We start from the raw sequence: 63542 nt of genomic DNA on the forward strand, positions 1-63542 counted from the left end.
AATTTGCATTAATTATATCTCAAACCCGTGAAAAATGCCCATTCTCTCCGTACCTAGTGCAGTAGAGCTGAAATTTCCTAAAGCGATTCCTGGCAGCCCCCTCAAGCCCACACACAATGGAACAGCGAACAGCGTGGCGTGGTTTGTGTTTTAGACTTTTTCTTTTGCGTACCCTCCTCCCTCTGGGTCTGACCAGGGCTACCAGTTGTGTCAGGGTCCCCAGACCAGCCCCGTGTTCAGGGATTTGCTAGAAGGTCCTAGAGGAGTCCGTATAGAGTTGATTGATTGATTTCTTTTGGCCTCGCCATGCGGTTTGCGGGATCTCAGTTCCCCGACAGGGATTGAACCCGGGCCACAGCAGAGAAAGCCGGGAATCCTAACTGCTAGGCCACCAGGGAACGCCCCAGAGTTGATTCATTATAGTGACATAGTAGGACACGCAGCGGATCATAATGGGAGAGTCTGGAGAAACCCGCGTGCAAGATTCCTTATGTTCACTCCCTCCCACGAGGGCTCACCCTGAGCACGTTTCCCCAGCAATGAAAATGCGGCAAAGTGTATGCAACGTTTCTGCACAGAGAAGCCCATTAGAGGGACCTCCCTGGTGGCACAGTGGATAGGACTCTGCGCTCCAAATGCAGGGGGCCCAGGTTCCATCCCTGTTTGGGGAACTAGATCCCACATGCATGCCGCAACTAAGAGTTTGCATGCCACAACTAAGGAGCCCATGTGCCACAACTAAGACTCTGTGCAACTAAATAAATATTAAAAAAAAAAAAGTTATTGGTTTAAAAAAAAAAAAGAAGAAGAAGTCCATTAGAGACTCAGGACCCAAGCGTTTTGCGGAGGCTATTCATGTAGGTACCCTCTAACCAGCATGTACCCAAATTCCAGACTTTCTTTAGGAAAGTTTCATATCAGTGGAGGAAAATGTTTATCAGCCAATTTCCCCAATGCTAGGCGAGGGCCGACCTTGCATGCAGACTTTTCTAAGGCTAGCAGACCCAAGACTGCTATAGTAACTGCTTCTGGCACTCCAGCTCCCTCACCCCCTTGATGCCTGCAGGTTGAATCTTTCTCTCTCCAAGAGGCCAAGTGGCAGTGATGGATTTGAACAAGATGAGAAGCCAGATAAGAAAAAAAAAAAAAAAGCATAAGCTCTAAAAGGAGAGCTAAAACCCTTCAACTTCTCTAAGAAAATAGAGGAAGAAATTTTAGTGACCTTAGGTTTGATGTAGATACCTTATATATGACACCCAAAATCATGAAGTATAATTAAAGGACAAAATACACTGGACTCATCAAAATGAAAGTCTTGCTCTTCAAAAGACATTGCTGCAGAAATGAAAAGGCAAGCCACAGACTGGGAAAATATTTGCAAAACAGATATCTGACAAAAGACATATCTAGAATATATAAAGAACTCTTACAATTTAAGAAGAAGAAGACAACTCAATAAAAAATGGGCAAAAGATTTGAGGACATAGACACTTCATCAGAGAAGACATAGGACTGGCAAATAAGGGCATGAAAAGACTTCATTAATATTTAGGGAAATGCAAACTTAAATCACAATGAGATACTTCCCTAGGCCCATTGGAATGTTGAAATTAAAAAGACTGATTCTCCCAAGTGCTGGTGAGGATGAGGATGAGGATGGAGCAACTGGAACTCTGGCATCCTGCTGGTGGGAATATGAAATGTTACAACCACTGTGGACAACAGTTTGGCAGTTTCTTACAAAGTTAACCATACACCCACCCTCTGATCCAGGGCTTCTACACCTAGGTATCTACAAGACAGAGGAAAGCAGGTGGCCGTGCAAAGACATACGTGCATGAAGGTACACAGCAGCTTTGTGAAAAGCGCCCCCCAGGCAGGACCAAGCCCTGAAGTTCATGGGGCTCCCGGGACAGGTCTACCAGCAGGCGCTGTTTCTAATTGCTAAAACCTCAGGCCTTGGGACGGGCTCGGGGCTCGGGGCAGCCAGCACCTCATGGGGCGGGCGAGGCTCAGCAAGGGGTGGACTCGCCAAGTCCACCCAGCCAGGTCTGGCTCTTGGGACCTGCAGGTCCCACGTCAGCAGCCCCAGAGAAGGCAGAGTGTGGGGAGGAGTGGGGGGGTAACTCCAGACGGCACCCTGAGGTCACTGTCCTGTCCCTCACGTCCCCGATGGAGGGCTTCCCCCCACCCCCACCTGGGCTCACGGTACCTCGGTTCCTGTCGCCGCCCCTGGCCTCCTGCTCCTGCGTGTGCAGCACCTCGGGGCTGTTGGTGAAGATGCAGGTGGGGTGCAGCACGGCACCCTGCTTGGTCTCGGTGTCGAAGATCTGGAGAAGCTGAAGGTGGGCGCCGGTGACAGAGGCCTCAGACCTGCTCTTCCCGCTGCCAGGTTCCCTCCTCCTTGTCAACTCAAAGTCCCCTCCTCCAGGAAGCCCTCCCTGACCTCCTTCCAGGCTGGTCAGATGCCCCCTTTGGATGCCTCCAAACTTAGCCCCGCCCACTCTGGGTCTTCTCCTTCTGGGGACAACATATATCAGGGTCTCGGTGAATGTTTGTTGAATGAATGAATGAAAGAGTGAATAGTACTAAACAGTTTGGACCTGTCTAGAGGGCACTGGGGGGCCCACAGAGAGGAGTGACAGGGTCAGGTCAGTGCTTCAGGACACGCTCCAGGCTCCCTCTCAGGCAGGAGCCTCTGCACGTGCTGGTCTCGGGGTCCTCCGCAGACAGGCCCGGCCTGCTGAGGGCTCAGTGGTCCTCCCTGGGGTGGGGGTGGGGCTCACAAGGAGGAGCCACAGCCTCAGGGAGGCCCTGGCCCCGTGCAGAACGACAGTCAGATGGGGTGCCCCGCCGCTAGCCTTACCTGCATCCAAGTGTTGAAGACATTGAAAGCGTGATGGGGTTCCGGGTCACTCTCCAGGGCCACCAGATTAGACACAGAGCCTCGGGCAGCGTCTTCCCTGGGCCAGGGATGAGGCAGAGGCTGGACCTCCTGGTTTCTCGGAAGTCCAGGCCTCCTTCACCCCTTGGAGCTTTCGGGGTCCCTGACAACTCCCCATCCCACCTGCCCCACCCCACCTGCCCCCCCTTTTCTCCGTCTTGATGACAGGAAGGTGGTTCAGAGCACAGGCTCCACAGCCAGACAGCGGGGTCATATCCATGCTCTGTGCCTGGTGTGACCTCATCCAAGTACCTCAGTTTGCCCATCTGTAAAACGGGATAACACATTTCCTGCCATTTAGGCCCGAAGGAGGCTTTTGTTTCATTGTGTATTTAATAACAGAGCTGCCTTCCCTGATCTATTTACAAAACTCCCCGGCCCAGCACTCCCTGCCATCCTTCCTGGCTTTATTTTTCTTCCCAGCACTCACTATGCTCTAAATAAATAGGAATCCTTATTTATTTATGTTTTCCCATGTCCGTCTCCCTGACCATAACATGAGCCCCAGGAGGCAGGGACCATGTCTGTTTACTGCGTGTGCCCGAGCCTGGGCGTGGGTCGCTGTGAGGCTGTGAGTGGGAGCCTCCATGTGTTGTGTGATTGGGCTGCAGTGTCTCTGCCTGGGTGTGTCCCTGGGGTGGTGTGTGGTTGTGCAATGGTGTTCATGCCCAGATGCATCCAAGTGAGAGTCTGTCTGGGAGTCTGGCTGGGTTACTGGTAGGTTAATGTTGTGTGCGTGTGTGTGTGTGTGTGTGTCCATGGGCATTATTGATCATGTCTCTGTGTGCAGCTGTGCGGTTGTGTATCAATGTCCGTGGCCAAATTCAGCAGCGTGTGCTCTGTATACAATTGTGTGTCCCAGTGAGCGGGATCTCTGGGTGAGCTGCTGTGTCTCTGTCCGGATACACGTGTGTTGTGTTATTGTGCGTCCAGGGTACAGTTGTGTGTTCTACCACGTGGCCGGGTAGAGGCGGCAGCCATCGTGCGTGAGTTGCGCATTTGGAGGGGTAGTTGTTGTGACCCTGGCTGGGTATGGGCTGGGCTCTTGTATAGGGAGAGCCTGGTGTGCTTTTGTGTCATTGTGTAGCAGAATAGAGGTTTGTGCTGTTGTGTTGTGTCTCTGGCTGGGCTGTGGTTTGTCTGGATGTGCAATTGTGTAGCCAGGTAAGGGGGAGAGCTGTGGTTACCATTTGTGTGTGTGTGTGAGAGAGAGAGAGAGAGATTGAGCAAGGGGTGGATTCCCAACCCCAGAAGCATGACTACTGCCTCCAGCCTCCTCCACTCCTGGGCAACAGAGACCTCTTTGTTCTCAGTGGCAGAAGGGGGTTGTCTCTCACTCTTCAGGCCCCTGGCAAGTTCTCAGCCCTAAGCCCAGTCAACAAAACAGCCTCTGAGCATCTGCCCTGTGCCCAGCCACTTGCTGGGTGTGCTGAGAAAACGTCAGACCTGGGACAACCAGAGTGGTTGGGGCAGTGTTGGGGGAGCCCCACGGGGACCCTGGCCAGCCTGCGGGGTTTGGGTGGCCTTCCTTGAGGACAGCATTGTTAGAAGATAATTTTGGGGGAAAAAGGGAAAATCATGACTCATACAGATCTAAAAGTGAACACATGTTAAAGATTTCACTTAACACTGTGAGGTGTTATAACTGGTTCAAAGGAAAATCAATGAACAGACGCATTTATAGATCAGGAATATTGAAACAAAAATGCAAATAGAGGCAAAACATTTGGGGGGTCTTATGGTCTGAATGTTTGCGTTCCCCCGAAGATGATGGTATTAGGAGGTGGGGCCTTTGGGAGGTGCTTAGGTCATGAGGGTGGAGCTCTCGTGAATGAGATTAGTACCCTTATAAAAGAGACCCCAGAGATATCCCCTGCCTCTTCCATCAGGTGAGGACACAGTGAGAAGGTGGCAGCTATGAACCAGGAAGAAGGCCCTCACTCAACCATGCTGGCACCTTGATCTTGGACTTTGAAGCTTCCAGAACTGGGAGCAATAAATTTCCATTGTTTATAAGCTATAAACTGTAGTATTTAGTTATAGCAGCCCAAACAGAATAAGGGAGAGAGGGTTGTCCGTCCACCAGACAGAATTCATTTGCATGCCTGTACAGAAGAATTATTTTGTACTGCCATCACTTATCTACAATTTATGGAGTTGTAACACAGAACCCCATAGAATCATATAACTCTGAATGGCTTGTTACAGGCTGAATTATGTCCCACCAGAATTCATATGTGAAGTCCTAACCCCCAGTACCTCATAATGTGACCTTATTTGGAAACAAGGTTGTTGCAGATGTAATTACTTAAGATGAGGTCATACTGGCATAGGGTGGGCCCTCATCTAAAATGACTGGGTCCTGGGAATTCCCTGGTGGTAAGACTCCGCACTTCCACTGCAGGGGGCATGGGTTCGATCCCTGGTCAGGGAACTAAGATCCCACATGCGACGTGGCATGGCCAATAAATAAAATAAAATAAAGTAAATAGGGAAATTTGGACACAGACATGCACACAGGGAGAGTGCCACGTGAAGTTGAATGCAGATATTGGGTGATGTACTTAGAAGCCAAGGAACACCAAAGATTGCCAGCAAAACACCAGAAGCTAGGAGACAAGCATGGAACAAATTCTTTCTCACAGACGTTAAAGGGAACTAACCCTGCTGACACCTTGATCTCTGCCTTCTGGCCTCTAGAACCGTGAAATAAATTTCTGGGGTTTAAGCCACTCAGTTTGTGGTACTTTGTGATGACAGCCCTAGCAAACTAATACAGATGTAATATGGAGAAGGTATAATTTATCACGACACAAAATTTTCCCTACAATACGTTGGAGCTGATTTCTGGAGGATAAGCAGGATCAGGCAGTAGGAGAGGGTAGAAACAGCAAGTGCAAAGTCCCAGAGGCAGGTGAGTGGGTGAGGTCCCTGAGTCCACGTGGCTAAGGCACTAAGAGAGGGGCAAGAAGGGAACAATGGGACCAGTCAGGGGCAGAGCATGCTAAGGCTTGGGGTTCTTTTGCTTGTTTTCTTGGCCAAGCCGGGCGGCTTGCGAGATCTAAGTTCCCCCACCAGGGACTGAACCCCGGCCACAGTAGTGAAAGCCCGGAATCCTAACCACTAGGCCACCAGGGAACTCCAAAGGCTTGGGTTTTTGTTCTGAGGACCCTGGAAGCCTGAAAAAGACCTCTATTTATGGGACACTGACTAGCCTAGCCACATGTTATCTGCTCTACATCACAGGCTCATTATATCATCCCAAGACCACTGAGATCAGAGGACACACAGCCAGCAAAAGAGGTGGGGTGGAACTTGAACCATGTCTGCCAAGTGCCCCGAGATGTCAGGGTCACAGCAGGTGAGGACCGGCGGATCAAAGACAGAAGCTGCGGTGGGAAGACCTCGGGCAGAGCTAAGGGCAGGGACTTTGCCTATTTTTTCACTGCTGTATCTTCGGAACCTATGACTGCAGGTAGGTACCCAGTACGTATTTGTTAGATGGGTAAATATTCTCTGAAGGCGATTGTGCCCATCTTCCGGAGGAGGAAACTGAGGCTCAGAGAAATGCATCGCGCCCCCCTAAGCCTTTAACTCAGCTGCCAGCTTCCAGCACTTTCCATGAACACCTTGCCACAGAGAGGGCTGGAAGGCGCAAAATGGGGGGGGGTGTGCCAAGCTGATCAGGCGGCGCCCGGGTGCGGATGCCAGGCTTTAATAAGGCAGCGGGGGCCCTGGAGCGCTCACTGGAAACCCCAGCTTCAGGTGCTGCCCTGAGTACCCCAAATCCTTTCGGACACGGCCCTCTCGGCCTCCCCCCCCGCCCCCGCCCCCGCCCCCCAGGTCCTCGCTGCAAAACAACCGCCTGCGCTTGCACTTCCGTTTCCTCCTAGTAGCAGTTGGCCCTGAATCCCCGCCCCACGAGGCCATACCATTCCAGCCCGGAGGGGGAGATCCCGGAGGGGGCGCGCAAAGGCTTCTCCCGGGACTCCCTCTGCCGGCATGCTCCCTGGCCTCACAGGGCGAGAGGAGGGAGATTTGCGTCGGGCCTTCAGGGTGGTGGTGGGCCGCAGGGCCCCCCTCGTCCCCGCTGTGGGGCCTTTCTCCCCTCATCCACCCCCCCCCGGCGTTGGTCCGCTCTGTGGAACGCCGATTACCAGGCCTCTCTGCGCATGCTCCGCCTCGGGGCGCCTACCCTGCATTTTCTCGCTGGGGTGCGGATCGGGTGATCGGACTGTAGCGGATGCTCCGGTCCGGAATCATGGGTGTTCCCGTCCGAGTCGTTTATTGGTGAGCACGAGGGCCGGAGGTCCCCTCTTCGAATCCCGCCCGGGCCCCGCCCTGTCCTGGCGGAGCCGGGCGCTGGGGACGTCGGGGGCAGGACCCATGGGGATCCTTCCACTGGGAAAAGGATTCCGTGGGGGAGGGAAACGTTGATTTCTCTGCCCTCCCCCCACCCCGTCCCCAGTTTGTAACATTCTAGACGTCTCAGGTCACAAAAGGTAGAACTGCGACACGTGTGTGTTGTTTTAACCCCCCCGATTCCGGGGCTCAGTGTGGGGAGCAGGTGGGGGTCAGTTTGTAATGGGAGAGGAGGTTCCGTCAGCGCTTAGGTTTCCCCTCCCCCAGTACCTGGAACAATCGTGGGGTGGGGCCGGCCAGAGTCGAGAAGGTTCGAGAAGGTTCCGGCGTGCGTTTGGCAAGGACTTGAATGCATACAGTGGATGCCTTTCGCTACTAACCCTAGTCTTTTTCTGGCCTCGCTTTTCCTGTCTGTAGAGGGAGTGATCTTAACGTTACCGCGGAGGGAATGCTGTGTGTTGGGTGTTAAACATTTGATCTGATTGGTCCGTTCAGAGTGAAAAAGTGCCAGGTCGGCAGGCAATGTTCTGTCCTGTAGACCGCTTGATCACCCTGGCACCTAGGACTGTGCTGGCATGCACAGGCATGCTGGCCTGTAGGCGCTGAATAAATACATGTTAAGTGAATTTCCTCTCTCGGAAACCCCTTGAGTGGGGGTGTGTGTCTAGCTCCATTTTACAGGTGAGGAAACTGAAGCTGGGAGTGGGGCAGTGGCAGGTCAGTAGCTCGAGGTTCAGGCTGCAGATCACAGATTACCCGAATCTGGGTCCACTGGCTGTCATGTCTGTGAGATGTCCAGAGGGGGTTATGAAAGGCTCAGATCTGTCACAGCATTAGCGGTGTCCCTGTCCGCTCGGTCACGCAGGGGGTGGAGTGAAATTTTGAGGCCCGGGGGGCCTGTGCACCAGACTCCAGTTCCAAAATAGCCTCCCGTGGGGGGTTGGGGAGGCGTTTAGATTTCATCCTCGGGCCTGGCAGGGCCTTGGGGATCCAGGAATAATGGTTTCCCTTGGACGGGCGGGGGTGGGGCTGTTACTTTAGCAGTTGTCCTAACCCAGTTCTCTCCATTGCCTCTGCCTCTGCTCTGCCTCATGCTATGGTCTCTCCTTGTCGCCCCTTGTTTCTGCACCCCTGCTCATCTCTTGTCTCCCTTGCTCTGTGTCGAATTTTCCTCGTGTGGGTGGCTCTCTCCTTCCTGTGTCCCTGCCTTCCCATCTGTGTGCTGCTTCCCAACACTCGGGCGTGTCTCTCCTCTCTCTTGAGGGTGTCTGTGCCTTGCTTGGTTTTGTCATCTGTGTCTCTCTTCATCTCTTCCTGCCCGCCCCCCCCCCCCCATTTCCCTCCATCTCTGCTCCTGCCTCTCCCTGGATCTCCACCGTCTCCTCTCTCCCGGGACCCACTCTCTTGGACACTGTCCCACCAGTGGCGCTTGAGGCTACAAGTCCAAGGTAAGCAGAATGGTCCCAAGAGGCACCCCTGGAAGATGGGGGAAGGGGGGCTAGCTGGCGTGGCTCCTGTGGACCCCTGTTGTGACCTCCCACCCCCTTTTGCAGTATCTTCAGCTTAAGAAGAAGTTAGAAGATGCGTTCCCTGGACACCTGGACATCGTGGGTCTTGGGGATGGGGAAGGAGTCACACATGGGTCACGTCCGTCCCTCAGCCCTGGGTGTCCGTCCTTCAGCCCTGGATGGCAGCGGGGGTGGTTTGGGTCAGCCCCACCCTTCACCCCCGCTCTCCATTCCTTGGGAAGCTGCGGGTGTCCCCAAGAGGGCAGCTCAGCCCTGCCAACACCTCTCTCCCTCTCCCCAGTGCGGCGAGGGGACGCCCCAGGTCACCGGTTTCTTTGAAGTGTTGGTAGCGGGGAAGTTGGTTCACTCCAAGAAGGTATGTCTGTCTGTCCATTCTGCCCCATTCTGGGCTAGTGGGGTGTTGGGACTGGGGTTGGCATCTTGGTCCCAGCTCATCCCTCCCCTCTTCCTCCCTTCTCCAGGGAGGCGATGGCTATGTGGACACAGAGAGCAAGTTTCTGAAGCTGGTGGCCGCCATCAAAGCCGCTTTGGCTCAGGCCTGATGGGCCCTGAAGGCAGAGGTGAGGGGGACCCAGCTCCTAGACAACAGAATTGACGACTCCTAGTTCCTAATGTACTCCAAACCCAAGTACTAGTGTCCAACCCAATACCAGAACAAGTAGCAATTTCCGTGTTGTTCTCTGGATCATAGAACTGCTTTTCAGCACTTTCTGAGCCTGCTTTTCAATTTTCAAGCCTGTACGTTCTAGATGAGCCCTGAACCCAACCTATCCTGGAACTGGGCCCTGGATACTAACCTAGTCCATAACCAAGCTCTGGCTCCTGGCTTTTGAGAGCCTAGAAGCACTTTCTGCCCCCCTCTAAGCTTGAGTGCCAGTTCCCACCCCATGGTGTGCTAGCACAGAGTATCCTGTGCCAGGATACTGTGGACCCAGGTACCTGCCCCCAGCGTGCTTTGCACCAGGAACCTGGTTCTCAAACGCTTTGAACTCAAGTTCCATTTCTTATCGTCCTCACTAGGGCAGAGTGAGGTTGCTTTCAGTGGGAATTTGGACCCGCAAATTTGAATTAAAGCAGTACAAAAATATGACTGTCTTGCCTCCTGTGCAGGTCTGAAAAGAAGTGAGTCTCCCCAAATTAAAAAAAGAAAATCAAGAATTTCATAATTCCAAAGCTGCATGAGCTGGCGATGTGTGGGCTCTTGCTGTAGGAGGGAGGGGGTGGAGGTGGGGTGCCACCTTTGTGGGGTTTGAACTCCTAAGGACAAACGGAGCGCATCGCTTGCATAAACACACCATTTGCCACCTCCAAACTGCCAGTAACTCAAAGGCATTTGCTTAAATCAGCACAAGGTTTGCTTGGATTCCAGAGGAGTCCACCAATGGATGATTTCATCTAAAATAAGCCAAAATGGGATTTATGTAAGAGAAAAGAGAGAGGGGAAGAATGATTCTTGTTCGCATGGCTTTTGAGTGCAGTTTCAGGAGTCTCGAGACCACCGTCAAGCTCAGCGATTCTCTTGAAGGACTCACAGAACTCAGCAGAGCTGTTTTACTCATGGTTACAGTTTATTACAGCGAAAGCTTAGAGATTAAAGTCAGTGAAGTGACTCCCTTTAATCTGGCCTCTCTCCCTGTAGTCTGAAGCCCCCTCCCCCCCTTCTCTCTGCGCAGTCCAGTGACCTTGGCCCAGCCCCTCTCGGCAGACGCTTCATGACAGGAAGGACTGAAATGTCTCGTGGACGCCTGGTCCTTCCCTGATGTTCTTGCGGCTGCCGGTTGGGGTAGAGATGGACGCCCCTGGTCTTTGCCTGTGTGTGTGGGAGTGTGCGTGTGTCCCCGGGAGTCTAACTTGGCACGCTGGTCCTGCTTCCTTCCTTTCCCCCCCGTCCCTCATCTCCCTGCACCCCCCCATGTCTTCCTTCTACCCTCTGGTGTTTGGGGGTGGTCCTGCTCCAGGCTTCCTTTTCAAGCGGAAGCCGAGAGCGGCATCAGGATGAGTGAGTCTCACATTTCAGCAGTGATTGCAACGGTTCACAACTCAATAAATGTTGACGAGGTTAACAAACTGTGCCTGTGTCCGCGTGGCTCCATTTTACCCCGGCACCTCCTCCCACTGCTCTCCAGTCCAGGAAACTAGTGATTTGATAGGTACAGAGCTATAACTAACTTCAGGGTTGAACTTTCAGTGGTTCCTAAAGCCAAGGTTAAGGTGGCCTCTGGATGCCACCTGGAGCTGCGTATAACCATCACTGGTGTAAGTCCTCCAGTGTGAAGTGGGCCCCTGGTTGCTGTGTTTAGGAGAAAGCTGGCAATGATTGGAAGAAAGGTGCTGGGTGGCGTCATAGATTGTGTTTTGGGGCCCTGTATTTCACCCCCTCCTCGCGTGTCTGCCTTACCCCCCCTTTACCGTCCTCACGCTAGAGGTGACCTGTACCCCCTACCTCCTAACTTTGGGTTTGATCACATGACTTGCTTTGGCCAATGGAATGAGGCAGAAGTAACGGGGGTCAGGTCTGAGCCTGGGTCTCAAGGTGCCTTGTTCTTGTGCTGGTGTTGAGGACGCTGGGAAGTGCCTGGAAGTCTCACGGGCCCACTTCCTAATATTTCATGTGACAAGACTGTAAGCGTTACGGGTGACTGGCCACTTGTTTACAAACCACAGTTAATTCATTTTTTAAGAACTCCGTCTTGACGTTATCCCAGCTGATTACAGTTGTGATGGGGCCTGAGGATGTGCGTGAGTCCCTGAGGTTTTAAAAACCACCTTTAGGATCCATGTTGTAAAGGGTTAGGTCCTGGTGGGTATTAATAAAGGTATTTTGAAATTTCAAAATTTAAAATAGGTTCTTTCAGAAGTCCTTTCACTGAGGGCCATTGTATCTTACATGCATCTGCGTATCCTGAAAAGTTGATTCAGATCATTAAGACATATGAACAAAATTTAGTCTGTATAAAATCCACTAGAGTATTTATAAAAGGCGCCCCAAACAGGAGGATGCTATTTTTGTTTTGACGGCTCTCACCTTCATTGTGGGCTGACAGATTGGGAGCTCTAACAGTCCTCCTACAAAAACTCTGGAAAATACTGTAGCGAATGAACCATGCCTGGTTATGCCTCAATTCACCCTCTCTGAGCCAGGCTGCTGGGTGGCCTGGGTGAGGTGAGGAAATCCACTAGACACTACAAAGAAGCACCTGGATGCAAAAGTACCATCTCGGAGGTTTCTAAGTTGGAGACATCTAAGAAACCACAGCTGGAAGAGACCAGTCATTGGGCAAAAGATAAGAGGATAAGTGTCTGAAAATTAGAAAAAATCACAGCCTCAGAAATACTTTTTTCTTTAAAAATAGCTTTACCGAGATGTTACATACCATGCAATTCACCCATTTAAAGTATACAATTCAATGTTTCTACTATATTCACAGATAATGCAACCATCACCACAGTCAACTTCAGAACATTTCATCACCTCAAAGAAACCCCCGCATGCTTTAGCACCCCTCCAATCCCCAGCCCCGAGCAACCACTAACCTTTCTGTTTCTATAGATTTCCCTGTTCTGGAGATTTCATAAAAATAGAATCATACAATACGTGGTCTTATGTGTCTGGCTTCTTTCACTCGGCATGATGTTTTCAAGGTTCATCCATGTCATGATGATGTAGCTGGCATCAGAACTTCATTCCTTTTTATGGCTGAATAATATTCCACTGAATGGATAGACCACATTCTGTTTATCATTTCGTCAGTGGATGGGCATTTAGGTTGTTTCTACTTTTTGGCTACTGTGAATAGTGCTTCTATGAACGTTCGTGTACAAGTTTTTGTTTGAACACAAAACAAAGGAGTGGAACATCTGGGTCAACAGTAATGATTTTTTTTATAACCTTCCTGGCAGAAGGTCATATGAAGACCGTTAGATTCCCTCAGAATTGAGGAACTCTTAATGCTTTTGATGGTCATGAAGTCCACACTTGTCTCAAATACAATACAATTCTAACCCGATGAACTCTCAAACCTTGAGCCACTCGTTCTGCGAGGACAGAAATTGTTTCTCCCCTAAGACAAATGCTGATGACCCATGAGACTGTGCCTGTACTCCATGGGTCCATACCCAGTGACATCTGGGAAAACTCCCATGACAACCATCAATGATAGCGACAAGAAACAAAGACCCCACACGTCTTCATTTCTAATGATTCTGACTGTTCTCTTAGTAAAACAATTCTTTGGAGGTTTAGATCTAAACCAGGTAGGTGGAGACAGACCACAGAGAGAGGCTAGTGAGCAACTAAGGCTCGATGGAGCTTGACCTTAACCCCACTGGAGTCTGCATGGTGTTACCTCCAGCTCTCCATTTGGTTTAGCCAAGTCACATTATGCCACCACTTGATAATTTAAATGACATAAGACTCCCAAGTCCTTTGTTTAAGCAAGAAATCTGGTGGGTCAGGCTAAGCTGGGTTATGCTTTGGTGGAAATACACAAAACCAAACCCAAATCTCAGTGGATTAATGCAACACATGCAAAGCCCTCTCCAGGGCAACTGTCCTCCCTGCACCCATTCAGAGACCTAGAGTAGCACTGTCCAATAGAATTTTCTGTGGGGATGGAATTTTTCTGTATCTGCTCTAACACCATGGCCACTGGGCACATGCCACATAGTGCTTTCGAGAGCTTGAAAGGTGGTGGATGTGACTGAGGAACTGAATTTTTATTTTACTTTATTTAAACTTACATTCAAATTCATGGCAACTGTGACTAGTGGCTATCTTACTGGATAGTGCAGATCTAGACAGTTGGAGACTGTTCTCTGGTTGCTGCACTTGGACCCACAGCATCCTTAGTCCCCGTGGCTGGAAAAGAGCACAAAGAAACACGTGCTAGCTCTTAAAGACATCAGCCAGGAAGTGACGCCCATTGCCTCTAGTTGCAGCCCATTGGCCAGAACGGTCACACAGCCCTGCCCACCTGTAGAGCCTGCCTGGGGACTGTAGTCAGGAAGAGGAAGACAGCTGGAAAAAATGGTGAGCACTAGAAGTATCTACCACAGTCCTTTTATTTTAAGTTTACCTTATGCATGGAGGAGAAAGAAAATGCTGTGATCCTATTTTGGCTTAACAATTTTGGCTAAGACAATTCACATCTTCAAGAAAACGAGGGGACTTCCCTAGTGGCACAGTGGTTAAGAATCCGCCTGCCAATGCAGGGGACACGGGTTCGAGCCCTGGTCTGGGAAGATCCCACACGCCGCGGAGCAACTAAGCCCGTGCACCGCAACTACTGAGCCTGTGCTCTAGAGCCCTCGAGCCACAACTACTGAGCCCGCGTGCCACAACTACTGAAGCCTGCGTGCCTAGAGCCCGTGATCCGCAACAAGAGAAGCCACCGCACTGAGAAGCCCTCGCACTGCAACGAAGAGTAGACCCCGCTCGCCGCAACTAGAGAAAGCCCGCGCGCAGCAACGAAGACCCAACGCAACCAAAATTAAATAAATACATAAATAAATAAATAAGAAAAGAGAATTCAGCAAGAGCATCACCGGAAGCCTGAACCGGGAGAAACAGTGTTTTCTTTTCCGACAGCGACACTTTGTGACCAATTGGGAGAACTGCATCTTCCTCGCACCACCTTGGATCACTAGGAATCAATATGGGACCATGGAATCATTTCCACTCATTGAGATTTAGTGTAAAGAAAATCACCATCTTGGGCTTGGTGACATGACACTTTTTTTTTTTTTTTTTTTTTTTTTTGCCGCACTGCAGGTCACGTGGGATCTTAGTTCCCCGACCAGGGATCAAAACCGTGTCCCCTGTAGTGGGAGTGCGGAATCCTAACCACTGGACTGCCAGGGAGTTCCCTGACATGACACTTTTCAAAGAAGTCAGGAAGCGGGAAAAATACATCTTCTGTCTTTTCAAATCCTTTCTCTCTCTGGACCCCTACCTGTCCCAGCTTCACCACTTGCTGGCTGTGGGACCTCAGACAAGTGACCTCACATCTCTGGGTGAAGATTTGGCGGAGGGAGGAAGCAAGGGAAAAGGGAGTGGGGGATCCAGGCAACCCCAGGCTGGGATTGGGCATGACTAGGACCATGTGCAAAGTGATAGATTTTGCCCTCAGTGCCTCTGTTGCCTCCTTCTTCCCTTCTTGACTCAGAACTGCTTCTTATGGCTCCCTGCCTTTCCTCACTTCTCTCCATCCAGGGAAAAGACTGAGTCCTCCTGTCTTCTTAGCTTAACCCTTCAGCAGACTCCACTTTGCAGCACCTCATGACAGGCAGCTCCATCCCCCTCCACCCTTTTTTTTAAACTTCAAGGATATTTATTGTTAAGAAGTCTTAAGGTTGGTAGTCAGCTCAACAATGTAATCAAGGTTTCCGAATTTTTCTATCTTTTCATGCTCTCCTTTCTTTAGCTTGTTGGGTTTTCATCCACTTGGTTTTTGCCTCATGGTGGCAAGATGACCATTGCAGCTCCAGGCATCGCATCTGTGTTCAAAGCAGGAAGAAGGAGGAAGGCACCCTGCCAGCACACTTTCCTTTTGTGCCTGTCCTCCTGCCATTTAAAAAAATTGAAGTGAAATACACATAACATAAAATTTACCATTCGAAAGAAGCCACACACAAAAGAACACATACTGTATGATTCCATTTATATGAAATATTCAGAGTAGGCAAATCTATAGAGACAGAGAGTGGATTCATGGTTACTAGGGGCTGGCTTCTTTCACTTGGCATAATGTTTTCAAGATTTGTCCATGTTGTAGCATGTGTCAGTGCTTCACTCCTTTTTATGGCGGAATAATATTCTGTGGTATGAATGTACCATATTTTGTTTATCCGTTCATCCTTTGATGGACACCTGGGATGATTCCGTCTTTTGGTTATGGTGACTAATACTGCTATGAACATTCATGTACAAGTTTTTGTTTGAACACCCATTTTCCATTCTTTTGGGTTAATTTTTGTTTTTACAGGATGACAAGGCCATCATTGCATCTAACAAAATTAGCAGTAATTCCTGAATATAATATAATCAATCCCTGGTCCATTTAAAAATTTCCCTGATTATGACAAAGATGCCTTTTTACAGTTGGTTTGTTTGAATATGATTCCCAAATAAGATAGACACATTGTGTTTGTCCCATACGTTCCTTGAATATCGTTTTACTCCAAACCTGTTCTCTGTTTCCCCCTTGTTTTTATTCTATTATTTAATTATGCCTGTCTTAGAAGGTTGTTACCCTCCCTTGGTTATGAAGCTCTCCATCAGCCCTTTACCTAAATGAGGTGGTGCCTAACCGTGGCTGCTCGCAGGAATCACCCGGGGAGAGATTTGAACACTCTCCATGCTCAGCCCGCACCCAGACTAATTCAGAGCCCCCAGGCGTGGGGTCAACGTCCCTATTTTTAGAATTTTTATTTTTTAATTGAAGTATAGTTGATTTACAATGATTCAGGTGTACAGCATAGTGATTCAGTATATATATATATTCTTTTTCAGATTCTTTTCCCTTATAGGTTATTACAAGACATTGAATATAGTTCCCTGTGCTAACAGTAGGTCCTTGGTCCTTGTTCTTTATTTTATATATAGTAGTGTGTATCTGTTAATCCCAAATTCCCAATTTATCCCTCCCCTGTTCCCCCCTTTGGTAACCATAAGTTTGATTTTTATGTCTGTGAGTCTATTTCTGTTTTGTAAATAAGTTCATTTGTATCATTTTTTTAGAGTCCACATATAAGTGATATCATATACTATTTGTCTTTCTCTGACTTACTTCACTTAGTATGATAATCTCTAGGTCCATCCATGTTGCTGCAAATGACATTATTTCATTCTTTTTTATGGCTGAGTGATATTCCATTGTATATATAAATATACATACCACATCTTCTTTATCCATTCATCTGTTGATGGACATTTAGTTTGTTTCCACGTCTTAGCTATTGTAAACAGTGCTGCTGTGGACACTGGGGTGCATGTATCTTTTCAAATTAGAGGTTTCATCTCCGGATATATGCCTAGGAATGGGATTGCTGGATCATATGGTAACTCTATTTTTAGTTTTTTTTCTTAATTTATTTTTTGGCTGTGTTGGGTCTTCGTTTCTGTGCGAGGGCTTTCTCTAGTTGCGGCAAGCGGGGGCCACTCTTCATCGCGGTGCGCGGGCCTCTCACTATCGCGGCCTCTCTTGTTGCGGAGCGCAGGCTCAGTAGTTGTGGCTCACGGGCCTAGTTGCTCTGCGACATGTGGGATCTTCCCAGACCAGGGCTCGAACCCGTGTCCCCTGCATTGGCAGGCAGATTCTCAACCACTGCGCCACCAGGGAAGCCCCCTATTTTTAGTTTTTTAAGGCAGCATCTGTATTTTAAATTTTAAACAGCCTTTATTTTTTTTAAGAGCAGTTTTAGGTTTGCAGCAAAATTGAGCTGAAAGTCCAGAGAGTTCCCTTACACCCCTCCCCCCCATGCATGCACAGGCTCCCCGCACTACCAACATCCCCATCAGAGTGGTGTGTTTGTTACAATGGATGGAGCTACACTGACACGTTATATCACCCAAAGTCCATAATTTACATTAGTGTCCACTCTTGGTGGTGTACATTCTGTGGGTTTTGACAGATATATAATGACGTGTTTTCATTATAGTATCAGACAGAATAGTTTCCCTGCCCTAAAAACCCTCTGTGCTCCTCCTATTCATCCCTCCCTCCCCTCTAACCCTTGGCATCCACTAATCTTTTTACTATCTCCATAGTTTTGCCATTTCCAGAATGTCATATAGTTAAATCACACAACATGTAGCCTTTTCAGATTGGCTTCTTTCACTTAGTAATATGCATTAAGTTTTCCTCCATATTTTTTCATGGCTTGGTAACTCATTTCTTTATAGTGCTGAATAAAAGTCCATTATCTGAATGTACCACAGTTTATGTATTCATTCATCTATTGAAGGATACATTGGTTGCTTCCAAGTTTTGGCCAGGATGAATAAAACTGATATAAACATCTGTGAGCATCTCTATTTTTAAAGCCCCCCCCCATTCCAGTGTGTATCCAGGGTTGAGAATCATAGGGCAGATGGTTTGGTGTCCACTGATGATGACCGTTTACTTTCACCATCCTATATGGTAGCCACCAGCTACCTGTGGCTATTTAAATTAATTAATATGACATAAAATAAAAAATTCAGTCCTTCAATCACAGTGGTCACATCTCAGGTGCCCATTAGTCACTTGTGGCCAGTGGCTACTGGATTGGACAGTGCAGATATAGAATATTTCCATCATTCCAGAAAGTCCTATTAGGCAACACTGGCCTAAACCCCTTATTTCACAGGAGATGCAAAAAGAGATTTCCTAATTCCATAATTTCTTCTTTATTTGTTGGCTGTAACTCTTCTACAAGGAAGAAACCTCTGTTTAGCTATTTCTTTACTCTGAATTACAATTTTCACAGGAAAGGCAGGAGACATACACGATTCTGCTTACTTTAGCAATGTTTAAATCAGAGCCTCAACAGATTTCTCTTTTTTTTTCTTTCTTTTTTGAGGACCATTATGAACCTGTGGGTTTTTACGTATTTGATGTCTTTCAATCTGCTACTGATGTTCTTCTTCTTCTTTATTTTTAAAAAAATATTTATTTATCTATTTTGAGCTGCGCTGGGTCTTTGTTGTGGCCTGCGGGATCTTCAGTTGCGGCATGCAGACTTCTTAGTTGTGGCATGCATGCGGAATCTAGTTCCCTGACGAGGGATCGAACCCAGGCCCCCTGCGTTGGGAGTGCAGAGTCTTACCCACTGGACCACCAGGGAAGTCCCTGACATTCTTCTTTTGAAGGTCAAATAATTCCACCTTTGGTTTCTTCAAGTTGGCCCCCAAGTCTTTGGACAGAACCCCAGTCATCCTGGAGAGCTTCATATTTTTGGTGTGACAAGATGTTCTAGGCTTGCCTTGAGTTTTCCTGCCTCTGATCTGGAGCCAGCCTTTACGCCAAAACTCGGGTTACTTCCCAGAGGGAAATAATATTTTAGAGACAATAATCTGTACTCTTAGCAATCTAGATGAGAGATAACAAAATCTCCAGGCTCTCAGGGGTCAAGACGCCCAACACTGCCCACCCGTCTATGAGTGGGAGAGACTCATTCTAATCGGTCAGTGCCTCCGCCTCTCGGTCTCCCTTCTCTGCTCCTGTTTCCTCAGTGTGCTTCTGTATTTATCCCTAACAGGGTCTGTTAGACAAGCAGGAGGAGCTTCTGTTATATCCTGGTAGCCGCCAGGGCTGTCCACCCCCTCTCCACAACCTCTGTAAATAACCTGTCACATGACTCCCTTCCCTCTCTCCAATCTGATCTAATTCTCTCCCTGCTCTCTTGAGCTCTCTTATGCTCTCTCTTATGCCGACCTGGCATAAGAGGATTGGAGAATTTGCTAAATGGGACCAGGACAGGGTCAGAGAACCGGCTGTGGCGAGACTCAGGGGCCAGGATGGCCACAGGAGGGCGGTAAAGGAATAGGGAGACGGAGAGACAGTGGGGCAGAGAAGAGTGAGAGATGCTCCCACCTGAGACGGTGGGGGGGGTGGGTGGGGGACAGAGGGAGGGGGAGAGGACATGCTCCCTGGCTGTGATGGTTAGCAGTATTTGCATGGTCACTGGATACATATTTATTCTATTTTATTTAATTAATTAATTTATTTATTTTTAAGATTTAATTTTATTTGTTTTTAGCTCCATTGGGTCTTCGTTGTTGCGCGCAGGCTTTCTCTAGTTGTGGCGAGCGGGGGCTTCGTTGCGGTGCCCGGGCTTCTCATTTCAGTGGCTTCTCTTGTGGAGCACGGTCTCTAGGCGCGCAGGCTCAGTAGTTGTGGCGCACGGGTTTAGTTGCTCCGAGTCATGTGGGGTCTTCCCGGACCAGGGCTTGAACACGTGTCCCCTGCATTGGCAGGCGGATTCTTAACCACTGCACCACCAGGGAAGTCCTGGATGCATATTTAAAAAATAAAATAAGATAAAATATAAATGAAGAGGGTGTGAGAAAGAGAGGGATGGAGGAACAGAGAGACAGAAGAAACATTGTCTGGTTCCTGAGAACATCTCCCCGGGACTTATGTTGGGAAGGGCATTCCAGAGACCCTGACAGCACCAACTGCTGAAATGTAAGTCTCATGGCCACCAAGGAAGCATGAGAAGATGTGAGCGGGGGTTTGAGAAAGGTTTGGGCATCATCTGCCAATATGTCCCACGTCCCCTTCAGCTCTCCTCTGACCACGCTGAGATTCTGCAGGTGCTGGCCTGGCCTGACCTAAGAGGTTGGGGCACGTGGTGAGTCAGACTAGGTCAAGGCCAAAGAAACCTGCTGGGGAGAAGCCCAGGGACTGAGGGGGAGGGAGAGGGACCAGAGAGGGAGAGGAAAGGGGAAGCATGGGTCTCTGCAGGGCAGAGAGGTAGAAGATGGGTGAGTCAGAGGAGGGAAGAGTTGGAGGTGGGGGTGGGTGGTTGTTGACATGGCAGAAGAGTAAGACTGCCCATTTCCTCAGCGCTTCCTGTATCTCAGGCTCCATGCCCAGTGTGTAAATGGCACACTCTGTGTAATTCACACCCACCCCCAGGTGGTTGCTACCCAAAGCGTCATGGATGTCCAGCTGTCCACATGGCTTTCTCTGAATGGTCCAAGAAGCAGATAGACTTGGTAAAACACGAGAGAGCAGAGGAGTTAAGGGCTGTGGTCTCCAGCTGGGCAGCCTAGTTCATGCTCAGCTCAGATGCCTGAGGTCTTCTCAGAAAGGCATTTGAGTGTTCTGATATTTGGTGTGACCTCCTGTAGGCAAGGGATTAGGCTGCTGGCCTTAAAGGACCTTTTGTAAGGGTATTAGAGCACAAAGGGCAGCAGCTGTCACATGGGGAGTGACACAGGCTGGGGGGACCTTGCCAGTTTGGGTTTTGAAAGCAAGACTCGGCTGCCTCAGTTTCCTCTCCTTTCTGCCCCGCCCCCATCTCCCCCTCTCTGCCCTGCTGTGTCTCCCCTCTCTGCCTCTGATCTGTCTCCTTCTCTGCCCCTCAGTCTCCTGGAGGGGTCTTTGTGTTTCTTCTGTCTCCATTCCTACCGGGGTCTCCCTGATAAGCACAAAGGGTCTCATTCTATCCTGGCGATTGTCTCTCCAACCCCCAAACCACAGCCTGTCATGTGGACCTCTAAATCCCTGTTAATTCTCACTATATTTTGCTGAGGCCGGCCTGGCCTAAGAGGATTGGAGCATTTGCTAAATGGGACCAGGACGGGGCCAGAAAACTGGCTGTGGGGAGACCCAAGGGTCAGGATAGCCACAGAGAGCAGCAGGGAAACTGGAGACAGAGAGAACATGAAATTGGTGCAAGGTTATAAAGACCATGGACCCCAAATAAAGACTTTGTAGATATCTATCCATCTATGATTGGACCCTTGATTTATGACAAATTACCCAGCCTCTCCATAAACTGACCATTGGAAATCCATGAGGAAAAACCAAAAAGAAATCCCTGTCTCACGCTATACATCCACAATCAATTCTAGATGTTTTAAGACCTAAATATGGGAGTTAAAACTGTAAAGATTTTAGAGAAGAAGACAATATCTTTATAACCATGTGATAATGAAATGTCTTAAACAAGAGAAAAGAAAAAGCATTAACGCTAGAAGGGAAAAGAGCAACTCCACCCCGCCCCCCCAAACCCCTGAGCTATATTGAAAACAGTAGGCTGGGGATCTCAGACTGATGTTATCTGTAAACCGTTTTCAGTTTGTGACAAGGCAAGTAGGCCTTGAACTTCAGCTTTTATAAACTTTTATGTCAACCTGAAAATGGGGGCATATCTTGTGAAAATCATTTTACATTTAAAAAAATAAATTTATTGGGCTTCCCTGGTGGCGCAGTGGTTGAGAATCTGCCTGCCAATGCAAGGAACACGGGTTCGAGCCCTGGTCTGGGAAGATCCCACATGCCGCGGAGCAACTGGGCCCGTGAGCCACAATTACTGACCCTGCGTGTCTGGAGCCTGTGCTCCGCAACGAGAGGCCGCGACAGTGAGAGGCCAGCGCACCGCGATGAAGAGTGGTCCCCGCTCGCGGCAACTAGAGAAAGCCCTCGCACAGAAACGAAGACCCAACACAGCCAAAAAATAAATAAATAAATAAAATTTTAAAAAATTTTAAAAATTTACAAAATTAAAAAATAAATAAATAAATTTATTGCTTTACAGCATATCGGCTTGCCACTGATGGAAAGGAAAGAAAAACATTGGTTCATCACAAAAGATAATGAGAGGCACTGAAATACACAACATTAAAATAAAGAAATTCTACTTATAGAAAAAATGCACATCGGAAAAATGTTTGCAACACTTTAACCACCAAAAGGGATAGACACATAAATTCAACCAAATTAAGAAAAATGGTGGGAAAAGGACAATTTACAAGTATTCCTAGTGTCCGATTAATACGGGAGACGAGCTTACTTAACTTCTCCATCATTGGAGACATCAATATTAAAACTACAAAGAAGCCACAAGACGGCAGATCAGCAAACATTAAAAAGTCTCAAATCCTAAACGTCCGATAGGCTGGGCTGGGCCGCTGAGCTAATGATATTGGTCCAGGTCGCATAGGAAGTTCTCCGGCAGCGCCCGCGAAACCGAACACACACCGCGAGCAGCAATTCCACGGCTCACTTAGGCATTGACAGAAACGCCCACGGGCGCCCCGAATAACGGGGCGGGGGCGGGGACATTCAGAGCTGCGCGACCGGTGACACAAAAATGTCCCCTCCCCAGGCTGGATCGACGGAGGTGCAGTCACGCTGCGGAGAGTAACCAGCCGTGAACCCCAGGCAGCCGCATCTTCCCCCACCGCGTGGGCGCCAAGCGCAGGCCCCCAACGCCCTAGTCCCCTCTGGCCCCGCGGGGTCTGCAGGGCTTTGCGGGGACAGATGACCCTATAAGCTCAGTAACCGCTTGGGGTCTAAGTCGTTCTCATCCACACACTCATCTCTCTTTCGGGACCCAGACATCAAGGGAGAGGGGGATCCGGGAGAGGGGTCTTGGGGTGAGAATACCACTGTAAAATCTGGAATTGGAAAAGGATCTGGGGCAAAGTTGGGGGCGTAGGGGTCCAGAGGCCAGACTAGGGGCGGGGCCGGGGCTGAAGCAGCCTGGACGGGCGCCTGGGCGCCTTGTGCCAGGGCCCACATGGCCTGGCCTTGGCTGGAGATGCTGGGCTCTGGCGCAGGGAGCATCCCCGCGAGGCTGCGCGGAGGCGGGCTGCGGAATCCCGGGCCGTCCGGGAATGCGGGGCCGGCAGCTGCGGCGGCGACAGCAGCAAGGACAGGGGCAGGCGCGGGGCCGGGGGCGCCGGGGGCTCCGGGGTCCGTGGGAGCATCGCGGGCCCTGTGGCTTCGGCCCTTGGCCAGTCGTTCCAGCCGGGAGCGTTGGGCCCGGCGGTTCTTGAACCACATCTGGGGAGACGGGACCGGGAGGAGGTGTAAGAGGCGAGGGGCTGCGTGCACTCGCCTCTGCCCCGGGTATGAGGCTGCCCCGCCCGGGTGAGAAGCCGGCCTCCCCTCTCCCTCGGCCCCCCAGACACAATTAGAGGCCCCTGGGGTTCAGGAGGCCGCCGGGGAGGGATGCAGAGGGCAGGAGGGGTGCAGAGGGCAGGAAGGGTGCAGAGGGCAGGAGGGGCAGGGCTTGGGCACCCAGGGGCCTGGGGGCCAGGAAGGGGTCTGCCCGAGAGGGTCCGCGGGTTCAGAGGCCCGGAGGTCTGGGCACGGGGAGACCAAGGGGGGCGTCAGTCCCGGCCGGGTGGGGTTGGAGGGCTTGTATGGCACAGGGTTGAGACGGACTCGGGGTCCAGCCCTGGGTCGGCACCCGGAGACCCCTTGCTTGCTGCGTGACCCAGGGCAGCACCGGACCCCTTTGGCCTCGCTGATCCCCTCCTGCAGAGCGGAGAGGGCAGAAAGGTAGCCCAGAGGCAGGGCACTTGATAAGCGGGGAGGTGGGAGCGCGTCTGCTGGGGGCGGGGAAGGGCGGGGCCCGGTGGGGGGGCGCATCAGACCTGCAGTTTGTGCTCCTCTAGGCTGAGCCTGGCCGCCAGGCGCAGGCGGTCCTGGTAGCCGGGGTACTTATTCTTCTGGAAGTATTCCTTGAGCACGTCCAGTTGCTCTTTGGTGTACACCGTGCGCGCCTGCCGCTGCCTCTTTGGGGGTCCTGAGCTCCGTGTGGGGTCTGGCCAAGGGGGAAGCAGGGTCACACGAGCCCCAGCAACAGTCCCCAGCCCGCCTGGCACCCTCTCCCTACCTGCGCCAGGCCCTTGTGAGCAGCCGAGGGGCTCAGGCCTGAGGGCGGCAGGCAGTGCGTGGAGAAGCCTGCGGCATCAGGACCAGATGTTCTTGGTCAGACTCAGGCTCTCCGTACTTCAGCCCCAGCCCCTGTACCTTTCTGGGCCTCAGTGAACACAGCTTTGAAATGGGCCTGATCACAGCTCCTGGAGTATTCCAGGGCCCCCAGCCTGGGAAGGCACACAAGAGAGGCTCCTCAGGGCTCCCCCTCTCCCATCCAAGGGCTGGAGCCACCCTCACGTTTACAGGGGACCACTGCGTGCCAGGCTCTCTGCTCATCTCGCCTCAGTAATGTAATTCCATTCCCCAGACTCCGCTAAGCCCTCCCCACAGCACAGCGCAAGAAGCGCTCTCAGACAGCTGGGCCCTTCTCTGGATGCCCAGGAGGCCTCCCAGCCTTGGCCCTAGGACACCCCTTGCCCAACCCCACCGCCGGCCCAGAGCCCACTTGGTGGCCCAGACTCACCCATGAGAGACTTGGGTTCTCGCTTCCTCCTCACTGCTGCTCTGCTGTCTGCATTTGAGGCTCTGCACACAGGGCCTGGGGCTTACATCCCAGCTTTATGCTGTGCCCACCTGGACACACCCTAAGGGTCCTGGAACCCACCCTCTCTTGCCCCACCCTCAGACTCACTCCCTTGCAGGAGATGCAATCATTGATTAATCCCTTTTTTAATTGAGCAGCTACTACTCGCTGGCCCTTTCCTGGGAGCTGCCAATAACCCTCTGTGTTAAGACAGCCTGGGTCCTGCCCTTTTCCCTTTTTGGATGAATGAACTGGGTCTGGTTTGCCTGTTTGACTCAGGATCTTGGGTCCCAGGAGCCCAGCTTTCTGCCTCTCCCGGCTGCATTGACCTGGGACTAAACATCAGACTGAACTCCTGGCTTGTGCCAGGGTCTCCTGGGGTCAGGGAGGGACACAACTTATGCTGTTCATCCCCAGGGGACTTTTATTATCATCAGTGGGAGATGACAATTAAATAAGTGATCAAATACAACATGAAACAAAGCAAAGAGATCATGTGATTTGATTTACATCACTCTCTGTTGCTCACGGGGGCATCCTGCCGTTTACTCTGCGCCTTTTTGGCAACATTCAGCCATAATTGGACATCTTTCCTGCTTCTTGGGCAGTTGGGAATACATTGGTCACCAAGACAGTCGATGCCGCTGCTGTTGACAGGGGAGAATCTAGTAGTGTCCTTGGTCTATAAGATGTGACTCGAGGCCACCTTCTCCCTACTTTTTAAAGGAGATTAAATGGAACATCGTGATGTTTAGATGGGCAAAGATTGAGAATAGGCTCCATGCCAGGAATTGGTAACCGAGGGGTTGGGGAATCTGGCTTTCTCATGCTTTGGGAGTGTAGGCTGGTGTTGGAGACATTTCGTGATAGCTGCCAATACCCTCAGCCAAAGACCACCAGGGAGAAACTGGTGGTGCATCTGTTCTATCCAGACACCTGAGTGGGTGACGCCATCCTCTTTTGGCAGGACCTTCATGGGGTCAGGGGTCAGGGAGTCAAGGGAGAGCACAGCTGACAAGGCTCACAGGCCATGGTGCTGGAAATACATGGGAGATCAAATTCAAAGTTAAATAAAAATATATAGATGTTGTTATTATAGGTCAAGTTCATCGTTTTTAACTGCTTCTTAGTGTTAGATATAGTAATAATCCATCAACTCTTCCCTATCAAGCCTCATAAATATGCTGGGAAAGCAGGAGTGAACAGAAAAGCAAGGTCCCTGCCCTCAAAGATTTTGCAGCGTGGCAATTTATTTGGCCAATAGAAGCATAACTAGATGGACAAACTCACTGATACTATTTTAGGAAAATGTATAAATATGGAAATGTTCGTGGCAGCACTATTTACAAGAGCCAGAAGGTGGAAATTAAACAGAAATGTCCATCTATGGATGGAGGGATAAACAAAATGTCATTTGGTCATACCATGGAGTATTTTTTAACCATGAAAAGGAATAAAATACTGATCCACAATACAACATGGATGAACCTTGAACACATTAGGCCGATAGAAAGAAGCCAGGCACAAAAGGTCACACTCTGTATGGTTCCATTTATAGGAAATGTCCAGCATAGACAAAGCCACAGAGACAGAAGGCGGATTAGCGGTTTCCAGGAACTTGGGAGAGGGGAAAATTGGGACTAACTGGTGATGGGTATGGGGTTTCTATCTGGGGTTATGAAAAAGTTCCAAAATGGATTATGGTGATGGATGCACAACTCTGTGAATAAACTAAGAAGCATTGAATTGTATACTTTAAAGGAGTGAATTTTGTTATGGGAATACCTATCAATAAAAATATAGAAACGAATGCAATGCTGATTTTATTGCCTACTAGATCGATCAAGATGGGTTGGGACATAGGATGGGGAATGTATCTTTCTCTCACTGCTGATGGAATGAAGGTTGGTAAAAGATTTTTGGAGATTTTGGAAACCGAATTGGCGAGAATGAATAGGAGCGAATGAATGTAGTACCTTTTGGTTTTTATCAGAAAGAGATTTGGGCTGGGAGAATTCTTGACCACTGTGAACATGCACGAATATATTGATATTTTCTTGAACTACCAATCAGCTGCGTTAATGGGATCAATCCGTGTCCTTGAATAAGAGAAAGAATAAATAATTCTTGGTAACTTCAGACTGTGGAATGCTAATTAACAATTAAAAGGAATGAGGGGTAGAACCTTTAGTAACAATTGATGATTTTCAGTGTAGTCTTTGCATTGTTTGCCTGGTGTGTCTTTTTTCCAAAATAAATGTGTCCGGAGCAGAGTTCTTGTTAGGTTTTTTTTTTTTTTCTCCCAAATCTCCTAGTCTAGAATGAGAAAAACTCAAAGTTGATGACTAATGGTGTGTGATTGGATGAGTGTGCAGTTTTTGACATGGAGTAATGTCTCAGACACACTGTTCATTTCTGAGAATGTATACATTCAATAAGCACATACTATAGATATATACACACACACACACACACACACACACACACACACAACATATATCCATAATATATCTGCATTAACAACAACAAAACACCCAGTAAAAATGAATTACCCAGGGGCTATGGAGAATGATGTATGTTCATTTTCTCTCTTTCCTACTGCTTAACTATTATTATTTTTTCATTTGCAAGCAGGAAAACAAGGACAATTTCTGGCTCTAGATGCCGCCTGGGGCCACGTGGATGCCTTGCCTTCTGTTCTGACCTCATTCATCCCAGGGCTGGATGGAAACCCAGAGGGCAGAGCCCATCCAGGGACAGCTGGGGGAGCAGGAGTTCCTGAGGGTTCCTCCTTGGGTTTCCCAGACTGCCGTCCGATTCCCAGATTCAGATGGATGGGGAGGGTCGTCTACGGCCCAGAATCCCCTTGGGCAAAAGAGACAGAGATGGGAAAGGAGTCGGTAAAAATATGTGCTAAGAGGAAAAAAGTAGTTCTTTTATTTTTGATTCAATCAGAACAGAAACAATGGCTCTCTCCCTATCCATCAATTCCTTGATCTCCTCTGCAGCCGCTTTCCGGGCAAGCCCTGCATCTGGCCCTCCCCGTTTGGTTGATCCATCTCTGCCTCCTGCCTGGGAGATGCACACAGATGGCGAGACCTCTCCCGCTCTCTGTAATGAGAGGCATCACTAAAGGAGCAAGCTGGGCTTTGAAGACAATGCTGGGGAGATGAAGAGAAGATGGGGGAGGGGGATTTGATCTCTGCCTTCTAGAACTTCCTGGCCTGTCTTTCCATCATTGGGGTTCTTCTCTGGGCCTCTAGACATTGCTCTCTGCCTCTTCTTTCATTCTTGAAATATAGTCTATTTGCAGATTCCCTATTTGCCAATTGGCCTACTTGGTAAAATTTCTTTGTAACACCCAAAGGAAGACTCCTTTTCTAGTTATTTGCAGACGTGTGCAGAGCTGTGAAAAATTCGAGGGGCCAACCTCATGTGCTCGCAGCCGACCTGGAACACAGGGACACTCTGCCTTCTTGTTTCAGCTCTTATACTATAAACAGGTGCCCTTTTCGAGGTCTATTTGGGGCCGCATTTTGGGGGTATTTTTGCGCTTTGAAAACTGTGGTAAGATTTTATAATATTAATATCGTTTTAACCATTCATAAGTATACAATTCAGTGGCAGTAACTACATTCACGATATTGGGTAACCATCACCACTCTTTATACCTAAAACCTTTTCATCATCCCCAACAGAAACCCTGTACCCCTTAAACGCAACCTCCCTTTCCACCCTCCCCCCAGCCCCTGGTAACCTTTGCACTACTTTGTGTCTCTATGAACTTGACCACTCTAATTAACTCCTATGAGTGGAATCGGACAATATTTTTTCCTTCTGTGTCTGGCTCATTTCACTAAGCAGAATGTCTTCAAGGTTCTGCCATGTTGTAGTGTGTGTCGGAACTTTATTCCTTTTTATGGCTGGAGAATATTCCATTATGTATGTATATACCACATTTTGTTTCTCCATTCATCTGTTGATGGACCCTTGGGTTGTTTCCGTTTCTTGGCTATTGTGAATAGTGCTTGAACAAATATTGGTTCAAGTCCCTGCTTTCAGTTCTTTGGGATATATACCTAGGAGTGGAATTGCTGGGTCGTGTGGTATTTTTGTGCTTTTTGTTGGCGATTTCACTGTTTAAAATGCCCCTAAGCATAGTACTGAAGTGCTGTCTTCTGTTCCTTGCCAGAAGGCAGTGATGTGTCTTACAGAGAAAATATGTGTTCGAGATAAGCTTCCTTCAGGCACGAATTACAGTGCTGCTGGCCACATGTTCAACGTGAAAGAATAAACAATAGATGGTAAATATAGTGTCTTTAAACAGAAACGCACATAAAACAAGGTGACCTATTGATTGGTTGATGAAAAGGCAACTAGGGGCTCCCAGAAACATAGGAGCAGAAATGAATTCGAGAATTCCATGTTTGAAGTATCTTTATAGAACGTAGCTACTCAAAGAATCACAGCAAAAGACGTCACAAGTCAGAGCTTGGAAGGGAGGGACCCCGCGGGCATAACAAGCTCTGGGGTCTAATCTGGTGGGGGAGGAGTTGTGAAAATTCCCAGCAAAGTGCCAAGTGCCCGGGAAGAGTTAAATCTAACAGTGGCTCCCTGACCAGACAGCTTTCTGCCTCCACAAGTTACTCTTGATGTCTCATCCCTGCCCTATTCAGAAGGTTCTGGAAAGAACATGGTATGTGGCATCTGTGAATTCCTGTGGCTCTCTGCAGATGGGGAGCCTGCAGACGGGGAGGTAGGGAGGTGAAGGTGGGGGGGGGAATGGGGGTAGGGCTTGGGGGTGCTCCTGAGGGCAGCCCAAAGTCTGCCAACATCTGTCCCATAAAAACACACATGCCAACAATGAATAATTCTAGAGGAGGAAACAGGGTCCCTAAAGAGAGGAGAGATGGTCTGAAGTCGCAGGCAGAAGTGTCAGGCTCTTCGGTAACCACAAGGTGACAGCCAAAGGTGGGAAAACTCTTTCCCAGCATGAGGAGTAAGACATCTCGGCTCCCAGGTGCCCTCCCTGCCCCTCGGCGCCCCCCACTCTGTCCCCCCGCCCAGCCCCGTCTCTTCCTAGGGGTCTCAGTGTGTGAGAAGCCTCACACCCCCTCGTGGGGTTTCACGAAGCAGGAGTTTTCATTCTGTCCCGACGGTCGGTCCCTTCCCCTCCCCCACAGTCCGTCACATGACTGTCCCCCTCCCAAATCTGATCTAATTCTCTGCCTGCTCTGCTGAGGCCGCCTGGCCTAAGAGGATTGGATCATTTGCTAAATGGAACCAGGACAGGGTCAGAGGACCGGCTGTCTGGAGACCCAGGGGCCAGGGCGGCCGCAGGAGGGCGTCAGAGGAGATGAGGAGATGGAGGACCAGAGAGCAGGAGGGGGGTGGGGGGGGGCAGAGGGGTGCATGCGCACTCCCTGGCTGTTAAGGAAACATTTAAAGGGTAAGAAGGGTTCCAACGTGGTTGATTTCAAAAAATGTATCCCGAGCCTGTATCCTGATTTCCTACCCACTCTCCCCTCTCTGTCCCTTTGGGAGTAACAGGGAGTTCTGGAGGCAGGGAAAGGGGTTACATGTGTGGGAGTCTGGGGGTGTCTGACCGCGTCTCTGAGAGATGACCTGAGGTTCCTGGCCAGGGAATGTTCTGGAAGGGTCTGACCTGCCAGCAATCTTCTGCAGAGCCCCGAGGTCTAGCTCAGCTTTGGAGTGTTCAAGGAAAGCATTCGGTTTTTTTAAAAATACGGTATTTAAAATATATTTTGGGACTTCCCTGGGGGAGGAAGGTGCCTGCCCCAGGTCAGGCAGGGTGTTCTCCATCCATAAGGACCCACCAGTTGGAATCCCCAGCTGCTCAGACACGGCATCCAGGCCCTAGGGAATAAGATTTCAGGGAACAATAATCCAGTGAAAACTTCCCACGAGGTAGGTCTTATTGTCATCTCCACTCCACGGAGGAGGAAACTGAGACTCGGAGAAGCAGAGTCCCAGGTCCCATCACACACATAAGTGACAGAGCCACGGCTGAGCCAGCACCAGCCCCCCAAGCCTGAACCCTCCTGACCACCAAGCTACATGGCCTCTTAAGATGCTCACCACAGGCCCACGGATGTCAGATGTCCATTTCTCAGCAGAGAGAGGTTCTGTCAATTCCCAAGGACACATGGGGGTGAGTGGCATAGCCAAGAATAGAACCCAGATATCTTGGGCCCCAGAGCCCTGCCCTTGACTCCTCAAATCTACTTGGAATCCCCCCAAATAGGATGAGGCCAGTCCCCTCCCCTGCACTCACTGCAGCCCAGGCCTGTGACGTGGGCTTCCCGTGGCTCATCTGACTGGATGATGGTGGCAACTTGTCATTGTCCCCACTTTGCAGATGAGGAAACCGAGGTCCAGAGAGGTTATGTGAATGGCCCAAGGCCACACAGCGAGTAAAGGGTGGGCTTCACATCAGCCCTTGGCAAGACTCCCCCGACTTGGCTGGTTCACCCTCTCTCTGCAGGCCTGGGTGGCTCCCTTGTCCACTGGGGACAAGGAGCTGGGAGGGATGCCCTCACTACCTAACATGGGAGGTGGGGAAAACCTGGATTCATGGGCTAGTTAGAACCCAAAGTAATCAACTCAGCAATAATGTGATCCCTGAAGCATCCGGCATCCCAATCTAACTCCCTTCTGCTGCAATCATGAGTCCCTGGTCCTTTCGGTAAAACCACACCACAACTTCCCTGTGTGTGTCTCTACCTGCCTCTGCCCCTCTGCCACTCATTCCGCCACTAATCCATCCCATCCAGATTTCTTGAGCATTTACTATGTATCTGGGACTGTCCCAGGCACTGAGAATACAGCTGAAAACAAGATGAATATGATCCCAGCCCTCCTGGAGCCCACGTTCCCATGAGAGGGGCAGACAAGAGACAAGGCAGTGCTAAGAGTTTTGCAGAAAATAAAATAGCGTGAATGTGTTAGGCAGCTAAGGGGGTGCAGGTGTGAGGAGCCCTCAGTCCTGCGGTAGAGCTGAGACTGAAACTCATCAATGACCTGATGCAAGTGTCCTCCAGCATCTCACACTACCTGGGGCCACCCCCGCAGTCTAACCCCATTCCCTCCTGCTGCAATCGTGGGCCCTTGACGTTCCTTGACAAACACCAAGATTCTTTCTCGTTTGTACCTTTCCGTCTTGGTCATTCCGTCGTTGAACAAATGAATATTTATTCCCTCTTTGTATCTCTCCTCTGTCTCGCTATATCTCTCAGTCCTTTTATCTCCCTCAGTGTCCCTGTCTTTCTCTTGCTGTCCGCCCCCAGCTGCTCTGGGACCCTGTCTTGTGGGCCATCATGGGTCCCCCTCTCCTTCTGGGCTCCTTCCTTGTTCTTGGCTAGTTTTGGGGACAGAAAGAAGCCAGGGCGACAGAAGGGGAGTGAGTGGCTAGGAGCCAGATCACAGAGAGCTGGGCACAGGGTAGATTGTCTTCTAATTGTGGGAGGAGTTAATGCTCTGATCCCGAGCAGAGAATTGATGAAGATTGAGGCTATGGGGGTGGGGAAGAGAAGCTTCTGCAATCCTCCTGGTCTAGGCTACAAGCAGTCAAGGTGGTGAGGAAAAAGTTGGATTGGAGATAATATTTTCCTCCAATACCTTTAAAAAAAAAAAAAAGGCATAATTTACATACATTAAAATGCATATATTTTAAGTGATTAGCTTGATGGATTTTGACAAATGCTTACCCTTATCATGCCTATCAAGATGCAGAACATTTGCACCACCCCAAAATTCCCTCATGCCACTTTGCAGTCAATGCTCCTTCTCCACTCCAGGCAACTGCTTTTTCTGGTTTTTTTTTTTTAAATTGAGATCTAATTCATATACCATAAAATTCACCATTGAAAGTGTACAACTCAGTGGTGTTTATATAGTATATTCACAAGATTGTGTAACCGTCACCACTATCTAATTCCAGAACATTTGCATCACCCCAAAAACAAATCCTGTCTGTATCTACTAAGCAGTCACGCTCCATTATCTATCCACAACCAACTCCCTGCCCCAGTCCCTGGCAATGATTTTCTGATTTAAAAAAATGTGTTTTGTTCTTGAACTTTGGAATTATACAGTTCAATGGGTGTTTTCCAACACTACCAAGCAATTAACACAATTCTGACACTACCTGCCTGGAGACAGCATCAGATTCCACAGGCTAAGTCTCAGTCTCATAAGACTGTCCTCCTCATCCCCTTTAGACACCAATCTCAAGTCCAGATTGTCACCTGTGCTCCTGACCTACCAGCCATAAATCGGACGTTCCTATGATCCCCTCGTTGGGTTTCATTAATTTGCTAGGGAGGGCCCACAGAACTCAGGAAAACATTTACTCACTAGATTATTTTATTATAAAAGGATTTTAACAGCCAGATGAAGAGGTACAGATGATGAGATCCAAAAGGCTCCCAAACACAGGAGCTTCTGTACCGGTGGAGTTTGGGATGTGCCACGGTCTCAGCACATAGATGTGTCCTAGTTCACCAACCTCGAAGCTCTTAGAATCCCATCCTTTGGGGTTTTTATGGAGGTTTCATTACATTGGCATGATTGATGAAGTCCTTGGTCGTTGGCATTTAAACTCAATCTCTAGCTCCTTTCACATCCTAGGAGGGGGTAGGTGAGTGGTGAGTGTTAGAGAAGAGGAGGGGACTGAAAGTTTAATCCTATAATCCCATGATTGGTTCCCCTGGCAATCAGCCCATCCTTAAGTCACCTAGGGCTTTCTGAAGGTTGCCTCATTAACATAACAAAAGACATCTTTATCTTTCTCATCACAGGAAATCCTAAAGGTTTTAGGAACTCTGTGAGGAATGGTACCAAGACCAAAGATATATTTCTTATTATAAGTCACAATGTTACATGCATTATGCACTGTTTGTGTCTGGCTTCTTTCACTCAGCAAAAGGTTTTGTGAATCATCCATGATGTTGTACATGTAGTAGGATGTTCCTTTTGTTCCTTTCTCATTGCTGAGTAGTATTCCATTTTATGGCTATGTCACACTCTGTTCTTTTACAGCTCAGTAGACATTTGAGTTGTTTCCCATTTGGAAGTAGTATGAAAAAAAAGCTGCTATGAACGTTTCTGTACAGGTCTTATGGTGGACATAGGTTTTCATCTCTCTTGGATAAATATCTAGAAGTGGATCAACTTATAAGGTTAAAATAATTCATCTTTATAGAAAATAGCCAAGCAGTTCTCCAGTGTGATTGCACCATCCTGTTCCCACCAAAAGGTGTGAGAGTTCCAGTTGCTCCACAACCTCACCAACATTTGTGATGATCTTTTTCACTGTAACCATTTTGCTGGTCATGTGTAATATCTCACTGTGGTTTTAATTCTTCTTTCCCTAATAACAAATAACGTTGAATATCTTTTTGTGCACTTATTGGCCATTTGTATAACTTTTGTGAAGTGTCTCTTCCAGCTATTTTATTATTGAGTTGAAAGAGTCTTTCTTATGTATTCTGGATATAAGGTCTTTGCTAGCTATACGTTTTTGGTTTTTTTTTAATAAATTTATTTATATTATTTATTTATTTTTGGCTGTGTTGGGGCTTCGTTGCTGTGCATGGGCTTTCTCTAGTTGGGGCGAGTGGGGGCTACAGGGGCTACTCTTTGTTGCAGTGTGTGGGCTTCACATTGTGGTGGCTTCTCTTGTTGCGGAGCACGGGCTCTAGGTGCGCGGGCTTCAACAGTTGTGGCACGCGGGCTCGGTAGTTGTGGCTCACAGGCTCTAGACGCAGGCTCAGTAGTTGTGGCGCATGGGCTTAGTTGCTCCGCGGCATGTGGGATCTTCCCGGCCCAGGGCTTGAACCCGTGTCCCCTTCATTGGCAGGTAGATTCTTAACCACTGTGCCACCAGGGGGGGAGCCCCCCAGCTATATGTTTTGCAAATAGTTTCTAACAGACCGTGGCTAGGATGTTCTTTAACTTGATGTTTTTTGAAGGGTAGAATTTTCCCATTTTGTTTAAATCTAATTTATCAATGTTCTATTTCATGGTTATTGCTTTCTCTGACCCATCTATCTTTGCGTACTTCCCCAGGTCAAGAAAATATTTCTCTTTTTTTATAGGTGTTTTATACTTCTGCTTTTCATATTTAGGACTATGATCTCAAATTAACTTTTGTGTATTGTATGAAGGAGAGATTGAGGTTCTTCTTTTTTTTTTTTTTTAAAAGCGGATATCCAATTGTTCAAGCACAATTTATTGAAAAGAATTCCCTGTTGACTTGCTTTGGAATGTTTGTCAAAAATCAATTGACCAAACACTCTCTGACTTCAGACTATACTATACAGCTACAGTCACCATACCGTATGATACTGGCACAAAAACAGACACATAAATCAATGGAACAGAATAGAGATCCCAGAAATAAACCCATGCACTTATGGTCAATTAATCTATGACAAAGGAGGCAAGAATATGCAATACAGAAAAGACAGTCTCTTCAATAAGTGGTGCTGGGAAAACTGGACAGCCACATGTATAAGAATGGAATTAGAACATTTTCTCACACTATATACAAAAATAAACTAAAAATAGATTAGAGACCTAAATGTAAGACTGGAAACCACAAAACTCCTAGAAGAGAACATAGGCAGAACACTCTTTGACATAAACCGTAGCAACATATATATATATTTTTTGCATCTGTCTCCCAAGGCAAAGGAAATAAGAGCAAAAATAAACAAATGGGACCTAATTAAACTTAAAAGCTTTTGCATGGCAAAGACAACCATCAACAAAACAAAAAAGACAACCTACCAAATGAGAGAAAATATTTGCAAATGATATGACCAATAAGGGGCTAATATTCAAAATATATAAACAGCTCATACAACTCAATATATTTTAAAAAGCCCCTTGATTAAAAAATGGGCACAAGAGCAGAATAGACATTTTCCCAAAGAAGATATAACAGTTGGACAACAGGCACATGAAAAGATGCTCAACATCGCTGATCATCAGAGAAATGCAATTCAAAATAACAATGAGATATTACCTCACACTGTCAAAATGGCTATCATCAAAAAGACCACAAATAACAAATGTTCGTGAAGACATGGAGAAAAGGGAATCCTTGTACACTATTTTGGGAATGTAAATTGGTGCAGCCACTGTGGAAAATAGTATGGTGGTTTTTCAAAAAATTAAAAATAGAACTACCATATGATCCAGCAATTCCACTCTGGGGGGTATATATCCAAAGAAAACAAAAACACTAATTTGAAAAGATACATGCACCCCAATGTTCATTGCAGCATTATTTACAATTGGCAAGATATGAAAGCAATCTAAGTGTCCATCAACAGATGAATGGATAAAGAAGATGTGGTGTATATATATACAATAGAAAGAACGCAATTTTGCCATTTGCAAAAACATGGATAGACCTGGAGGGTATCATGCTAAGTGAAATAAGTCAGACAGAGAAAGACAAATACTGTGCGATAACACTTATATGTGGAATCTAAAAATTCAACGAACTAGTGAATATAACAAAAAAGAAGCAGACTCACGGATATAGAGAACAAACTAGGGTTACCAGTGGGGAGAGGGAAGGGGGGAGGGGAAAAATAGGGGTAAGGGAGTAAGAGGTACAAACTATTAGGTATAGGATAGGCTCAAGGATGTATTGTACAACACGAGGAATATAGACAATATTTCGTAATAACTGTTAATGGAAAGTAACCTTTAAAAATTGTATAAAAAAATAAAGATGAGTTTGAGAAGAATTGACATCTTAATACTCAGTCTTCCAGTCCAGGAACATGATACAGTCATCCCTCCATATCCACGAGGGATTGGTTCAAAGTCCCCCACAGATACATCCAAGGATGCTCAAGTTTCTTATAAAAATGGTGCAGTATTTGCATGTCCCCTATGCACGTCCTCCTGTGTACTTTACATCATCTCTTGCTTACTTATAATACCTACACAAAGTAAATGCTTTGTAAATGGTTGTAAATACAGTGTAAAGACTATGTAAATAGTTGCTGGCACGTGGCAAGTTCAAGTTTTGCTTTCTGGAACTTTCTGGAAAAAAATTTTTTTTCCCAAGTATTTTTGATCCTCGGTTGGTTGAGTCTGTGGATTCAGAACTTGTGGATACAGAGGGCCGCCCGTATATGTCGCTATTGACTTGAGTCTACTTTCTCCCAGCAGTGTGTTGTAGTTTTCAGCTGAACAATTAGCTGAAAGAAAAGATGACAGGATTTATGGGAAGATTGGTTGGGGGCGGTGGGGGGGGGGAGGTGAGGAAAAAAGGGGGAAGGCAAGGCTGATTGCCAAGGTTTCTTCCTGAGTTGCTCACTGGGTGTAGATGAGAAAAGAAAGAGCTACTTGCCTCAGGGGAGGAGTAGCCTGGATTTAGACTCAGCTTATTTGACCTCAGGGCCACGTGCATGACCTGAAACGCAGCTCTCCACGCCCTCCCAGCCTGGTGGGACTCTGGGTGGGAAAATTCAGGGGAGGTGATTAAGAGGAGCTGACACTTTTTCCCGGGGGCTTTTGAGGACCTGTTCTTTCTTCCTCTCCCTGACATCCAGCTTTCCTTCTCTGCTCCGGTGGGACAGGAGGGTCTGTTACAGGACTGGATCCTCCCATCAGTAGCTTTTTGGCCCGTCAGTGAGGGTCAGGCAACCCCTCCCTCTCTCCCTGTCACCCCTGGCTCTTCAAGCTAATGAGACCGGCCCTGATTCCCCAGCCAGGCTGCTGGCCTTAATCTCTCCTAGCAGGGGGTTGGGAGGGGGGTGAAGGAAGAAAGGGCCCCTTATGGTGAGACACAATGACCCAGCCATAAAGCGGGATTACGGGAGACCTCATGCATGTAGGTAGATGTTGGGGTAGATGGAGATGGAGAACAGACCCTGACCCAGGAGCTCAGGGAGATATTAACATCCAGAGAGAGAGACACACCCAGAGAAGGACAGAGAGAAGAAAATTCAGAGGGAGGCAGAAACAAGGATAGTTAGAAGTACAGAACAAGAGAGGTACCAAGATAGGGAGAAAGAAACAAGGGGGAAAGCTAGGGAGAAAGAAACGAGGGGGAAAGCTAGAGAGAAAGAAAGCAAGAATCAGAGGAAGAGGCAGGGAAAGAGAGAGAGAGAAACAAGAACAGAGATTCGAGCTCAAGAGGTTGGATAAAGGACAGAGGTACTGGTGCGAAGGGTAGGGGAGACTGGTGTCACAGGGTGACAAGGACAGAGGCCAAAACCAAAACAGGGACAGGGCTGCAGAGAGAGTGGATGAGAGACAGACAACAAGAGGGACCAAGACAGAAAGACAGGTAAACCAATATAGACAGGGACAGAGAGACCCAGAACTGGAGAATGAGAGAGGGGTACACAGGCAAACTGGCAGAAGTGGCACAGCCTGAGGCTCAAAGCAAAGAGAAACTGAGGCACAGAAACCCCAAATGAAGACCAAAGGCGTGGAGGGAGGGAGGGACAGACAGGGATAGAGATGAAGATGATACAAGTAGAGAGAGAGAGAGGAGAACCCAGGGGAGAAGAGGAGATGGGAGAAGTTGATATCAAAGAGTGATAGAAGCTGAGGCAAAGAAAGAGAGAAAAGGGAAACTGAGGCAGAAAGGAAAACAATGGGACAGTGCAGAGATGACTTAGTGGGCAGATAGACTGTTGGGGAGAGAAAGGGTGACCCAGGAGAGGGAGCCAAGAAAGCCCCGCGACCCTCGTTTCTTGAATGATCTCTCAGGAACACCCAACATTGCTCTCCTTCCTCTTTGGTGGGAAAATAGCCAAAGCTGGAGCGACACCAATTAGACTTAAGGAAGAACTTCCCTGAGGAATGGGGACTCCTGACCACAGGCGGGAGCTGGGGCCACCCTTCCCCATCAGCCCTAATTGCCAAGATGTCATGGAGGTGGGGAGGAGAGGAGGGGATTAGGCAGACGGGTGCCCCTCCCCCTCCCCGCCAATGTCACCTCCTGGCGCCCAGTTGAGTCCCCCACCCGGGCCAGGATTACCCTCTGAGATCCAGGCCACGGCAAATGACATCACTCCCAGCCAGGGCTTAAAATCTCCCCATGTGAGGGGGCCCATTTCCTTCAGCCTCTGCTGTCTGACTACTCCATCCCAGGCCACCAGGAGAGCTTCATCCCTACTTTCTGAAGGTAAGTGTCTGCAGGGGCAGCGGAGGGGGTGGAGGAAGGGGGAGCGAGAGAGGGGGCAGGAGGGGTCAGAAGGTGGGTACATTTTATTCGTGGCTGTGTTTTTAGTGTCTGGCACAGGGCTGGAGAAGGAGTGTGTGATGCTTTCTGGATAATCCTACGTGGATCAGAGTGTCCGTCCTGATGTTTGGGGAAACGGTGGAGGCTGTGGCTGCAGTGGGGCGGGCGGTGTGTGTGTGTGTGCGTGTGTGTGTGTGTGTGTGTGTTTGTGGACGGACAGGGGAAGCTGGCCTATGGCATGGGGGCTCCAGAAGCTTCAGGGGCGTCTTGTTGGAAAGGCGACACGACCAAGCCCTCCAGCTTCCAGGGCTGGGGGGCTTTTCACAGCTTGAGGGCAACTCCCTGGCACGTCTCCCTGTTGTATTTTCTTTAAAACTTACCGCAGCCTGAAACTCTCTCTTCATGTGTGTGTTTATCTACTCATTGCCCATCTACCCCACTGAACCTTGATTTCCTCCCAGTGCCTGGCATGTGGGATGCCTACGTATTTGGTGAATAGATGGATGGATGAATGACAGAAATAAAATTGAAGAGACACAAGCACACAGAGATTCAAGGTTTTGTGGCTGCAGCAGGAAGGAAGAAGGGGAGACTATGAGACTGCCCGAGGGTGCTGGGAATGCACTGATTTGGGGATAAAGTGGGGGTGAATTGCTTACCTGGGGACCTCATTTTCCCCAGAGGCTCTGGCTTTTCCCATGTCCAATCTTGGGTGGTGAACACCACACCCAGCTCCTTGTCTCTCGCGTGGTGGAGCCAACGGGGACCGCAGAGACCCGACAAAGCTGGGGGCGGGGTCTTGCTAGGGCTGATGTGGAGCCACGTGGGTCTGTGTGAGGTCACTCTGAGCCTCAGTTTCCTCATTTGCAAAGTGGGGACAATGACAAGTTGCCACGGTGATCTAGTCAGATGAGCCTCGGGAAGCCCATGTCACAGGCCTGGGCTGCAGTGCCAGAGGAGGGGGCTGGCTTCATCCTGCTTTGGGGGATCCCAAGTAGACTTGGGGAGTCAAGGGCAGGGCTCTGGGGCCCAGATATCTGGTTTCTGTTCCTGGCTGTGCCACTCACCCCCACGTGTCCTCGAGAATTGACAGAACCTCTCTCAGCTTCAGTTTCCTCATCTGAGAAATGGACATCTGAGCTCCGTGGGGCTTTGGTGAGCATCCTAAGAGGCCATGTAGCTTGATGGTCAGGAGGGTGCAGGCTGGGGGGCAGGTGCCGGCTCAGCCGTGGCTCTGCCGCTGACGCGTGTGATGGGATCAGGGACTCTGCTTCTCTGAGCCTCAGTTTTCTCCTCCGTGGAGTGGAGATGACAATAGGACGTACCTCGTGGGAAGTTTTCACTGGATTATTGTTCCCCGAGATCTTATTTCCAAGCTGCCGTGTCTGAGCAGTTGGGGATTCCAACTGGAGGTCCTTATGGTTGGAGGATCTCCTGCCTGACCTGGGGCAGGGACCTTCCTCCCCTCAAGGCTTCGTTTCACCAACTGTAGATTATCTCCAGGACCACCCACAAGATGGGTGTGAGCCTTCAGGCCTCACCTGTCCCAGCACCTGCTCAGGTGGGATCCTGGACCCAGCGGCTGCTGAACCCCAGGAGCCCGAGCACCAGCCTAGGGCCCCACTAGCTGGTTCCCAGGGCAGGGATGGTGATTTCCCTGGCTCCACCATTTGGGATTATGAAACATCATTGCCTTGAAATTCACCCGGCAGGATGAAAAAGGGTCGCTGTCCCGCTCACTGTAAATTGTCAATGAAAGATAGACATTGTAGTTGCTGTCTGGGCTCCTGGAGGTTGACACACAAAGCTGTTCAGAGGAGGGAAGTTCTGGAAACCTCATCCAGTTGCATAACCCAGAGAAAGGCTTCGGTGGGCGTCCGATATCATTTTTGTTGTTATCATTCTTTGCCGACATCTTTTCCACCAAGCGCTTCCTTTTTTTTATATATATATGAATTTATTTTTTATTTTTGACTGCATTGGGTCTTTGTTGCTGCGCGCGGGCTGTCTCTAGTTGCGGCTAGTGGGGGCTACTCTTCGTTGTGGTGCGCGGGCTTCTCATTGCAGTGGCTTCTCTTGTGGAGCACGGGCCCTAGGTGCGCAGGCTACAGTAGTTGTGGTGCGCAGGCTGTAGAGCGCAGGCTCAGTAGTTGTGGCGCACGGGCTTAGTTGCTCCGTGGCACGTGGGATCTTCCCGGACCAGGGCTCGAACCCGTGTTCCCTGCATTGGCAGGCGGATTCTTAACCATTGTGCCACCAGGGAGGTCCCGCCCTTCCTTATTTGATGATCTGAGGAGTGGGCAAACCCTCAGTCTTGGAGGTCATTATCATTATCAGCTGCTTGATTTTGGTCGAGCACCCACCTCCCCCTGAGGCTCAGATCTTCTGTCTGTAGGATGGGATCAGCCCAGTGAGAGAGATCTAGGCTTTCCTGGAAGACCAACCCCATAGCCGGGTAACTCTGTGTAGATTCTGTGGTAAAGACAGATTCAGTGGAAGTGGAGGCTCTTGTTCCAAGCCCTGCAAATTGTCCCTAGAGGATAAATTCACCAGCCTCCCTGTTTCCACTCTCTCCGGAGGCTCCAGTGAAACATCATCACTCCTTGGAGAAGAGGAAGAGGACAGAGGAGACTCAGACTGGGGGCTGGGAGAGCAGGGCCTCCAGGAGGTCCCCAGGGTTGGACTCCTGGGTCCCCACTCACAGCCTGTGAGTGACCCTGGGCAGGTCATAGCACTTGAGACTGAAGATGTTCTTACCTGTAAAATGTGAACATATTAGTAATACAGTCTCTCCCTCCCAAGGTTGTGCTGAGGACTCAATGCCATCCTGCACTGGGAAGTATTGTATTAGTTATCTGTGGCTGTGTAACAAGTTAGCCCCAAACTTAGCAGCTTAAAACAATGAATATTTATGATGTTGTATAGTTTCTGAGGTCACAGGAATCCAGGAATGGCAATGCTGGATGATTCTGGCTCAGGGTGTCTCGTGCTGTTGTAGTCAGATGTCATTTGGGGCTGCAGTCATTTGAAGTCTCAGCTGAGGCTGGAGAATCAGCTTCCCTGGGGGTTCATTCCCATGGCTGTTGGCAGGAGGCCTCAGTTCTTGCCACACAGACCTCTCCATACATAGGACTGCTCAAGCATCCTCAGCATGGCAGCTCGCTTTCCTAGAGAGAAAGGGCCAGCCTCAGAAGTCACACTGTCATTTCCACAATATCCTGTTGGTTGCACATGTAGCCCTGCTCCGTGGGAGGGGACAACTTTAGGGTGTAAATACCAGCCATTACCTAGGACACCACTTGATTCTTAGGATTTATGTGGTGGTTTTTACTTTTATGATTATTATCAGCACTGAGAATCCCCGTGACTTTCCTATCAGGTCCTACATAATATTAGTCCACTTTCTGCCCTGGTCACTCTGCTCCAGTAACACTGGACACCTTGATTCTCCTCCATAAGACAAAACGATTCCAGCCTCCAGAACTTTGCACCTGCTGTTCCCTCTGCCTGGAGACCTCTACCCCGAGATCCTCCCACGGCTGATACGGAGTCCTTCACTTTGCAGCTCCAAAGTCACCTTCTTAGAGAGACGTCTTCCCCTGATCATTCACCTAAATTAGATGCCTCACCCTCACCCCAAACCCTGTCACTCTCCTATTACCGCATTTAATTTTTCCTGGAGTTCTTGAAAATTTCCGAAAGCATTTTGATTCTCTAAAAAAAATCTATTTCCTTGTTCACTGTTTGTTTCCCTGACCGGGAACTCGAAGTTAAATCCCATGAGAACAGAGATGCTCTGTGTCTTATTTCTTGCTGTATCCCTAGTGCTTAGAACTCTCAAAAATCTTTACTGAATGGACAGCAGAACTTCAATTTATGATAAATAGAACTCTCCCTCCCAAGGGAGGGTTGAAAAGGACAGGGCAGTGAGAGAAGGAAGGGGTGGGAGCTCAAATAAATGTCATCCATTTTTTAAGCATTTATTTATTTTTCAGATATTTATGGGGGGGGCACTGGGGACACCGCAGGGAGTGAGACATTCCTAGTCTCTGTTCTCAGGTAGCTGACAGGATTGGGGGAGACAGGTAAACTCATAAATATGGCATATTTAACAGGTGTGATTCCTGAAGAACAGGAGAAAGAAATTGTGTGTGTTTGTGTGTGTGTGTGTGTGTGTGTGTGTGTGTGTCTGTAATCCCGTTTAGGGTGTGGGCTGGCTTTCCTGGGAAGTTGTGTTTGAGCTGTGACCTGGAGGAGGAGAAGGGGTTAGTTAGCTTGTGAGAGGGGTCTTTGGACTGGGGGTGGAGGAGGCATACCTGGCCTGGAACAGCTTATTGGAAGTTTCCGGAGAGGCCGAGAGATCTCCTGAGGCCATCTTAACTAGGGCGATAGGGAGCCCTGGAAAGGTTCTTTCTCTCACTTTTATTTATTTATTTATTTTTTAAAGGAGAACTTTTAATATTTATTTACTTATTATTTATTTATTTTGGCTGTGCCGGGTCTTAGCTGTGGCACGCGGGATCTTTTTAGTTGTGGCACACGGACTTCTTAGTTGCGGCATGCATGCGCGATCTAGTTCCCTGACCAGGGATGGAACCCGGGCCCCCTGCATTGGGAGCACGGAGTCTACCCACTGGACCACCAGGGAAGTCTCTCTCTCTCTTTTAAATAGATGGTATTCTTGGTTTTGTTGTTGAAAAGGTAACATACACACTCATCGTTAAAAAGTAATCCAAACTGTAAAAACAAGGTATGGATATAACACAGCTCCCCAGAGGCAACCACTTTTACTACATATTGTGTCCTTCCTGGGAATTTTCTATGCAGATACAGATATACATTTATATAAATATATTTTATATGTATATATCGCTGCCTTGTTTTTAAAAATCACAAATGGTAGCATGCCCTACACACTGTTTTTTTCCTTTGCAATATATATATATATATTCAAAGGATATATTCCTTTGAATATAATATATATTGTATATATAATTTGGTAATATATGATATCTAATACACACACACATACCTATTGCCGAAGTGTAATAAAAAAAATTAAAAACCTGACTCTTAGGCACATGTAATAAGCACAGGTCAAAGATTTATTTAACTCATGAATGAGGGAACTGGACGTTTCAAAGGAGAATTCAAAGAACAGAGGTTAATACCATTATTCAGGAAAGGCATGCCAAAAAAAGTTGGTCAGTTTAGATATGAAGCTAGTTCAAGTCCTACAGGGCAGCAAAACTAATCTCTGAGGTTATCTTTTCTACCAGAGACAAATGATTGGCAACCAAACTTCTGGAAGTTACCATTTACCTTGTCAGTGTCTGGATCCTAATCGATAGTGAATAATCAATTGAACAAAGGTACAGTCCCCTAGAAAAGGAAATAATGCTTGGGTTGGTCTGCTAGATGAGGCTCCAGGACAACCAGGAAGTGACATGCTGTCATCCTTTTGTCTCATTGCCAAGTTTAAGATAATCTTTCTTAACTATATACTAGAGGTCTTTTCAAATCCGTTCATAGAGGACAACCTTATACTTTTTTAATGACTTCATAGTATTCTCTTGCATGGATGTGCCATAATCTTAACATAACTTACTTGATTTACATAATTTACTTACTATGTCCCCTTTGGTGGTCATATAGGCTGCTTCCACATTTTGGCAATTATAAATATGCTGCATTAAAAGTCCTAGCTTGGGTGGGGAGGAATAAATTAGGAGTTTGGGATTAACAGATATACACTAGTATATATAAAAGAGATAAGCAACAAGGACCTACTGTATAGCACAGGGAACTATATTCAATATCTTGTAATAAACTATAATGGAAAAGAATATGAAAAATAATATATATATGTAGAACTGAATCACTTTGCTGTATACCAGAAACTAACACAACATCGTAAATGAACTATACTCCAATAAAAGAAAAATCCTAGCATAAAGTCTATGCAAACATCTGCTTGCAAATAATAATAACTGCCCACAGTTTTGTAGCATTTACTACATGTCAGGTGTTATTTTAAGTATCTGATGCACATTAATTCATTTGACCCTCACATCAACCTAAAGATGTAAGTTCTATTTTCCTTCCCATTTTCTTTTTTTATAAATTTATTTATTTTATTTATTTATTTTTGGCTGCGTTGGGTCTTCGTTGTGGCACGTGGGCTTTTCATTGCGGTGGCTTCTCTTGTTGTGGAGCATGGGCTCTAGGCGCGCGGGCTTCAGTGGTTGTGGCACGTGGGCTCAGTAGTTGTGGCTCACGGGCTCTAGAGTGCATGCTCAGTAGTTGTGGCACACGGGCTTAGTTGCTTAACGGCATGTGGGATCTTCTTGGACCAGGGCTCGAACCTGTGTCCCCTGCATTGGCAGGTGGATTCTTAGCCACTGTGCCACCAGGGAAGTCCCTCATTCCCATTTTCTGATGAGGTGACCGAGGCACATTGAAGGCAAATTGCTGGGACCAAGGAAAGATGGCATTTTTCTTTGATAAATGTTTCCAATTCGTTCCTCCACATTGCCACCGCCCTGACATGGGAAACCTGTTTCTCCACTCTGAGGCCAGCCCTGGAATTACCAAGACTCTTTGTTTTTGTTTTTGTTTTTTTTAAATGATATTTTATTGATTTATTTTTGGCTGCTTTGGGTCTTCATTGCTGTGTGGGCTTTCTCTAGTTGCGGTGAGTGGGGGCTACTCTTCGTTGTGGTGCGCAGGCTTCTCATTGCGGTGGCTTCTCTTGTTGCAGAGCACAGGCTCTAGGCGCGCGGGTACCAAGCCTCTTTGATCTTTGCCAAGCTGACGGGTCAAAACGGTTGTGGAGGATCATCGCTTACTGTCGTTTGACTGTGACTCTCCCTTGGGGTGACCATCTATCCCGATTTGTCTGGGACTCTTCCAGATTTGGCACTGAAATTCCACATCCCTAGAAACCCTTCCATCCCTGGCAGACAGGGACAACTGGTCACCCTACTTACCATGATTCTGCGTGAGGCTGAACATCTTTTTTGTGGTTCTAGAAGAAAAAAGATCTTAGACAAGGGAGTAGCAGGAAGATTTTTTAAAGGATAGAGTAGGAACAAGAGCTTCCATTTACATGCCCATTACAGCTTTCATTCTCTGCTTTACAGAGTCTCACTGAAGCTTTGATGACCTTAAGCAGAGGGCTCTTTTATAGGTGGGGAAACTGAGGCACAGAGAGGGGGATAAGTTGTCCAAGGTCACGCACCTAAGAAGAGACTGAGGCAGGATTTGAACCACATGGTGATGAATTGGGGAGTGTTTGAGTACCCACCCTTCTCTTGCAGGCCCACTGACCTGGGCCCCATCATCCCTGAAGATCATGATGGCGTATATGAACCCGGGGCCCCACTATTCCGTCAACGCCTTGGCCCTGAGTGGCCCTAGTGTGGATTTGATGCACCAAGCTGTGTCCTACCCAAGTGAGTACAGTCCTCCTTCCAGCCACCCCCAGCTGCCCCCCATCTTCTGGGGACCTCTGGGGTCCCTTGCCCTCAGGAGGAGGATGGGCACTTACAGGGGTGACATCAGGGCCACACACCAGCCAAATGTGTTCACTTGTAAATGCAAAACACCCCTCCACATCTCTTAGGGATGCAGGCAAGCATAGGGACAGTCATAGAAATTTAAGATAGTCGTTCCCTCTGGGGTGAAGGAGGGAAGCGATCTGGAAGGGGGAGACAGAGGAATCCCCACCTGTTAGCAATGCTTTATTTCTCAAAGAAGGAAGCACTCTGTTTTCGGTGGCATTATTCTTTAGGTGTTTTTTACAAAATTTATTAAGGTGACTATTATGGACCTGTCACTTTTATAGGTTGTATATCCAAAATGTCATGTTTCAACTGAATGTCTTAGTGCAGAAGAAATTTTAGAAAGGGGATGAAAATCAAACTCATATACGTCCTTACATGGCTAAAGCCAGTTCTCCTCAGGGAGAAGCATGAGCCCCCAAATGACAGACAAAGGGGGACCCCATTTCCCAGGGGCACAGTGTGAGGTCTAGAAGTTCAGGGAATCGGCACCCCCTTAGTTTGGACAGTTGAACACCCAGAAGGGGCTTCTCGGCATCCCGTGTACGCTCAGGACCTCACATCAGCAGATGAAGAGAATGGGGTCTCAGGTCGCCTGAAGGTCCCATTTTCCTGTCCTTACACCAGGCGCCCCGAGAAAGCAGCGGCGGGAACGGACCACCTTCACACGAAGCCAGTTGGAGGAGCTGGAGGCCCTGTTTGCTAAGACTCAGTACCCGGACGTGTATGCCCGTGAGGAGGTGGCTCTGAAGATCAATCTGCCTGAGTCCAGGGTTCAGGTGGGATGTTCTGGTCTCTGGGCTCCTCTGGTCCTTCCTGGGACCCAGAGCGAAAGGAAGAGGGAGAGGTCATAAAGTAACAGCCAAAGTCATAAAGTGCCCTAGTAATCCCTTGCCTCTATTATTTTGCTGGCTTCTTCTCTTACACTCCTACCCCTTCTCACTCCACTCCAGCAACACTGGCCCCTGGTCCTTCCTCTAGCATGCCCACCAAGCACACTCCTGCCTCAGGACCTTTGCACTCTCTGTTCCCTCTACCTGGAAGGTATATTCCCCATCACCGTCTTCAAGTCTTTATCAACCAATCAAGTCACCTTGCTAGTCAATGAGACCTACACCGCCTTTGGCATTTGAAACCGCAACTTTCTCCTGCCACCCCACCCTGCTGCCCGCCCTTATCCTGATCAACTGGTTCTTTCATAGTATTTATCACTTTCTAAATACTATGTGATTTGCTTACTTCCTGTTTATTTTTAACCTGTCCCTCTCAACTAGAATGTCAGCTTCACTTGTGTGCCCCCAAAGTAGTAGGAGATGGTTAATCCATGGATGGATGGATGGATGGATGGGTAAATGTATATATGTGTGTTTGTATGATTGTATGTGTGTACGATGTATGTATGAATGTATATATGCTTGTTTGTATGATAGTATGTGTACATCTGTACATAGCATTGGACAGATGAAAGCATGTATGTATGTATTATCGTATGTATATACACACAACTGTATGTATGTATGTATGATTGTATGTATGTGCATGTGATTAGATGTACGTATGTATGTATGGTTGCATGTCTGCATGTATGTGTGAATGATTAGATGAATGGATGGATGAAGGTATATGTATATGTTTGTATGCTGTATGATAGTATGTGTGTACATATGGTTGGATGGGTGACTGTGCTTATGTATGTATGACTGTATGTATATACATACAACTGTATGTATGTATGACTGTATGTATGTGCATATGGTTGTATGTATGTGTGTGTGGGTACAACTGTATGTATGAATGATTGGATGAATGAATGGGTGGATAAATAGAGTGCCCCATGACTGATTGCAAAGTGGAGAGCTACGACTCTGGCTTGTCTCACCAATGAGCATCATCATTCCTGGGCACCATGAAGGCTCCCCTGGGCCTCCTTCCCACTCACCCACCCCGACCTCCCCTCTCACCCCCAGGTTTGGTTCAAGAACCGCAGGGCTAAATGTCGACAGCAGCGGCAGCAGCCGAAACAGCAGCAGCCCCCGGGGGCACAAGCCAAGGCTCGTCCTGCCAAGAGGAAGGCAGGCGCCTCTCCAAGATCCGCCACGGACGTCTGTCCAGACCCCCTGGGCATCTCAGATTCCTACAGCCCCCCTCTCCCCGGGCCCTCAGGCTCCCCCACCACGGCAGTGGCCACGGTGTCCATCTGGAGTCCGGCCTCAGAGTCCCCCTTGCCCGAGGCACAGCGGGCTGGGCTAGTGGCCTCGGGCCCTTCCCTGACGTCAGCGCCCTACGCCATGACCTACGCCCCCGCCTCTGCTTTCTGCTCCTCCCCCTCGGCGTATGGGTCGCCGAGCTCCTATTTCAGTGGTCTGGATCCCTACCTTTCTCCCATGGTGCCCCAGTTGGGGGCCCCGGCTCTCAGCCCCCTTTCTGGTCCCTCCATGGGGCCCTCCCTGACCCAGTCCCCCACCTCCCTGTCAGGCCAGAGCTATGGCACCTACAGCCCTGTGGACAGCTTAGAATTCAAGGACCCCACAGGCACCTGGAAATTCACCTACAACCCCATGGATGCCCTGGACTTCAAGGATCAGAGTGCCTGGAAGTTTCAGATCTTGTAGAAGATTCTCCTTCTCCGTCTCGCTCCATCTCTTGTCCCAACTGCCTCCTTGCACATTGTCTCAACCTGCCCTGGGGCGGCATTCCTGAGAAGGCGGCAGGAGCTGACCATCCCTTCCAAAGGTCATGGCCTCTTTGGCTCCAGTGCAACTTAGCCCAACCCAGCCCACCCCTTTGCTCCTGGGGAGCTCCATGAGTCTGAGTCATTCTCTCAACCCCAATGCCGTCTCACATGGAGTCCAACGGCATTTCAAACCATGAGCCCCAGACTCCAGAAACCGGTGCTGAGAATTCGCCCTGAGACAAAATTAAACCAAACGTGCAGCTGATTTGGGGTAATGTTTAGGTCAGAATCACGGTGCCCTTGAACAAACAGGTAGGGAGGCTCGATTCCTTCACTTTCCATTTGGGACACTTCATTAGCATATGGGTAGAGATCCTTCTAGTAACTCCAAAGACAGACTTTACAAAGCCCCAGGGTGGAACCTTAGGCCAATTATACAGTTAAGTTCAGAAATTCATTTGACAATTTTACAGATTTCACAAATGTCAGGTTTACGTGATAGGCTTAGGGGGCTGTTTGAGATATATTTATATATATATATATATATTTTTTTTCTTCTTCTTCTTCTTAGTTTCTTCTTAAAGACATTTCATCATTCATTCATTTGGACATTGGAAATGGGCATATTTGGTGGAAGGATGGAAGGCAAGTTGCCTGTTTCACGTCTGCTTTGTTTTCTTTTGTTTTAGCATTTTCTAAAGGTGAACTTCACCCACACATTGGAGGGATCATCGTTGTTGTGTGGGGTGCACCGACTATGGTTGTGGGTATTTCAAAGAGAAGAAGAGGTGGACAGGCTTCCCACCTGTAAATATACAAGAGGCGGGGAGAGAAATGGATTTGGAGGCAGGCCCACATCCCAAACACACATTCCCTCTTTTAGATGTTCTGTTTTCAGTTTCGATTGTGGGGTTGGACAATAAATAGAGCTTGGCCTGGGAAGTTTTCCTGGGGCAGCACCATATTTCTTTCAATGCAGTCTGACCCATGGCCACAGAGACAAGCAGTGTGAGAATTTGAAGAAGGATTCAGGCATTTTGACACTCTTGGAAGTTTGGTACTTTGGCACCTACCTCTTCAATCTGAGTTCTCCTTTCATTTTTGGGTGGGGAAGGCAGGAGCCATGAGCCTTTCACTGGGGGTGGGGGTGGTTTCACAAGGCAAGGGGTGAAAGAAAGTAAGGGAGTGGTGTGCTGGGAGATGCTTAACAGTGGATTCCTGAAAGAAGAGGAAAGCCCTGATTTTTAGTGGTTGCCCATTTCCATTGTGTAATCCACTCCCACCGTGGCTGATTTCAGGGCATCAAGCTGAGGTCCCTGAATTCGGAGGTGGGAAGAGACACTTGTAATCTGTACTCATGAGCCAGGACAAGCAGGCTCCAGGCCCCCAGTGCAGGAAGGAATGTCAGGAGGAAGGCACAGTGCAAAGAGAGGCTGAGAGGCATCAGATGATTTTTCCGGGTCTAGGTCAGGAGAGGTCCACACAGCCTAGACCCTGAAGGGGACACTGCAATCATTAGAGCCCACAAAGGTGGTTTACTCAACATACTTCTCGATCATCTCTCACGGGTCTGAGTCATGCTGGGACATTAGGCCCAGAGTCCACTGTGAGAAGCAATGAATAAACAGAGAAGGACGGCATATGTTGGGGTATGAGGTGGGGGATCCAGACAAACTTTTCAGGGTAGAGACAGGTAGGAGATGACATTGTGCTCTGGATCTGTGCAAAAGTTGGGACTGGGATGCCATGTCCGTTAGTCATTTTGCAGAGACTCCCACACTCTGAGCTGGAGGCTGGGGTCTCAGGTGTAAACAAGAGTCTCTCCCTGTCCCACGGAGTCTCCCATTCATAGAGGAGGGTGTGTCTTGTGCAAGCAATTCAAAGGCAGCTCAATAAGGAGGTCCAGGGAGGGTTTGGAGGATGGACACGATATTCTGGAGGAGGGTGGAAAGTAATAGTGGCTGGATGGGGGAGTCACAGGCACAGGCCAAGACTTCAAGAGACCCCTATCCTGGTGTCTTCTGAGAGTTCTCTAGGAGTTGGACAGAGGGAGGAGTCGAATCTTTTGGGGGATTCCAGGTTCCTTTCCCTGGGCCAGCCTCCTGAACATTGGTTCTTCAGATGTCCATTGGGGATTCCTAAAGCCAGGAAGAGTGACAAGGGAATTGGGGACACAACAAGAGGCAAGGGGCCTCCCTCACTCTGTGTCAGGCCCACCGTCCTCCCCTTTCCCACTCACTGGAACTCCAGGTCTCCCTTCGCTGGCCACCTGTGGAGTGAAAATGATTAAAATGTTGAATCCCGCTTAAAGTCTGGGTGATTTATTTTTGTTTCCATGGAGGTGCAGACCTGGGGAAGTAAAAACAAGGATTGCTCTGTCCCCTCCCTCTCTCCCCCACCTTCTTTCTCTGGGGGCATGGGTGCGTCCATGTGCTTTCTCTGTCTGGTCACCGTCTTTTCTGTGATATCTCCCTAAAGCCAATTAGGCAGGGACATGGGCTCCAAACGGCCAGCTTCCACCTGCTGTGACCTCACTGGGCCCCTCCCTCGCTGCAAGGGGGTGATGACCATGCTTCCTGCCTCAGTGGTCCATGTGAGGTTTATTTATTTATTTACTTATTTATTTATTTATAGCTGGGTTGGGTCTTCTTGCTGCGTGCGGGCTTTCTCTAGTTGCGGCGAGCGGGGGCTACTCTTCGTTGCGGTGCACAGGCTTCTCACTGAGGTAGCGTCTCTTGTTGCGGAGCATGGGCTCTAGGCGCATGGGCTTCAGTAGTTGCGGCACGCGGGCTCTGTAGTTGCGGCTCATGGGCTTAGTTGTTCCGTGGCATGTGGGATCTTCCCGGACCAGGGCTCGAACCCGTGTCCCCTGCATTGGCAGGCAGATTCTTAACCACTGTGCCACCAGGGAAGTCCTGGTCCATGTGAGGTTTAAGCCTTCCTCACCAGCCTGTAGTCCTCTGCAGCTTCATCTCACACCTCCTCCTTTCCCCTTCCATCCTGGCCACTTTCCATCTCTTCTCCCTGGTCACTTTCGTTTTCCCACCATTTCTCTTCCATCTCTCTTCTTTTCTCTTTCTCTTTCCTTTTTTTCTTTTTCGCTCCTGACTATTGAGTCTCAGACTCCCAGGTCCCCATTTCTTTCTGATGGTTTTTGTCTTTTTCTTTCTTTCCCCTTCTTCTCTTTTGCTTAGTATTTGCCTTTCTGTTTCTCCAACTCCAAGTCATCAATCTCTTCTTCTGTCCCTGTCAATCGCTGTGTCCTGGGTTAAAATGAGTGTGTGAGTGTGTGTGTGTGTGTGTGTGTGTGTGTATCAAACACTGAATTGATGAGGTCAGACAAACTTGCTGTCTGAGCCTGGCTCAGCCACTTCTGGTCCTATGACCTTGGGCAATTTGTTTCTCCCAACCTCAGTTTCCCCATCTGTAACATGAGGCATTGAGAAGACCTACCTCAAGAGAATTTAATGACATCATTATGTTAAGTACTTGGTCCTGAAGCCTGGTCCATGCTAAGAGCCCAATAAGCGCTTATTTATTTTTATGGTAAAATACACATCACATGAAATTGACCATTATTAAATTTTAAAGTGTGCAAAATAGATTCAAAGAAGAAACAAGGCATAAAAGGCTACATATCATATGAATCCATTTATATGAAAAATCCAGAATAGGCAAATCCATAGAGATGGAAAGCAGATTAGTGTTTGCCAGGGGCTAGGGGGAGGGGAAAATGGGGAGTGACTGCTTAATGGGTGAAGGGGTTTCTCTTTGGGGTGATGAAAAAGTTCTGGAATTAGATAATGACCCAGCAATTCCACTTCTAAGTATATACCCCAAAGAATTAAAAACAGGTGCTCAAACAAAAACATGTCCACTCATGTTCATAGCAGCCCTATTCACAATAACCAAAAGGGTGGAAACAATCCAAATGTCTACCTTGAAGGCATTACGCTAAATGTTTATCTTAACCTAAAATTTTTCCGAAATTGTACTTGTGCCATGCATAGCAACTTTATTCACAAGGGCCTCAAACTGGAAACAATCCAAATGTCCATTAACAGGTGAATGGCAAAAAAAACTGGTGCATCCAGACAATGGACTATTCCTCAGCAATAATAAGGAATGGACTCCTGGTGTACATAACAATGTGGATGAATAGCATGATAACGAGTGGAAGAAACCAGGCTCAAAGCAGTACGTATGATATGATTCCACTTATATGAAATTCTAGGAAAGATAAAACCATAGTGGCAGAAAGTGAATAGTGATTGGCAAGAGCTGGGGAATCAATGGATTAGATTCACTGCAGAGGGACAAAAGGGGCCCTTTTTGAGGTACTAGAAATATTCTATATCTTGACTATGGTGGTATTTCTACCACTGTATGCGATTGCCCAAACTCATCAAATTGTATGGTTAAAATAGGTGGAATTTATAGTATATAAATTATAACTCAATAAATTGGAAGGGAAAGAAAAGAAAAATTTACTGAGCAGGTACTATTTGCCAGGACTGGAGAAAGCCAGTCCTAACTCTTTAAATTCTCAAAACAATCCACCAGAAAGATGCTATTATTATCAGATAGATGTTGTGATTATTCTCATTTCACAGATGAGCAAACTGAGGCAAAGGGAGGTCAGGTGACCTGCCCAAGGTCCCACAACTAGGACGAGGTAGAACTAGGATTATAGTCCTTGTGTTAGGATGCAGACCTTTCAGACCCTCCTGGCATTTCCCCCTTCCTCCCCATTTTTGATCCTGTCTTTCACTCTCGCTTCTCTCTTGCCTGTCTCTTTCTTCTTTGGTCTCAAGCTCAAGGGTATTTCTCTCTTCTTTTTTTCCTCTCTTCATCTCTCTCCTCACCCCCATATGTCTCTGACCTCCCTCCTGTTCCTCCTGATCTCTGAGCCCCTCCCTGGATGTTTCCTCTGTCCCTGAACAGGACTAATTTAGCAAATGCTCCAATCCTCTTATGATGGTCCAGCCTCAGCAGAATGGCAGGAGAATTAGCGGGGATTAGATTCAGACGCATGACCCATGGGGGAAGGGTACTTTGTGGAGACAACTGAATTTTAACTAAGTGATGCCCTCCTCCACCCTTATCCCCTCCATGTGAAATCATGCCTGGGACACACAATAATAATAAAATCACAGCTAAACTCTTTATGGACCGCTTTACTATGTGCCAGCCACTTCTCCCGTATTTCTCCCTTATTAAATTTCATTACAACCTCATGAAGTAGGGGCCACCCCCCACCTCCCCTATTTTATGGATCAGGAGGGGTTAAGTAACTTTCCCAAGATGATCGGGATCCTGTTCCAGCCATCCTGGTGCTTTTCAAGTTAAAGATGAAGAAACAGAGACTGAGAGATGAGAATGGAATGGCCCTGGGACCACACAGGCTGCAAATGCACCCCCTGTTTGGTGACTTCAAAGATGATGATTTCAGCCCCTCAAAATATGGAGAGGATGAAAAAGAGGGAAAGAAATCAAGAGGGTGTAGAAACAGAGCAGAAAATACATTCTGAGAAGGAGGAACAGAAAACAGAGCAGAGGAGGAGATTAGTTAGGGAAAGAAATTACAAGACAGATGTCAGGAGGGGGAGTTCGTGCAAGGTATTATTTCTTCTTTAACTGTGTGATAGAATTCAACAGTGAAGCATATGAGCCTGGAGGAGTTTTTTTTAGGAAGGTTAATTATGTATTTCATTTATTTAACATACATGTAATTGTTCATATTTTAAAATTTCTTTCTGTGTCAGTTTCAGAAAGTTGTATTTCTCCAGGAGTTTGTACATTTCCTCTAAGTTGCCAAGTTTATTGGCATACACTTGTTCATAATATCCTAATTTCCATTTGATTTATCTATAGTATTAAGTGATATGTCAGATACCAGATAAGAAGAAAGATTAAAATCAACCATCTTTAAAATCATCTCAATAAGTTAGAAATGAGGGAATAAATAATAAAGATGAGAGCAGAAATTAATAAAATAAAAAATGTACAACAGAAAAAACAACAAAGATGTAAGTTTTGTTAGAGACTAATAAAATCAATAGCTCCTGAAAAGAGTAAGAGAAAAAGAGAGAAATTACCAATATAAAGAAGGAAAAGGGGACATTACTAAAGATCCTACACTAAAGACATCAATGATCATAAGAGGATATTGTGAACAATCTTATGGCAAGAAATTTGAAAATTTAGATGACAAGATCCTAGGAGAAAACAACTTACCAAGGCAAGCACACACAAAAATAGAAAATCTGAATAGTGCTATTAAAGAAGAGTAATCCATAATTTAAGTTTTTCACACAAAGAACACTTCATGCCCATTTGTCTTCACAACAAATTCCACAAAACAATTGAGAAAGAAATTACATTGATTTTATGCAAACTTCCAGAGAATTGAAGAAGAAGGAACATTTTTCATTTTATGAGGCCTGTATAACCTTGATATCAAAAACATGGCAAGAATATTAAAATAAAGGAAAATTATAGGTCATGAGCTTAGATATAGAAACCTTAGACAAAACATTACTAAATGGAATACAGCATATATTACAGAGGAGGGATAGTACCTGACCAAGCTGAGTTTATTCCAGGAATGCAAGGATGGCTTAATATTAAAAAACCAAGGAAGGTAATTTGACACATTACTATAATAAGGAGAAGATAATATCATTTCAATATATGCAGGGGAAGCATTTGATAAAACTCAAAATCCATTTTTAAGCCATTTTAAAAATTATTTGTTTATTTATTTGGCTGTTCCGAGTCTTAGTTGCAGCACATGTGATCTCTGTTGCTGCATACAGGAGCTGTGTTGCAGCATACGGATCTTTAGTTGCGGCATGTGGGATCTTTAGTTGCAGCATGGGAACTCTTAGTTGTGGCATGTGGGATCTAGTTCCCTGACCAGGGATCGAACCCGGGCCCCCTGCATTGGAAGCGTGGAGTCTTAGCCTCTGGACCACCAGGGAAGTCCCTCAAAAGCCATTTTTTGACTAAAAAGAACAAACTCTTAGAAAAGAGGAACAGAAGCAAATCCCTTAATTTAATAAAGGGTATCTGCAAAAAATCTCATAGAAAACATGTTTCATGTTGAAATGTTGAAAGCTTTCCTTCTATTACTGGGAATAAGACAAGAAAGTCTAGTCCTCACCACTTTTCTTCAACACTGTACTGAAGGTCCATGCAATCAGGAAATAAAGATGTAATAGAGAAAGAAAAGGAAATAAAAGGTATAATAGTTTAGAAAGAAATAAAGCTATTATTGTTGACAGATGACATGATAGTTTAGTTGGGAAATCCGAAGAATCTATAGATAATCGTTTAGAATTAATGTCAGAATTTCACAAGGTCACTGGATACAGGTTAATACTGCTAACCCAGTAAAAGATTTCCTTTTACAAGCTCAAGAAATCGAGAATCCAGACCAGGCCTGTAAGACAGGTCTATCTCTCTGTCAAAATGGAAAGCTATTGTTTTACTGCTAGCTATACTTTTGTCCCAATGTTCAGGGTGGAAGGAAAATTCTTTAGTAAAGTTGTTACAAAGTACAGCTACTAGAAACAATCTAACTAATTATTGGATCTGTCATCAAATTCCTTGGTCAATACACGACCAATATAGGCCCCTCATGATATCCGTCACTGACTTTTCAGATGTTCCTAATGTTACCACATACTTAGGTTGACCTCTCTCTGGCTTAACCTTTCAGGTCCAAATTCTCCAATGTATTAATGTGTCCATCCCTTGTCTGACACTATCTTCAGTCCTTAGAGAGTGGGCACAATTTACCCCAGGACTTCATTGCTCTGTTCCTTACTTAATTGACAAATGTCCTAAAGAGAAAAACACAAGTAATTTGTGCCAGCAACTCCCGTATGTCAAACACCACATAGATGGCTTTTGGAAAGCCTGCAAGATGAATGATCTTTAATACTGTTTCATACTGTGTTAACAAAACTTCCAATCAACGAAGCTGTCAATGAGAGCACTCTGGGAGGAACCGCTTGCACTCCGCCGGGTTTGTCTTCATATATGGTATTGGAATTGACACTCCCACCCAAGGATGGGCACATAAATGTCTTAATAGCTGGCAGATAGAAGGTTTATGCCCATTGGGATACTGTGTTACTCCACTGTCTATGTACAAAAATATCAGTATGTCATTTTGATCCTTTTTTTAAAAAATAAATTTATTTATTTATTTATTTATTTTTGGCTGTGTTGGGTCTTCGTTTCTGTGCGAGGGCTTTCTCTAGTTGCAGCAAGCGGGGGCCACTCTTCATCGCGGTGCGCGGGCCTCTCACTATCGTGGCCTCTCTTGTTGTGGAGCACAGGCTCCAGACGCGCAGGCTCAGTAGTTGTGGCTCACAGGCCCAGCTGCTCCGCGGCATGTGGGATCTTCCCAGACCAGGGCTTGAACCCATGTCCCCTGCATTGGCAGGCGGATTCTCAACCACTGCGCCACCAGGGAAGCCCTATCCTTTGTCTCGAAAATGTACATGACTGTGCCTTCAGCTTCTAACAGACAGAACAGTTCTCAGAGCTTTCTGAGAGTCTGTCTCCTGGGTTATAATCCTTAGTTTGGCTAGAGTAAAATCCTCTTTTTCCTTCTTAACTTGATTACTAAATGAGTTTTGTCAACAGGTCTATTTTCCATGGAGTGAACCTGAGGCTCAGATGAACTTGGGAGAAAAGAAGGCTTGTTCCCAGAAGGAAGAGAATGTGGTCCAGAGAGTTCATAAAAAAGGAGTAAATGTTTAAAATAGACTTTATTTTATCTCATATACATTTGCATCATTAATAACTGAAATATGGGGAATTTGCAGTGAGTGCCATGATAATCCCCCCAACCCACAGTTGACTTCTACGGGGCTACCGCTCTCAGCAGCTTCTTGTATGTTCTCTTAGATGCAGGCTATGCATATGGGAGCAAAACTGTACCTATGCCCTCTTTTCAAGTTTCTACCCTTCCTTGCCTCTCTGTTTTGTTCCTCAAGTTTGGTTCAAGAAACCTCTGTTCTTAGAACCAGCTAGGATATAGATAGAGGGGTAAATAATGGAAAGATATGTGTGAGTGGATGGATGGATAGAAGGGTATATAATCTTAAAAACTATACTGGAATTTGAAATTGCATAATCTGGGGGTAGGAGGGAAGATTTTGGAGGGTACAAAATAGAGAGCATCTATATGGAATGGAGTGATGGGGCCAGAAGAATCTTGTGATAGAGAACAGTGTCTTGGCCACCCAACTAGGAGGAGAGAAGGTGCAAGATAGAGAGAGTTTGTCATGGCAGAGGGAGGGATAAAGGGTAGAAGGATGTAGCCAGCTGAGACCCCAGTTAATAATTATAAAACATTTAGAAGGACTTCCCTGGTGGTGCAGTGGTTAAGAATCCGCCTGCCAATGCAGGGTACACGGGTTCGAGCCCTGGTCCGGGAAGATCCCACATGCCGTGGAGCAACTTAGCCCGTGAGCCACAACTACTGAGCCCACGCGCTGCAACTACTGAAGCCCATGTGCCTAGAGCCCGTGCTCCGCAACAAGAGAAGCCACCACAATGAGAAGCCCACACACCGAAAAGAAGAGTAGCTCCCACTTGCTGCAACTAGAGAAAGCCCGTGAGCAGCAACAAAGATCCAATGCAGCCAAAAATAAATAAACAAATTTTTTAAAAAGTGTGTATATACATTAAAAAAAAGCATTTAGAATAGTGCCTGGCACATAAGAAAAATGTATTTGAATTTCTCTCTCTCTTTCTCTCTCTTACATATATTTTTGTTTTTGTCTGTTTCTCATATCAGCCTGTCTTCCTATCTCTGTATCTCTCTTTCATTTCCTCTCTCTCTCTGTGTGTGTGTGTGTGTGTGTGTGTGTGTGTGTGTGTGTTCTGGGAATAACCTCCGAGCTCCTCCAAGGCCCAGCACAATCTGGCCCTGGCTTACCTCTCCAGCCTCCTCTCTCTGCCTTGCTGGCCCCTTCTTGCCCCTAAAACAAGCCAGGGTCTGGGACTGAGGCCAAGGGTAGGCGCCAAGGTGGGCGAGATTGGCTGTCGCTCACAGCAGTGGTTCTCACAGTGGTCCCTGCTTCAGGCCAGCGGCATCAGTACCGCCATGACACTAGTTAGAAATGCAAACTTTCCGGCGCCACCCCTAGACAGAAATCCTGCGGGTGCGGCCTGGTAATCTGGGTTTTAGTAAGCCCTCCAGGTGATTTTGATGTACACTAGAATTTGAAAATCACTGGTTTGGTCAACACGAGGTGCTGGTTTTCCTGCCGAAATTTTTGATCTGTATCTCCAGCAGGGTGGAGGCTAGGCAGCCTCCAGTGACTTTGCCCTGGGGACAAAACTCTGGGAACAGAAGTGGGCTCACTGAGCTGCCGTGACAGCTTCTTTCCTGAGCAGATGTCAGCCTCAATGCTCCCAAGCATGTTCGGGGCAGACGTTGAGATAATCCTGCTGTACGGGTGGGAAAAACCAGGACTGGCTGGGGGAGGATGGCTTTGCCCAAGGTCACGCAAATGGTAATGATAAAGGCCTCCAGGGATCCCCAACTGCTCAGACACTGCACTTGGGATGTTGAACTCAAGGGAGTTTGCCAAATACAAGAAAGAAAAGCAGCTCCCAACATCTGGGAGCTGGTCTGGCGCTCGACCAAGCCTTGGTGACCTCCTGCTGAATACAAACCACTTCACAAAGGGTCAGTCTTGGATCATGTTGAAGTGATCTCTTGGGAATAATGTCTGAACACAGAGAGAAATACAAACATTGTCCAAACCACAGAAGAGACCAATGTACCCCATCCAAGCTAACACGAGTGACACATTCTATACAAATCACAGCTCTAACCACACTCCATCCTTCTCACCTTCTAGATAAGATACTTAATCTCAGAATTACCCCCATTTCCTCACAGCATCTAGCCCACAGCAAAGCCACTCTTTTTTTTTTCCCCCAACTGTGGTAAAATACATATAACGCAAAATTTACCATTTTAACCATTTTTAAGTATACAATTAGGTGGCATTAATTGTATTCACAATGTTGTACAAGCATCACCACCATCCGTCTCCAGGACTTCTTCCATCAGCTCAAACTGAAATTCTGTCCTCATTAAACACTACTCCTCACTCCCTCCTCCCCCAGCCCCTGATCAGTCCCTGATCACCTCCAATCTACTCTTTGTCTCTAGGAATTTGTCTATTCTAGGTCTTTCATATAAGTCCTTGAATTTTTCTGTCTCTACAAATTTGCCTATTCTAGATATTTGGCGTAAGTAGAATCAGGCAACATGTGTCTTTTTTGTCTGTCTTATTTTACTTAGTACTACTTTCTAGATTCATCTATGTCGCAGCATCCATCAGAACTTCCTCTTTAAGGGTGAATAATATTCCATTTTATGGGTATACCATATTTTACTGCTTCATTCATCCATCCATGGACATCAGTGTTGTTTTCACCTTTTGTCTATTGTAAATAATGCTGCTCTGAACATGGGTGTACAAGTATCTGTTTGAGTCCCTGATTTCAGTTCTTTTGGGCACAAAGGTCACTTCTTTGGGAACCTTCCCCAAAGTCATCTGACACAAGCCCAAATCCTATATAGGTCCTTTCAAACGCCCTCTTACTGAAATGCCCCTAGGGTTCCCATGGCATGTGTTCTCCCTCATTGCAATGAGACAATAAATTTGCTCAAATACTGGTGCTTTCTGGATGGTCTTTGGCCGACTGTATTGGCAGCGATCACCAAGTCTGTCTCCAACACCAAAACATGAGAAAGCCAGATTCCCCAACCCCTCAGCTACCAAGTCGAGGCATGGAGCCTCTTCTCAATCTTTGCCCATCTAGGGACTTCCCTGGTGGTCCAGTGGTAAAGAATCCGCCTTCCAGTGCAGGGGATGCGGGTTCGATCCCTGGTCAGGGAACTAAGATCCCACATGCCACGGGGCAACTAAGCCCGCTCACCACAACTACTGAGCTCGCACGCCTCAACTAGAGAGCCTGCGTGCCACAAACTACAGAGCCCACGCTCTCTGGAACCCTAGTGCCACAACTACAGAACCCACATGCCCTGGAGCCTGCGTGCCACAGCTAGAGAAGAGAAAACCTACACGCCACTACTAGGGAGAAGGGAGAAGCCCGTGTGATGCAAAGAAGAGCCCCCTCGCCGCAACTAAGACCCAACGCAGCCAAAAAAAAAAAAAAAAAAAAAAAAAATCTTTGCCCAGCTAAACATCACAATGTTCCATTTAATTTCCTTTAAAAAGTAGCGAGGGCTTTATCTACCTTGGTGCAAGGTGGAGGAAAGAAAAATCTCCCATAAGAATTCATAACCACGAGCCAGTATTCATAACATTTGTGCCCTAAATTTACACTTCCTATGTGGGGAAAAAAAACCTAGAGCTAAGAATTGAGTTTAAAGTGGTCCCAGTGTGTAATGCCCCAAGGCAACTGGCAGAAGCAAATTTAAATCCTTTTAACCCAAAACTCTGTTGCATGTTCAAATTTCTAAAGTTTAATGGGGAAAAAAAAAAAGGGCAGCAAGTGTGTATAAATTCCAAAATGGTAGTGTGTGAAAAAAAACAAATCTAAGGGAAAAAACCACACAAACACACAAAAAAAGTAGGGAGACTGTGGAGGGGTAGGGGGGAAGGCAAGGGAAAGTTTGGGAGTCTGGGATTAGCAGATGCAAACTATTATATATAGAATGGATAAACAACAAGATCTGACTGTATAGCACAGGGAACTGTATTCAGTATCCTGTGATAAACCATAATGGAAAAGAATATGAAAAACAATGTCTATATATGTATAACTGAATCATTGTGCTGTACAGCAGAAATTAACACAACATTGTAAATCAACTATACTTCAATAAAATTAAAAAAAAAAAAAAGTAGGGAGAAGGTGGCCTCGAGTCACATCTTATAGACCAAGGACATTACTAGATTTTCCCCTGTCAACAGCAGCGGCATCGACTGTCTTGGTGACCAATGTATTCCCAACTGCCCAAGAAGCAGAAAAGATGTCCAATTATGGCTGAATGTTGCCAAAAAGGCGCAGAGTAAACGGCAGGATGCCCCCGTGAGCAACAGAGAGTGATGTAAATCAAATCACATGATCTCTTTGCTTTGTTTCATGTTGTATTTGATCACTTATTTAATTGTCATCTCCCACTGATGATAATAAAAGTCCCAGATAAGTTGTTAGATGAGCAGCATAAGTTGTGTCCCCCCCCCCGACCCCAGGAGACCCTGGCACAAGCCAGGAGTTCAGTCTGATGTTTAGTCCCAGGTCTATGCATCTGGGAGAAGCGGGAAGCTGGGGTCCTGGGACCCAAGCTCCTGAGTCGAACAGGCAAATGAGACCAAGTTCATTCATCCAAAAAGGGAAAAGGGCAGGACCCAGGCTGTCTTAACACAGAGGGTTATTAGCAGCTCCCAGGAAAGGGCCAGCGAGTAGTAGCTGCTCAATTAAAAAAGGGATTAATCAATGATTGCATCTCCTGCAAGGGAGTGAGTCTGAGGGTGGGGCAAGAGAGGGTGGGTTCCAGGACCCTTAGGGTGTGTCCAGGTGGGCACAGCATAAAGCTGGGATGTAAGCCCCAGGCCCTGTGTGCAGAGCCTCAAATGCAGACAGCAGAGCAGCAGTGAGGAGGAAGCGAGAACCCAAGTCTCTCATGGGTGAGTCTGGGCCACCAAGAGGGGTCTGGGCCGGCGGTGGGGTTGGGCAAGGGGTGTCCTAGGGCCAAGGCTGGAGGCCTCCTGGGCATCCAGAGAAGGGCCCAGCTGTCTGAGAGCGCTTCTTGCGCTGTGCTGTGGGGAGGGCTTAGCGGAGTCTGGGGAATGGAATTACATTATTGGGGCGAGATGAGCAGAGAGCCTGGCACGCAGTGGTCCCCTGTAAACGTGAGGGTGGCTCCAGCCCTTGGATGGGAGAGGGGGAGCCCTGAGGAGCCTCTCCTGTGTGCCTTCCCAGGCTGGGGGCCCTGGAATACTCCAGGAGCTGTGATCAGGCCCATTTCAAAGCTGTGTTCACTGAGGCCCAGAAAGGTACAGGGGCTGGGGCTGAAGTACGGAGAGCCTGAGTCTGACCAAGAACATCTGGTCGCGATGCCGCAGGCTTCTCCACGCACTGCCTGCCGCCCTCAGGCCTGAGCCCCTCGGCTGCTCACAAGGGCCTGGCGCAGGTAGGGAGAGGGTGCCAGGCGGGCTGGGGACTGTTGCTGGGGCTCGTGTGACCCTGCTTCCCCCTTGGCCAGGCCCCACACGGAGCTCAGGACCCCCAAAGAGGCAGCGGCAGGAGCGCACGATGT

The 63542-nt window shown here is 47.7% G+C and overlaps 4 protein-coding genes across 4 annotated transcripts in view; 3 read left to right on the top strand and 1 right to left on the bottom strand.

Annotated features, from left to right (window-relative positions):
- Positions 1 to 7103: 7103 nt before the first annotated feature.
- On the top strand, positions 7104 to 10903 carry SELENOW (selenoprotein W). The gene is made up of 6 exons (XM_061173642.1): positions 7104 to 7234; positions 8730 to 8754; positions 8860 to 8913; positions 9116 to 9190; positions 9297 to 9395; positions 10509 to 10903. Exons 1-5 carry the CDS (start codon positions 7188 to 7190, stop codon positions 9375 to 9377), a joined length of 282 nt encoding a protein of 93 aa, XP_061029625.1. The 5' UTR covers positions 7104 to 7187; the 3' UTR covers positions 9378 to 9395; positions 10509 to 10903.
- Positions 10904 to 22814: 11911 nt separating this feature from the next.
- LOC133077715 (tetrapeptide repeat homeobox protein 2-like) lies at positions 22815 to 31926 on the bottom strand. Its single transcript, XM_061172483.1, has 5 exons — positions 31910 to 31926; positions 24309 to 24382; positions 23930 to 24099; positions 23571 to 23810; positions 22815 to 23333 (listed from the first exon to the last, which is right to left on the bottom strand). The coding sequence occupies exons 1-5, from the start codon at positions 31924 to 31926 to the stop codon at positions 22815 to 22817; spliced, it is 1020 nt and encodes a 339-aa protein (XP_061028466.1).
- Positions 31927 to 46325: 14399 nt separating this feature from the next.
- LOC133078451 (cone-rod homeobox protein) lies at positions 46326 to 49151 on the top strand. The gene is made up of 3 exons (XM_061173499.1): positions 46326 to 46431; positions 47167 to 47318; positions 48507 to 49151. Exons 1-3 carry the CDS (start codon positions 46332 to 46334, stop codon positions 49149 to 49151), a joined length of 897 nt encoding a protein of 298 aa, XP_061029482.1. The 5' UTR covers positions 46326 to 46331.
- A 13152-nt stretch (positions 49152 to 62303) lies between these two features.
- Positions 62304 to 63542, top strand: part of LOC133077716 (tetrapeptide repeat homeobox protein 2-like) — a 2423-nt gene continuing 1184 nt past the window's right edge. Inside the window, exons 1-3 of the mRNA XM_061172484.1 lie at positions 62304 to 62311; positions 63206 to 63279; positions 63489 to 63542. The exon at positions 63489 to 63542 is cut by the window's right edge and continues 116 nt beyond it. Of these exons, the coding sequence (XP_061028467.1) occupies positions 62304 to 62311; positions 63206 to 63279; positions 63489 to 63542 (136 nt within the window). The remainder of the gene's footprint in view (positions 62312 to 63205; positions 63280 to 63488) is intronic.

The sequence above is a fragment of the Eubalaena glacialis genome, chromosome 18 (assembly GCF_028564815.1).
Source record: "Eubalaena glacialis isolate mEubGla1 chromosome 18, mEubGla1.1.hap2.+ XY, whole genome shotgun sequence".
In the NCBI taxonomy this organism is placed as follows: Eukaryota; Metazoa; Chordata; class Mammalia; order Artiodactyla; family Balaenidae; genus Eubalaena; species Eubalaena glacialis.

Coding starts and splice junctions, on each gene's coding strand:
- LOC133077715 (XM_061172483.1), bottom strand. Junction 23,811..23,929: donor TAGAGGAGCACAAACTGCAG/GTCTGATGCGCC, acceptor TCCGCTCTGCAG/GAGGGGATCAGCGAGGCCAA. Junction 23,334..23,570: donor CCTGGCCCCCAGGCCCCTGG/GTGCCCAAGCCC, acceptor CCGTCTCCCCAG/ATGTGGTTCAAGAACCGCCG.
- LOC133078451 (XM_061173499.1), top strand. CDS start 46,332: ATGATGGCGTATATGAACCCGGGGCCCCACTATTCCGTCAACGCCTTG. Junction 46,432..47,166: donor CCAAGCTGTGTCCTACCCAA/GTGAGTACAGTC, acceptor TCCTTACACCAG/GCGCCCCGAGAAAGCAGCGG. Junction 47,319..48,506: donor TGCCTGAGTCCAGGGTTCAG/GTGGGATGTTCT, acceptor TCTCACCCCCAG/GTTTGGTTCAAGAACCGCAG.